Source organism: Oncorhynchus mykiss, chromosome 5, assembly GCF_013265735.2.
Source record: "Oncorhynchus mykiss isolate Arlee chromosome 5, USDA_OmykA_1.1, whole genome shotgun sequence".
Classification (NCBI taxonomy): Eukaryota; Metazoa; Chordata; class Actinopteri; order Salmoniformes; family Salmonidae; genus Oncorhynchus; species Oncorhynchus mykiss.
The window spans coordinates 81,892,454-81,964,542 of record NC_048569.1 but is presented as its reverse complement, the minus strand read 5'-3'; the positions used below and the strand labels follow the sequence as shown (position 1 = coordinate 81,964,542).

The 72,089-nt window shown below is 45.0% G+C and overlaps 1 protein-coding gene and 1 pseudogene across 1 annotated transcript in view; both read right to left on the bottom strand.

The window, feature by feature from the left end:
* LOC110523017 (adenylate cyclase type 1-like) overlaps positions 1 to 31,559 on the bottom strand; it is a gene marked incomplete at its 3' end in the record, with an annotated part of 197,528 nt that extends 165,969 nt beyond the window's left edge. The window contains exons 1-3 of the mRNA XM_036979070.1: positions 30,957 to 31,559; positions 29,274 to 29,423; positions 16,935 to 17,053 (exon numbers count right to left, since the gene is read on the bottom strand). Coding sequence (XP_036834965.1) covers positions 16,935 to 17,053; positions 29,274 to 29,423; positions 30,957 to 31,559 — 872 coding nt within the window. The remainder of the gene's footprint in view (positions 1 to 16,934; positions 17,054 to 29,273; positions 29,424 to 30,956) is intronic.
* Positions 31,560 to 44,036: 12,477 nt separating this feature from the next.
* Positions 44,037 to 71,717, bottom strand: LOC110523016 (annotated as a pseudogene).
* Positions 71,718 to 72,089: the final 372 nt, after the last annotated feature.

The following is a 72,089-nucleotide window of genomic DNA, read 5'->3' as shown; positions in this document are numbered from 1 at the left end:
GTGTAACTTCAGTAAGCCATAATGTGAGAGAGTGTAACTTCGGGATGCCATAATATGAGAGAGTGTAACTTCAGGAAGCCATAATGTGAGAGTGTAACTTCAGTAAGCCATAATGTAAGAGAGTGTAACTTCAGGAAGCCATAATGTGAGAGTGTAACTTCAGTAAGCCATAATGTGAGAGAGTGTAACTTCGGGATGCCATAATATGAGAGAGTGTAACTTCAGGAAGCCATAATGTGAGAGTGTAACTTCAGGAAGCCATAATGTGAGAGAGTGTAACTTCTGCAGGAAGCCATAATGTGAGAGAGTGTAACTTCAGGAAGCCATAATGTGAGAGTGTAACTTCAGGAAGCCATAATGTGAGAGTGTAACTTCAGTAAGCCATAATGTGAGAGAGTGTAACTTCAGGAAGCCATAATGTGAGAGTGTAACTTCAGTAAGCCATAATGTGAGAGAGTGTAACTTCGGGATGCCATAATATGAGAGATTGTAACTTCAGGAAGCCATAATGTGAGAGTGTAACTTCAGGAAGCCATAATGTGAGAGAGTGTAACTTCTGCAGGAAGCCATAATGTGAGAGAGTGTAACTTCAGGAAGCCATAATGTGAGAGTGTAACTTCAGGAAGCCATAATGTGAGAGTGTAACTTCTGTAAGCCATAATGTGAGAGAGTGTAACTTCGGGATGCCATAATGTGAGAGAGTGTAACTTCAGGAAGCCATAATGTGAGAGTGTGTTACTTCAGTAAGCCATAATGTGAGAGAGTGTAACTTTGGGATGCCATAATGCGAGAGTGAAACTTCAGGAAGCCATAATGTGAGAGTGTAACTTCAGGAAGCCATAATGTGAGAGTGTAACTTCAGTAAGCCAAAATGTGAGAGAGTGTAAATTTAGGAAGCCATAGTGTGAGAGTGTAACTTCAGGAAGCCATAATGTGAGAGAGTGCAACTTCAGGAAGCCATAATGTCAGAGAGTGTAACTTCAGTAAGCAATAATGTGAGAGTGTAACTTCAGGAAGCCATAATGTTAGAGAGTGTAACTTCAGTAAGCCATAATGTGAGAGTGTAACTTCAGTAAGCCAAAATGTGAGAGAGTGTAAATTTAGGAAGCCATAGTGTGAGAGTGTAACTTCAGGAAGCCATAATGTGAGAGAGTGCAACGTCAGGAAGCCATAATGTCAGAGAGTGTAACTTCAGTAAGCAATAATGTGAGAGTGTAACTTCAGGAAGCCATAATGTTAGAGAGTGTAACTTCAGTAAGCCATAATGTGAGAGAGTGTAACTTCGGGATGCCATAATATGAGAGAGTGTAACTTCAGGAAGCCATAATGTGAGAGTGTAACTTCAGTAAGCCATAATGTAAGAGAGTGTAACTTCAGGAAGCCATTATGTGAGAGTGTAACTTCAGTAAGCCATAATGTGAGAGAGTGTAACTTCGGGATGCCATAATATGAGAGAGTGTAACTTCAGGAAGCCATAATGTGAGAGTGTAACTTCAGGAAGCCATAATGTGAGAGAGTGTAACTTCTGCAGGAAGCCATAATGTGAGAGAGTGTAACTTCAGGAAGCCATAATGTGAGAGTGTAACTTCAGGAAGCCATAATGTGAGAGTGTAACTTCAGTAAGCCATAATGTGAGAGAGTGTAACTTCGGGATGCCATAATGTGAGAGAGTGTAACTTCAGGAAGCCATAATGTGAGAGTGTGTTACTTCAGTAAGCCATAATGTGAGAGAGTGTAACTTTGGGATGCCATAATGCGAGAGTGAAACTTCAGGAAGCCATAATGTGAGAGTGTAACTTCAGGAAGCCATATTGTGAGAGTGTAACTTCAGTAAGCCAAAATGTGAGAGAGTGTAAATTTAGGAAGCCATAGTGTGAGAGTGTAACTTCAGGAAGCCATAATGTGAGAGAGTGCAACGTCAGGAAGCCATAATGTCAGAGAGTGTAACTTCAGTAAGCAATAATGTGAGAGTGTAACTTCAGGAAGCCATAATGTTAGAGAGTGTAACTTCAGTAAGCCATAATGTGAGAGTGTAACTTCAGTAAGCCATAATGTGAGAGTGTAACTTCAGTAAGCCATAATCTGTGAGAGTGTAACTTCAGGAAGCCATAATGTGAGAGAGTGTAACTTCAGTAAGCCAAAATGTGAGAGAGTGTAAATTTAGGAAGCCATAGTGTGAGAGTGTAACTTCGGGAAGCCATAATGTGAAAGAGTGCAACTTCAGGAAGCCATAATGTCAGAGAGTGTAACTTCAGTAAGCAATAATGTGAGAGATTGCAACTTCAGGAAGCCATAATGTGAGTGTAACTTCAGGAAGCCACAATGTGAGAGAGTGCAACTTCAGGAAGCCACAATGTGAGAGAGTGCAACTTCAGGAAGCCATAATGTGAGAGAGTGTAACTTCAATAAGCCAAAATGTGAGAGAGTGTAAATTTAGGAAGCCATAGTGTGAGAGTGTAACTTCGGGAAGCCATAATGTGAAAGAGTGCAACTTCAGGAAGCCATAATGTCAGAGAGTGTAACTTCAGTAAGCAATAATGTGAGAGATTGCAACTTCAGGAAGCCATAATGTGAGTGTAACTTCAGGAAGCCACAATGTGAGAGAGTGCAACTTCAGGAAGCCACAATGTGAGAGAGTGCAACTTCAGGAAGCCATAATGTGAGAGAGTGTAACTTCAATAAGCCAAAATGTGAGAGAGTGTAAGTTTAGGAAGGCATAATGTGAGAGTGTAACTTCAGGAAGCCATAATGTGAGAGAATGTAACTTCAGTAAGCCATAATGTGAGAGTATAACTTCAGTAAGCCATAATGTGAGAGAGTGCAACTTCAGGAAGCCATAATGTGAGAGAGTGTAACTTCAGGAAGCCATAATGTGAGAGAGTGTAACTTCAGGAAGCCATAATGTTAGAGAGTGTAACTTCAGTAAGCCATAATGTGAGAGTGTAACTTCAGGAAGCCATAATGTGAGAGTGTAACTTCAGTAAGCCAAAATGTGAGAGAGTGTAAATTTAGGAAGCCATAGTGTGAGAGTGTAACTTCGGGAAGCCATAATGTGAAAGAGTGCAACTTCAGGAAGCCATAATGTCAGAGAGTGTAACTTCAGTAAGCAATAATGTCAGAGAGTGTAACTTCAGGAAGCCACAATGTGAGAGAGTGCAACTTCAGGAAGCCACAATGTGAGAGAGTGCAACTTCAGGAAGCCATAATGTGAGAGAGTGTAACTTCAATAAGCCAAAATGTGAGAGAGTGTAAATTTAGGAAGGCATAATGTGAGAGTGTAACTTCAGGAAGCCATAATGTGAGAGAATGTAACTTCAGTAAGCCATAATGTGAGAGTATAACTTCAGTAAGCCATAATGTGAGAGAGTGCAACTTCAGGAAGCCATAATGTGAGAGAGTGTAACTTCAGGAAGCCATAATGTGAGAGAGTGTAACTTCAGGAAGCCATAATGTTAGAGAGTGTAACTTCAGTAAGCCATAATGTGAGAGTGTAACTTCAGGAAGCCATAATGTGAGAGTGTAACTTCAGTAAGCCAAAATGTGAGAGAGTGTAAATTTAGGAAGCCATAGTGTGAGAGTGTAACTTCAGGAAGCCATAATGTGAGAGAGTGCAACTTCAGGAAGCCATAATGTGAGAGAGTGCAACTTCAGGAAGCCATAATGTCAGAGAGTGTAACTTCAGTAAGAAATAATGTGAGAGAGTTTAACTTCAGTAAGCCATAATGTGAGAGTGTAACTTCAGTAAGCCATAATGTAAGAGGAGAGTGTAACTTCAGGAAGCCATAATGTGAGAGTTTAACTTCAGGAAGCCATAATGTGAGAATTTAACTTCAGTAAGCCATAATGTGAGAGTGTAACTTCAGTAAGCCATAATGTAAGAGGAGAGTGTAACTTCAGGAAGCCATAATGTGAGAGTTTAACTTCAGGAAGCCATAATGTGAGAGTTTAACTTCAGTAAGCCATAATGTGAGAGTGTAACTTCAGTAAGCCATAATGTAAGAGAGTGTAACTTCAGGAAGCCATAATGTGAGAGTTTAACTTCAGTAAGCCATAATGTGAGAGTGTAACTTCAGTAAGCCATAATGTAAGAGAGTGTAACTTCAGGAAGCCATAATGTGAGAGTGTCACTTCAGTAAGCCATAATGTGAGAGAGTGTAACTTCGGGATGCCATAATATGAGAGAGTGTAACTTCAGTAAGCCATAATGTGAGAGTGTAACTTCAGGAAGCCATAATGTGAGAGAGTGTAACTTCTGCAGGAAGCCATAATGTGAGAGAGTGTAACTTCAGGAAGCCATAATGTGAGAGTGTAACTTCAGGAAGCCATAATGTGAGAGTGTAACTTCAGTAAGCCATAATGTGAGAGAGTGTAACTTCGGGATGCCATAATGTGAGAGAGTGTAACTTCAGGAAGCCATAATGTGAGAGTTTAACTTCAGTAAGCCATAATGTGAGAGTGTAACTTCAGTAAGCCATAATGTAAGAGAGTGTAACTTCAGGAAGCCATAATGTGAGAGTTTAACTTCAGTAAGCCATAATGTGAGAGTGTAACTTCAGTAAGCCATAATGTAAGAGAGTGTAACTTCAGGAAGCCATAATGTGAGAGTGTCACTTCAGTAAGCCATAATGTGAGAGAGTGTAACTTCGGGATGCCATAATATGAGAGAGTGTAACTTCAGTAAGCCATAATGTGAGAGTGTAACTTCAGGAAGCCATAATGTGAGAGAGTGTAACTTCTGCAGGAAGCCATAATGTGAGAGAGTGTAACTTCAGGAAGCCATAATGTGAGAGTGTAACTTCAGGAAGCCATAATGTGAGAGTGTAACTTCAGTAAGCCATAATGTGAGAGAGTGTAACTTCGGGATGCCATAATGTGAGAGAGTGTAACTTCAGGAAGCCATAATGTGAGAGTGTGTTACTTCAGTAAGCCATAATGTGAGAGAGTGTAACTTTGGGATGCCATAATGCGAGAGTGAAACTTCAGGAAGCCATAATGTGAGAGTGTAACTTCAGGAAGCCATAATGTGAGAGTGTAACTTCAGTAAGCCAAAATGTGAGAGAGTGTAAATTTAGGAAGCCATAGTGTGAGAGTGTAACTTCAGGAAGCCATAATGTGAGAGAGTGCAACTTCAGGAAGCCATAATGTCAGAGAGTGTAACTTCAGTAAGCAATAATGTGAGAGTGTAACTTCAGGAAGCCATAATGTTAGAGAGTGTAACTTCAGTAAGCCATAATGTGAGAGTGTAACTTCAGTAAGCCATAATGTGAGAGTGTAACTTCAGTAAGCCATAATCTGTGAGAGTGTAACTTCAGGAAGCCATAATGTGAGAGAGTGTAACTTCAGTAAGCCAAAATGTGAGAGAGTGTAAATTTAGGAAGCCATAGTGTGAGAGTGTAACTTCGGGAAGCCATAATGTGAAAGAGTGCAACTTCAGGAAGCCATAATGTCAGAGAGTGTAACTTCAGTAAGCAATAATGTGAGAGATTGCAACTTCAGGAAGCCATAATGTGAGTGTAACTTCAGGAAGCCACAATGTGAGAGAGTGCAACTTCAGGAAGCCACAATGTGAGAGAGTGCAACTTCAGGAAGCCATAATGTGAGAGAGTGTAACTTCAATAAGCCAAAATGTGAGAGAGTGTAAATTTAGGAAGGCATAATGTGAGAGTGTAACTTCAGGAAGCCATAATGTGAGAGAATGTAACTTCAGTAAGCCATAATGTGAGAGTATAACTTCAGTAAGCCATAATGTGAGAGAGTGCAACTTCAGGAAGCCATAATGTGAGAGAGTGTAACTTCAGGAAGCCATAATGTGAGAGAGTGTAACTTCAGGAAGCCATAATGTTAGAGAGTGTAACTTCAGTAAGCCATAATGTGAGAGTGTAACTTCAGGAAGCCATAATGTGAGAGTGTAACTTCAGTAAGCCAAAATGTGAGAGAGTGTAAATTTAGGAAGCCATAGTGTGAGAGTGTAACTTCAGGAAGCCATAATGTGAGAGAGTGCAACTTCAGGAAGCCATAATGTGAGAGAGTGCAACTTCAGGAAGCCATAATGTCAGAGAGTGTAACTTCAGTAAGAAATAATGTGAGAGAGTTTAACTTCAGGAAGCCGTAATGTGAGAGAGTGTAACTTCAGTAAGCCATAATGTGAGAGTGTAACTTCAGTAAGCCATAATGTGAGAGAGTGTAACTTCAGTAAGCCATAATGTTAGAGAGTGTAACTTCAGTAAGCCATAATGTGAGAGTGTAACTTCAGGAAGCCATAATGTGAGAGTGTAACTTCAGTAAGCCAAAATGTGAGAGAGTGTAAATTTAGGAAGCCATAGTGTGAGAGTGTAACTTCAGGAAGCCATAATGTGAGAGAGTGCAACTTCAGGAAGCCATAATGTGAGAGAGTGCAACTTCAGGAAGCCATAATGTCAGAGAGTGTAACTTCAGTAAGAAATAATGTGAGAGAGTTTAACTTCAGGAAGCCGTAATGTGAGAGAGTGTAACTTCAGTAAGCCATAATGTGAGAGAGTGTAACTTCGGGATGCCATAATGTGAGAGATTGTAACTTCAGGAAGCCATAATGTGAGAGTGTGTTACTTCAGTAAGCCATAATGTGAGAGAGTGTAACTTTGGGATGCCATAATGCGAGAGTGAAACTTCAGTAAGCCATAATGTCAGAGAGTGTAACTTCAGTAAGAAATAATGTGAGAGAGTTTAACTTCAGGAAGCCGTAATGTGAGAGAGTGTAACTTCAGTAAGCCATAATGTGAGAGTGTAACTTCAGTAAGCCATAATGTGAGAGAGTGTAACTTCAGTAAGCCATAATGTTAGAGAGTGTAACTTCAGTAAGCCATAATGTGAGAGAGTGTAACTTCGGGATGCCATAATGTGAGAGATTGTAACTTCAGGAAGCCATAATGTGAGAGTGTGTTACTTCAGTAAGCCATAATGTGAGAGAGTGTAACTTTGGGATGCCATAATGCGAGAGTGAAACTTCAGTAAGCCATAATGTCAGAGAGTGTAACTTCAGTAAGAAATAATGTGAGAGAGTTTAACTTCAGGAAGCCGTAATGTGAGAGAGTGTAACTTCAGTAAGCCATAATGTGAGAGTGTAAATTTAGGAAGGCATAATGTGAGAGTGTAACTTCAGGAAGCCATAATGTGAGAGAATGTAACTTCAGTAAGCCATAATGTGAGAGTATAACTTCAGTAAGCCATAATGTGAGAGAGTGCAACTTCAGGAAGCCATAATGTGAGAGAGTGTAACTTCAGGAAGCCATAATGTGAGAGAGTGTAACTTCAGGAAGCCATAATGTTAGAGAGTGTAACTTCAGTAAGCCATAATGTGAGAGTGTAACTTCAGGAAGCCATAATGTGAGAGTGTAACTTCAGTAAGCCAAAATGTGAGAGAGTGTAAATTTAGGAAGCCATAGTGTGAGAGTGTAACTTCAGGAAGCCATAATGTGAGAGAGTGCAACTTCAGGAAGCCATAATGTGAGAGAGTGCAACTTCAGGAAGCCATAATGTCAGAGAGTGTAACTTCAGTAAGAAATAATGTGAGAGAGTTTAACTTCAGTAAGCCATAATGTGAGAGTGTAACTTCAGTAAGCCATAATGTAAGAGGAGAGTGTAACTTCAGGAAGCCATAATGTGAGAGTTTAACTTCAGGAAGCCATAATGTGAGAATTTAACTTCAGTAAGCCATAATGTGAGAGTGTAACTTCAGTAAGCCATAATGTAAGAGGAGAGTGTAACTTCAGGAAGCCATAATGTGAGAGTTTAACTTCAGGAAGCCATAATGTGAGAGTTTAACTTCAGTAAGCCATAATGTGAGAGTGTAACTTCAGTAAGCCATAATGTAAGAGAGTGTAACTTCAGGAAGCCATAATGTGAGAGTTTAACTTCAGTAAGCCATAATGTGAGAGTGTAACTTCAGTAAGCCATAATGTAAGAGAGTGTAACTTCAGGAAGCCATAATGTGAGAGTGTCACTTCAGTAAGCCATAATGTGAGAGAGTGTAACTTCGGGATGCCATAATATGAGAGAGTGTAACTTCAGTAAGCCATAATGTGAGAGTGTAACTTCAGGAAGCCATAATGTGAGAGAGTGTAACTTCTGCAGGAAGCCATAATGTGAGAGAGTGTAACTTCAGGAAGCCATAATGTGAGAGTGTAACTTCAGGAAGCCATAATGTGAGAGTGTAACTTCAGTAAGCCATAATGTGAGAGAGTGTAACTTCGGGATGCCATAATGTGAGAGAGTGTAACTTCAGGAAGCCATAATGTGAGAGTGTGTTACTTCAGTAAGCCATAATGTGAGAGAGTGTAACTTTGGGATGCCATAATGCGAGAGTGAAACTTCAGGAAGCCATAATGTGAGAGTGTAACTTCAGGAAGCCATAATGTGAGAGTGTAACTTCAGTAAGCCAAAATGTGAGAGAGTGTAAATTTAGGAAGCCATAGTGTGAGAGTGTAACTTCAGGAAGCCATAATGTGAGAGAGTGCAACTTCAGGAAGCCATAATGTCAGAGAGTGTAACTTCAGTAAGCAATAATGTGAGAGTGTAACTTCAGGAAGCCATAATGTTAGAGAGTGTAACTTCAGTAAGCCATAATGTGAGAGTGTAACTTCAGTAAGCCATAATGTGAGAGTGTAACTTCAGTAAGCCATAATCTGTGAGAGTGTAACTTCAGGAAGCCATAATGTGAGAGAGTGTAACTTCAGTAAGCCAAAATGTGAGAGAGTGTAAATTTAGGAAGCCATAGTGTGAGAGTGTAACTTCGGGAAGCCATAATGTGAAAGAGTGCAACTTCAGGAAGCCATAATGTCAGAGAGTGTAACTTCAGTAAGCAATAATGTGAGAGATTGCAACTTCAGGAAGCCATAATGTGAGAGAGTGTAACTTCAGTAAGCCATAATGTGAGAGTGTAAATTTAGGAAGGCATAATGTGAGAGTGTAACTTCAGGAAGCCATAATGTGAGAGAATGTAACTTCAGTAAGCCATAATGTGAGAGTATAACTTCAGTAAGCCATAATGTGAGAGAGTGCAACTTCAGGAAGCCATAATGTGAGAGAGTGTAACTTCAGGAAGCCATAATGTGAGAGAGTGTAACTTCAGGAAGCCATAATGTTAGAGAGTGTAACTTCAGTAAGCCATAATGTGAGAGTGTAACTTCAGGAAGCCATAATGTGAGAGTGTAACTTCAGTAAGCCAAAATGTGAGAGAGTGTAAATTTAGGAAGCCATAGTGTGAGAGTGTAACTTCAGGAAGCCATAATGTGAGAGAGTGCAACTTCAGGAAGCCATAATGTGAGAGAGTGCAACTTCAGGAAGCCATAATGTCAGAGAGTGTAACTTCAGTAAGAAATAATGTGAGAGAGTTTAACTTCAGTAAGCCATAATGTGAGAGTGTAACTTCAGTAAGCCATAATGTAAGAGGAGAGTGTAACTTCAGGAAGCCATAATGTGAGAGTTTAACTTCAGGAAGCCATAATGTGAGAATTTAACTTCAGTAAGCCATAATGTGAGAGTGTAACTTCAGTAAGCCATAATGTAAGAGGAGAGTGTAACTTCAGGAAGCCATAATGTGAGAGTTTAACTTCAGGAAGCCATAATGTGAGAGTTTAACTTCAGTAAGCCATAATGTGAGAGTGTAACTTCAGTAAGCCATAATGTAAGAGAGTGTAACTTCAGGAAGCCATAATGTGAGAGTTTAACTTCAGTAAGCCATAATGTGAGAGTGTAACTTCAGTAAGCCATAATGTAAGAGAGTGTAACTTCAGGAAGCCATAATGTGAGAGTGTCACTTCAGTAAGCCATAATGTGAGAGAGTGTAACTTCGGGATGCCATAATATGAGAGAGTGTAACTTCAGTAAGCCATAATGTGAGAGTGTAACTTCAGGAAGCCATAATGTGAGAGAGTGTAACTTCTGCAGGAAGCCATAATGTGAGAGAGTGTAACTTCAGGAAGCCATAATGTGAGAGTGTAACTTCAGGAAGCCATAATGTGAGAGTGTAACTTCAGTAAGCCATAATGTGAGAGAGTGTAACTTCGGGATGCCATAATGTGAGAGAGTGTAACTTCAGGAAGCCATAATGTGAGAGTGTGTTACTTCAGTAAGCCATAATGTGAGAGAGTGTAACTTTGGGATGCCATAATGCGAGAGTGAAACTTCAGGAAGCCATAATGTGAGAGTGTAACTTCAGGAAGCCATAATGTGAGAGTGTAACTTCAGTAAGCCAAAATGTGAGAGAGTGTAAATTTAGGAAGCCATAGTGTGAGAGTGTAACTTCAGGAAGCCATAATGTGAGAGAGTGCAACTTCAGGAAGCCATAATGTCAGAGAGTGTAACTTCAGTAAGCAATAATGTGAGAGTGTAACTTCAGGAAGCCATAATGTTAGAGAGTGTAACTTCAGTAAGCCATAATGTGAGAGTGTAACTTCAGTAAGCCATAATGTGAGAGTGTAACTTCAGTAAGCCATAATCTGTGAGAGTGTAACTTCAGGAAGCCATAATGTGAGAGAGTGTAACTTCAGTAAGCCAAAATGTGAGAGAGTGTAAATTTAGGAAGCCATAGTGTGAGAGTGTAACTTCGGGAAGCCATAATGTGAAAGAGTGCAACTTCAGGAAGCCATAATGTCAGAGAGTGTAACTTCAGTAAGCAATAATGTGAGAGATTGCAACTTCAGGAAGCCATAATGTGAGTGTAACTTCAGGAAGCCACAATGTGAGAGAGTGCAACTTCAGGAAGCCACAATGTGAGAGAGTGCAACTTCAGGAAGCCATAATGTGAGAGAGTGTAACTTCAATAAGCCAAAATGTGAGAGAGTGTAAATTTAGGAAGGCATAATGTGAGAGTGTAACTTCAGGAAGCCATAATGTGAGAGAATGTAACTTCAGTAAGCCATAATGTGAGAGTATAACTTCAGTAAGCCATAATGTGAGAGAGTGCAACTTCAGGAAGCCATAATGTGAGAGAGTGTAACTTCAGGAAGCCATAATGTGAGAGAGTGTAACTTCAGGAAGCCATAATGTTAGAGAGTGTAACTTCAGTAAGCCATAATGTGAGAGTGTAACTTCAGGAAGCCATAATGTGAGAGTGTAACTTCAGTAAGCCAAAATGTGAGAGAGTGTAAATTTAGGAAGCCATAGTGTGAGAGTGTAACTTCAGGAAGCCATAATGTGAGAGAGTGCAACTTCAGGAAGCCATAATGTGAGAGAGTGCAACTTCAGGAAGCCATAATGTCAGAGAGTGTAACTTCAGTAAGAAATAATGTGAGAGAGTTTAACTTCAGGAAGCCGTAATGTGAGAGAGTGTAACTTCAGTAAGCCATAATGTGAGAGTGTAACTTCAGTAAGCCATAATGTGAGAGAGTGTAACTTCAGTAAGCCATAATGTTAGAGAGTGTAACTTCAGTAAGCCATAATGTGAGAGTGTAACTTCAGGAAGCCATAATGTGAGAGTGTAACTTCAGTAAGCCAAAATGTGAGAGAGTGTAAATTTAGGAAGCCATAGTGTGAGAGTGTAACTTCAGGAAGCCATAATGTGAGAGAGTGCAACTTCAGGAAGCCATAATGTGAGAGAGTGCAACTTCAGGAAGCCATAATGTCAGAGAGTGTAACTTCAGTAAGAAATAATGTGAGAGAGTTTAACTTCAGGAAGCCGTAATGTGAGAGAGTGTAACTTCAGTAAGCCATAATGTGAGAGAGTGTAACTTCGGGATGCCATAATGTGAGAGATTGTAACTTCAGGAAGCCATAATGTGAGAGTGTGTTACTTCAGTAAGCCATAATGTGAGAGAGTGTAACTTTGGGATGCCATAATGCGAGAGTGAAACTTCAGTAAGCCATAATGTCAGAGAGTGTAACTTCAGTAAGAAATAATGTGAGAGAGTTTAACTTCAGGAAGCCGTAATGTGAGAGAGTGTAACTTCAGTAAGCCATAATGTGAGAGTGTAACTTCAGTAAGCCATAATGTGAGAGAGTGTAACTTCAGTAAGCCATAATGTTAGAGAGTGTAACTTCAGTAAGCCATAATGTGAGAGAGTGTAACTTCGGGATGCCATAATGTGAGAGATTGTAACTTCAGGAAGCCATAATGTGAGAGTGTGTTACTTCAGTAAGCCATAATGTGAGAGAGTGTAACTTTGGGATGCCATAATGCGAGAGTGAAACTTCAGTAAGCCATAATGTCAGAGAGTGTAACTTCAGTAAGAAATAATGTGAGAGAGTTTAACTTCAGGAAGCCGTAATGTGAGAGAGTGTAACTTCAGTAAGCCATAATGTGAGAGTGTAACTTCAGTAAGCCATAATGTGAGAGAGTGTAACTTCAGTAAGCCATAATGTTAGAGAGTGTAACTTCAGTAAGCCATAATGTGAGAGTGTAACTTCAGGAAGCCATAATGTGAGAGTGTAACTTCAGGAAGCCAAAATGTGAGAGAGTGTAAATTTAGGAAGCCATAGTGTGAGAGTGTAACTTCAGGAAGCCATAATGTGAGAGAGTGCAACTTCAGGAAGCCATAATGTGAGAGAGTGCAACTTCAGGAAGCCATAATGTCAGAGAGTGTAACTTCAGTAAGAAATAATGTGAGAGAGTTTAACTTCAGGAAGCCGTAATGTGAGAGAGTGTAACTTCAGTAAGCCATAATGTGAGAGTGTAACTTCAGTAAGCCATAATGTGAGAGAGTGTAACTTCAGTAAGCCATAATGTGAGAGTGTAACTTCAGGAAGCCATAATGTGAGAGTTTAACTTCAGTAAGCCATAATATGAGAGTGTAACTTCAGTAAGCCATAATGTAAGAGAGTGTAACTTCAGGAAGCCATAATGTGAGAGTGTAACTTCAGTAAGCCATAATGTGAGAGAGTGTAACTTCGGGATGCCATAATATGAGAGAGTGTAACTTCAGGAAGCCATAATGTGAGAGTGTAACTTCAGGAAGCCATAATGTGAGAGAGTGTAACTTCTTCAGGAAGCCATAATGTGAGAGAGTGTAACTTCAGGAAGCCATAATGTGAGAGTGTAACTTCAGTAAGCCATAATGTGAGAGAGTGTAACTTCGGGATGCCATAATGTGAGAGAGTGTAACTTCAGGAAGCCATAATGTGAGAGTGTGTTACTTCAGTAAGCCATAATGTGAGAGAGTGTAACTTTGGGATGCCATAATGCGAGAGTGAAACTTCAGGAAGCCATAATGTGAGAGTGTAACTTCAGGAAGCCATAATGTGAGAGTGTAACTTCAGTAAGCAATAATGTGAGAGAGTGCTACTTCAGGAAGCCATAATGTCAGAGAGTGTAACTTCAGTAAGCAATAATGTGAGAGAGTTTAACTTCAGGAAGCCGTAATGTGAGAGAGTGTAACTTCAGTAAGCCATAATGTGAGAGTGTAACTTCAGTAAGCCATAATTTGAGAGAGTGTAACTTCAGTAAGCCATAATGTGAGAGTGTAACTTCAGGAAGCCATAATGTGAGAGTGTAACTTCAGTAAGCCATAATGTGAGAGTGTAACTTCAGTAAGCCATAATGTAAGAGAGTGTAACTTCAGGAAGCCATAATGTGAGAGTGTAACTTCAGTAAGCCATAATGTGAGAGAGTGTAACTTCGGGATGCCATAATGTGAGAGAGTGTAACTTCAGGAAGCCATAATGTGAGAGTGTGTTACTTCAGTAAGCCATAATGTGAGAGAGTGTAACTTAGGGATGCCATAATGCGAGAGTGAAACTTCAGGAAGCCATAATGTGAGAGAGTTTAACTTCTTCAGGAAGCCATCATGTGAGAGAGTGTAACTTCAGGAAGCTATAATGTGAGAGTGTAACTTCAGGAAGCCATAATGTGAGAGAGTGTAACTTCAGGAAGCCATAATGTGAGAGAGTGTAACTTCTTCAGGAAGCCATAATGCGAGAGTGAAACTTCAGGAAGCCATCATGTGAGAGAGTGTAACTTCAGGAAGCCATAATGTGAGAGTGTAACTTCAGGAAGCCATAATGTGAGAGTGTAACTTCAGGAAGCCATAATGTGAGAGAGTGTAACTTCAGGAAGCCATAATGTGAGAGTGTGTAACTTCGGTAAGCCATATTGTGAGAGCCTTTGTGACTTTTTGAGAGTCCCTCCCCTGCACTGTGACTGTCTGCCTATGGGCCCTGGTCAAATGTAGTGCACTATATAGGGAATAGGGTGTGATTTGAGACACAGCCTCAGTAGCATGAAACTCACTGTTTGCAGCTTGGCTTGACTTGGCATGGAGACAGAAGAGAGAACTTGATATATGCAAAGCTGGAATCAAGACTCTCTATTCACAACCTCACTTCTGTCATGAGGGTTGGAGGACGGGGCGAGGAGGGTTGGAGGAGGGGGGAGATGAGAGTTGGAGGAGGGGGGTTTGGAGGGATGGAGGGGGGGTGAGGAGGGTAAGACGACGGGGGGTGATGAGGGTGTCAATGTGTGTCCGTATGCGTGTGTCTGTTCGCATGGAGGAGGGAGATGAGGGTTGGAGGAGGTGAGTGAAAAGGGTTGGAGAATGGGGGCGAGGAGGGTTGGAAAAGGGGGGCGATGAGTGTTGGACAAGGGGGGGCGAGGAGGAAGGGAGGAGGGGGGCAAGGAGGGATGGAGGAGGGGGGCGAGGAGGGTTTGAGGAGGGGTGTGATGAGGGTTGGAGGAGGGGGGCGATGAGGGTTGGAGGACGGGGGCGATGAGGGTGTCAATGTCTGTCCGTATGCTGTGTCTGTGCGCATGTGTGGGTGCATGTGTGTGCGTGTGTGCTTATGAACACTGCCTCTCCACAGCAACATGCAGGCACACACACACACACACAGATACACACACAGACCTGGGAGCTGTAGCTGTACCCTAGCTGGTTGGAAGGCTGTGGTGATGAGAGGAGAGAAGAGAGAAGATAGAAGAGAGGAGAGGAGAGGAGAGGAGAGGAGAGGAGAGGAGAGGAAAAGAGAGGAAAATAGGAAAAGAGAGGAAAAGAGAGGAGAGAGGAAAGCCCTTGATTGGAGTGCTGCTGACTGCAGTCCACTCCTACTCCCATCATCACTGATACATAAAGCTGTCTCTTTGCTGCCTAGTTAATGTGTAATCATTAGTTCAACTGTCACCCTGGCTCAGTGGTGTCTGGTGGGAGGAGATGAATGAAACAGTATCAAACTAAATAATGGAAATCATGTTTGATCACTTTTCCATTTATTCCATTTCAGCCATTACAATTAGCCCATCCTGGGATATCTCCCCCCACCAGCCACCACTGCTCTGGCTCCACATCAGCCTCTGAAACACACATTGGAGTGATGATTTCTGGACATTCTTATTCATGTGACCAGGCGACTGTGAGCCCTGCCAGTCTCTAGTACCCCCTGATCTGACCAGGTGACTGTGAGCCCTGCCAGTCTCAAGTACCCCCTGATCTGACCAGGTGACTGTGAGCCCTGCCAGTCTCTAGTACCCCCTGATCTGACCAGGTGACTGTGAGCCCTGCCAGTCTCTAGTACCCCCTGATCTGACCAGGTGACTGTGAGCCCTGCCAGTCTCTAGTACCCCCTGATCTGACCAGGTGACTGTGAGCCCTGCCAGTCTCTAGTACCCCCTGATCTGACCAGGTGACTGTGAGCCCTGCCAGTCTCTAGTACCCCCTGATCTGACCAGGTGACTGTGAGCCCTGCCAGTCTTTAGTACCCCCTGATCTGACCAGGTGACTGTGAGCCCTGCCAGTCTCTAGTACCCCCTGATCTGACCAGGTGACTGTGAGCCCTGCCAGTCTCTAGTACCCCCTGATCTGACCAGGTGACTGTGAGCCCTGCCAGTCTCTAGTACCCCCTGATCTGACCAGGTGACTGTGAGCCCTGCCAGTCTCTAGTACCCCCTGATCTGACCAGGTGACTGTGAGCCCTGCCAGTCTCTAGTACCCCCTGATCTGACCAGGTGACTGTGAGCCCTGCCAGTCTCTAGTACCCCCTGATCTGACCAGGTGACTGTGAGCCCTGCCAGTCTCTAGTACCCCCTGATCTGACCAGGTGACTGTGAGCCCTGCCAGTCTCTAGTACCCCCTGATCTGACCAGGTGACTGTGAGCCCTGCCAGTCTCTAGTACCCCCTGATCTGACCAGGTGACTGTGAGCCCTGCAAGTCTCTAGTATCCCCTGATCTGACCAGGTGACTGTGAGCCCTGCCAGTCTCTAGTACCCCCTGATCGGACCAGGTGACTGTGAGCCCTGCCAGTCTCTAGTACCCCCTGATCTGACCAGGTGACTGTGAGCCCTGCCAGACTCTAGTACCCCCTGATCTGAAATTCATTACCTCTCACTTAGCCAAACCACTCTTTTTTTATCCTGATGTCATTTGAGGAAGACATGATGAAGACATGATGACACGGTGGATCAAGAACAACCTCCTGCCACCCGTTAGAAAACCTGTTGTTGGCCTCCCGGGTGGCGCAGTGGTTAAGGGCGCTGTACTGCAGCGCCAGCTGTGCCATCAGAGTCCCTGGGTTTGCGCCCAGGCTCTGTCGTAACCGGCCGCGACCGGGAGGTCCGTGGGGCGACACACAATTGGCCTAGCGTCGTCCCGGGTTAGGGAGGGATTGGTCGGTAGGGATCTCCTTGTCTCATCGCGCACCAGCGACTCCTGTGGCGGGCCGGGCGCTGTGCGCCCTAGCCAAGGTTGCCAGGTGCACGGTGTAGCCTCCGACACATTGGTGCGGCTGGCTTCCGGGTTGGATGCGTGCTGTGTTAAGAAGCAGTACGGCTGGTTGGGTTGTGTATCGGAGGGCGCATGACATTCAACCTTCGTCTCTCCCGAGCCCGTACGGGAGTTGTAGCAATGAGACAAGATAATAGCTACTACAACAATTGGATACCACGAAATTGGGGAGAAAAAGGGGTAAAATAAAAATAAAATAAAAAAATAATAATAATAACCTGTTGTTGCCATAGCGTCACTCACGTACGTACCTGACGTTGTCATGACGCTGGATGTAGATCTTATGAAAGATCCTCTCGGGCGGCTTCAGGAAGTCCTCCTTCATCTCCATGGCAACGTTCCTGGGCAACAGGCTCATCAGGAGGCGCTCCTAAAGCAGGAGTGGGAGAAGCCGAAAGACAGAGTGGGCGGAGGTAAATTATGAGGTCATATTATGTAAAAGTAAAAAAACGAACTCGCTCATTATTAATAAGATGCCTCCCAAATTACAGCGTATTTCATAATATAGTGCACTTCATCCGCCCATGTCGGACACAGCCCCATCCTCCAGAGGTTACAGCAGCAGAGGTCAAATGGATGCATTTTGATCAACAGCATTATAGTAGCCTACAATAGACATACTGTACATACAGGTAACTGCCAAAATAAAGGAAACACCAACATAAAATGTCTGAATAGGGTGTTGGGCACCACGAGCCAGAACAGTTTCAATGCACCTTGACATAGATTCTACAAGTGTCTGGAACTCTATTGGAGGGATGCGATACCATTCTAGTACCCCCTGATCTGACCAGGTGACTGTGAGCCCTGCCAGTCTCTAGTACCCCCTGATCTGACCAGGTGACTGTGAGCCCTGCCAGACTCTAGTACCCCCTGATCTGAAATTCATTACCTCTCACTTAGCCAAACCACTCTTTTTTTATCCTGATGTCATTTGAGGAAGACATGATGACACGGTGGATCAAGAACAAGACGACCATCAAACCTCCTGCCACCCGTTAGAAAACCTGTTGTTGCCATAGCGTCACTCACGTACGTACCTGACGTTGTCATGACGGGATGCGATACCATTCTTCCATGAGAAATTCCATCATTAGGTGTTTTGTTGATGGTGGTGGAAAACGCTGTCTCAGGCGCCGCTCCAGAATCTCCTTACGTGTTCAATTGGGTTGAGATCTGAGACGGCCATGGCATATGCTTTGCATCATTCTCATGCCAATCAAACCATTCAGTGACCACTTGTGACCTGTAGATGGGGGCATTGTCATCCTTTGGGGGCATACCATGGTAACCAAAATAACAGCCAGAAAATGGCCTGACCAGCATTTTAATACACCCACCCTAAGCATGATGGGATGTTAATTGCTTAATTAACTCAGGAACCAAAACTGTGTGGAAGGACCTGCTTTCAATATGCTTGTATCCCTCATTTAATGTTTCCATTATTTTGGTAGTTACTTGTGTACAAACAGTGCATTCAGAAAGTATTCAGACCCCTTGACATTTCCACATATTGTCACGTTACAGACTTATTCTAAAATTGATTAAATTAATTTTCTTCCTCATCCATTTACACACAATAACACATAATGGCAAAGCAAAAACAGGATTTTAGAGAAAGAAAAAAAACTGATTTACATAAGTATTCAGACCCTTTGCTTTGAGACTCGAAATTGAGCTTAGCTGCATCACGATTCCATTGATCATACTTGATGTTTCTACTACTTGATTGGAGTCCACTTGTGGTAAATTCAATTGATTGGACATGATTTGGAAAGGCACACACCTGTCTATATAAGATCCCACAGTTTACAGTGCATGTCAGAGCAAAGACCAAGCCATGAGTTTGAAGGAATTGTCTGTAGCGTGCCAAGACAGGATTGTGTCGAGGCACAGATCAGGGGAAGGGTACCAAAAAATGTCTGCAGCATTGAAAGACCCCAAGAACACAGTGGCTTCCATCATTCTTAAATGGAAGAAGTTTGGAACAACCAAGACTCTTCCTAGAGCTGGTCGCTCGGCCAAACTGGGCAATCGGGGGAAAAGGGCCTTGTTCTGGGAGGTGACCAAGAACCCAATGGTCACTCTGACAGAGCTCCAGAAGGACAACCATCTCTGCAGTACTCCACCAATCAGGCATTTGGGGTAGAGTGGCAGCCACTCCTCAGCAAAAGGCACATGACAGCCTGCTTGGAGTTTGCTAAAAGTCACCTAAATGTTCTCTGGTCTGATAAAACCAAGATTGAAAGCTTTGGCCTGAATGCCAAGCGTCATGTCTGGAGGAACCCTAGCTCCATCCCTACCATAAAGCATGGTGGTGGCAGCATCATACTGTGGGGATGTTTTTCAGCGGCAGGGACTGGAAGACTAGTCAGGATCGAGGGAAAGATTAATGGAGAAAAGTACAGAGAGGTCCTTGAGCTCCAGAGTGCTCAAAACCTCAGACTGGGGAGAATTATGAAATATCACATTATGTAAATGTGATATTTCAGTGTTGTATTTGTAACACATTTGCAAAAAAATGTAAAAACCTGTGGGACATTGTGTGTAGATTGATGAGGGGTTTTTCTTTTATTAATCAATTTTAGAATAAGACTGTAACACAACAAAATGCAGAAAATATTAAAGGGTCTGAATACTTTCCGAATTCACTGTATAATATGTATGTATAAGGCATAACATACATATACTCTGCAAATATATAAGAACTATTGAGAACAACACGCCCATTCTTGATTCTCCCTCATTCAGTAGTGTAGCGTCCATCCCTGTAGCTTCTCAGAGTGTGGTGTTAGAGATGCCCTGCCCTAGCCTGGTATGACATTAATATCAGCATGCTCCAGTTCCTCCCTGGTCTTGATGCCAGTCCTGACCTTAACAACCACCATGAGCTCAACACTACCACCACCGCTGGTCTTATTAAGGGTAAGGAGCAACCGAGTCGGAGACCTACATCTCTCTCTCTCAGTCGCAAAACATTCCTCTTTATACTTTGATTTCAGTCCTCTCAATAGCCTGCATGGGCCCATATTCACCAAGCTTCTCAGAATAGGAGTGTTTGTTGTTGTATTTGCCTTTTAGATTATAATGAATGGACAAGGGGACCTGATCCTAGATCAGCAGTCTGTCTGCGAGATGCTTTATGAATACAGTGTAACGGCTCTCGTTGGTGGTAGGAATAGTAGACTAAAGCGCAGCGTGGTAAGTGTTCATGACTCCTTTTATTCAAAAAAACACTTAAAACAAAATAACAAAAGCGAAAACGAAAGCGAACAGTTCTGCCAGGCACAGACACTAAACAGAAAACAAGATCCCGCAAAACCCAAAAGGAAAATGACAACTTATATATGATCCCCAATCAGAGACAACGATAGACAGCTGCCTCTGATTGGGAATCACACTCGGCCAAAAACAAAGAAATAGAAAACAGACTTTCCCACCCGAGTCACATCCTGACCTAACCAAACATAGAGAATAATAGGGATCTCTAAGGTCAGGGTGTGACATACAGGCCCTGGTCCCATTCTATATGTACTGTAGCCAATTCTACTATCGGAACCAACAAAGAGAGGAATTAGCTAAAACACAAACAAATCGGACCGATCAGGCTATTGCCATGAGAGCACAGGCCTTGACCCTACATGACTGCACCTACTACCAAGAATACAAAACATTGTTTTGGCAGCAGCTGTAGCAACACAGATAAGCTGCACATGAATTAACAAATTATCAGGATTGCTATAAAAATGAGAATGAAAATATGAAAGTGCGATCTACCAGGAACCAGTCTGAGATGTACAACATATAACATATGCACATTAGAGTGGGGTTTTATTCTCCCTCTGGAATAAGACTCTGGCAGCTCAGGACAGACGGGAGACTCTGGCAGCGCTGGGCAGGAGGAAGACTCTGGCAGTGCTGGACAGGCGGGAGCACCTGTAGGGAGGAGATGGAGAGACAGCCTGGTGCGGGGGGCTGCTACCGGATGGCTGGTGCGTGGAGGTGGCACCGGATAGACCGGACCGTGGAGGCGCACTGGAGGTCTCGAGCACCGAGCCTGCCCAACCTTACCTGGTTGAATGCTCCCCGTAGCCAGGCCAGTGCGGCGAGGTGGAATAGCCCGCACTGGGCTATGCAGGCGAACCGAGGACACCATGCGTAGGGCTGGTGCCATGTACACCGGCCCAAGGAGACGCACTGGAGACCAGATGCGCTGAGCCTGCTTCATGGCACCTGGCTCGATGCCCAATCTAGCCCGGCCGATACAAGGCGCTGCAATGTACCGCACCGGGCTATGCACACGCACCGCCTCACGGCATAACACGGTGCCTGCCCGGTCCCTCTCTCTCCACGGTAAGCACAGGGAGTTGGTGCAGGTCTCCTACCTGACTTCGCCACACTCCCCGTGTGCCTCCCCAATAAATTTTTGTGGCTGCCTCTCGGGCCTCCTTGATCGCCGTGCCAACTCCATTCGCCGATATCCCTCCTCACATTGTTCCAGAGAATCCCAGGCGGGCTCCGGGACTCTCCCTGGGTCAACCGACCACCTCTCTATTTCGTCCCATGTTGTAACATAGTCCAGATCTCGCTGCTGCTGCTGCTGCCCGGTACCACGCTGCTTGGTCCTTTGGTGGTGGGTAGTTCTGTAACGGCTGTCGTGGGAAGAAGGTGAGGACCAATGCGCAGCGTGGTACGTGTTCATCTTTTTAATCAAGTAAACTGAACACTGAATAACAAAACAACAAAGAAACAACCGGAACAGTTCTGTCTGGTGTAGACACACAAAGACTGAAAACAACCACACACAAAACACAATCGAAAACAGGCTACCTAAATATGGTTCTCAATCAGGGACAACAATTGACAGCTGCCTCTGATTGAGAACCATACCAGGCCAAACACAGAAATAGAAAATCATTGAAAAACTAACATAGACAACCCACCCAACTCACGCCCTGACCGTACTAAAACAAAAGACAAATCAAAGGAACTAAGGTCAGAACGTGACACACGCTGAAATAAAATGTAAAAAAAACAGGTTTTGGTTATTACTGTCAGAATAGCAGACTGGATTTGTTATGGGAAGAATATAATAGACTGGTTTGGTTATTATGATCCAAATGGCAGACTGGTTCAGTGGGGGTTTCATGACAAAGTGCTGTTCCCAGATCCCAATCAGGGTGCTGTGTGCGTTTTTGGTACCCAGATAAACTAGTGACCTTTAGCGGGCGGCGTGGGGCGGCCATGAAAGCAATCTGCCTGTGTAATAATGACGTGTCAGATATCAGAGCTGTTACTGCAGGACAGGGAAACAACACAACATTTAATCAGCTAATCTACAAACAACAGGTGTGTGTGTGTGTGTGTGTGTGTGTGTGTGTGTGTGTGTGTGTGTGTGTGTGTGTGTGTGTGTGTGTGTGTGTGTGTGTGTGTGTGCTAAGATATTTGATTCTTATAAGCGACTTCTATAGGTAGGTATATTGGGCTGAGGAGGAGAGGAAGGGTGCGTGTCTAATGTTGTTCATGTGTGTGTGCAGGTGTGTGAGGAGGGGGTGGAGTGTGTGTGTGGTGTGGTGTAATGCGTACACTACGCTAATTGTTCTTTCCTCATATAGCTGCTGTCATAGTTACTGTGTGCCTGTGGGCTTATTGTTGCAGAAGCTACGTTGGCACCTGCAACCTTTAGAAAGTCACTCTGAAACGTATCAAGCTCAAACAGACATTATTTACACAAGATGCACTCTAAAGAATGATGGGTTAAAAACCAACCCAGCGCTGGGTAAATAGTGGACAGAACACGTGTGGGTTATTTTTGACCCCGCAGTTTGGTCACTGAACTATGACCAGATGGGCAGTATTTCCGTTACATGTATTTAAAATAAGTATTTTGTATTACAATGGGCTACTACTCTCCAATGTATTTTCTAACAAGATACTTTTGAAAGCTGTAATGTGTATTTTCAAAATACAAAATACCTTTCTATACCATTTCTGTATAGCGGTTCACAATTTTGTGGTCCCTTTCACCCTAAGTTGGTATCAGAAGTCTGATGGCACCATGGTGTGATAAGAGCTTCTGCTAAATGAACAAAATGTAAATGTAGATGTAGAAATGGAGGCCAATGACAATACCTAGTGTGCCTTGCAGCTGTTTATTCCACATATACAGTTGAAATCGGAAGTTTACATACATTTAGGTTGGAGTCATTAAAACTTGTTTTTCAACCACTCCACAAATTTCTTGTTAACAAACTATAGTTTTGGCAAGTCGGTTAGGATATTTACATTGTGCATGACACAAGTAATTTTTCCAACAATTGTTTACAGATAGATTATTGCACTTATAATTCACTGTATCACAATTCCAGGGGGTCAGAAGTTTACATACACTAAGTTGACTGTGCCTTTAAACAGCTTGGACAATTCCAGAAAATGATGTCATGGCTTTAGAAGCTTCTGATAGGCTAACAGACATAATTTGAGTAAATTGGAGGTGTACCTGTGGATGTATTTCAAAGCCTATTTTCACACTCAGTGCCTCATTGCTTGACATCATGGGAAAAACAAAAGAAATCAGCCAAGACCTCAGAAAAAAATTGTAGACGTCCACAAGTCTGGTTCATCCTTAGGAGCAATTCCCAAATGCCTGAAGGTGCCACGTTCAGCTGTTCAAACAATAGTACGCAAGTATAAACACCATGGGACCATGCAGCCGTCATACCGCTCAGGAAGGAGACGCATTCTGTCTCCTAGAGATTAATGTACTTTTGTGCAAAAAGTGCAAATCAATCCCAGAACAACAGCAAAGGACCTTGTGAAGATGCTGGAGGAAACAGGTACAAAAGTATACACAGTAAAATGAGTCCTATATAGACATAACCTGAAAGGCCGCTCAGCAGGGACAAAGCCACTGCTCCAAAACCGCCATAGAAAAAGCCAGACTATCGTTTGCAACTGCACATGGGTACAAATATCGTACTTTTTGGAGAAATTTCCTCTGGTCTGATGAAACAAAAATAGAACTGTTTGGCCATAATGACCATCGTTATGTTTGGAGGAAGAATGGGGAGGCTTGCAAGCTGAAAAACACCATCCCAACCATGAAGCACGGGGGTGGCAGCATCATGTTGTGGGGGTGTTTGCTGCAGGATGGACTGGTGCACTTCACAAAATAGATGGCATCATGAGGAAAAAATTACGTGGATATATTGAAGCAACATCTCAAAACATCAGTCGGGAATTTAAAGCTTGATCGCAAATTAGTCTTCCTTATGGACAATGACCCCAAGCATACTTCCAAAATTGTGGCAAAATAGCTTAAGGACAGCAATGTCAAGGTATTGGAGTGGCCATCACAAAGCCCTGATGACATCAATCCTATAGAAAATTTGTGGGCAGAATTGAAAAATGTGTGTGCGAGTAAGGAGGCCTACAAACCTGACTCAGTTACTCCAGCTCTGTCAGGAGGAATGGGCCAAAATTCACCCAACTTATTGTGTGAAGCTTGTGGAAGGCTATCCGAAACGTTTGACCCAAGTTAAACAATTTAAAGGCAATGCTACCAAATACTAAGTGAGTGTATGTAAACTTCTGACCCACTGAGAATGTGATGAAAGAATTAAAAGCTGAAATCAATCACTCTCTACTCTTATTCTGACATTTCACATTCTTAAAATAAAGTGGTGATACTAACCTAAGACAGGGAATTTTTTCTCTGATTAAATGTCAGGAATTGTGAAAAACTGAGTTTAAATGTATTTGGCTAAGGTGCGTGTAAACTTCCAACTGTACATTTAGGTAATTTAGCAAACTCTCTTATCTAGAGTGACAGTGCATTCAACTAAGGTAGATAAACAAGAACATATCACAGTCATGGTAAGTAACCGTTACTGAGAATGTTGTTGCAGTTCGGCCGGGCTACTTGCAAATGTCTAATGACAAATATATCAAAATGAAACATTATTTATTTCTGAAAAGTGTTTTATTTTGTCATTTGTATTTTTAAATACATTTGCAAGTAGCCGGCCGAACTGCAAAAACATTCTCAGTAATGATCACAGAACCGTTTTACTTGCTATGACGGTGATATGTTGTTGTTTATCTACCTCAGTTGAATGCACTGTCACTCTAAATAAAAGCATCTGCTAAATTATCAAAATGTAAATGCATTAAAACATGTATTTCAAATACATGTAACAGAAATACTGCCCATCTCTGATCGTAGCTCAATAACCCAGCATCAAAAACCCAACCCAAAAGGTGTTCGGTCCAATATTTTCCCAAATGTAGTTGTTTTTACCTCAGCATTTTTAAAGTGGGTGTAACGGTTTTCTTTCGGTGAAGGAGAGTCGGACCAAAATGCAGCGTGGTATTCTTGATACATATTTAATGATGATGAAAAAACGAACAATACAAAAACAACAAACGTAACGTGAAAACCTATACAGCCTATCTGGTGCAAACTAACACAGAGACAGGAACAATCACCCACGAAACACACAAAGAATATGGCTGCCTAAATATGGTTCCCAATCAGAGACAACGATAAACACCTGCCTCTGATTGAGAACCACTCCAGATAGCCATAGACTATGCTAGATACCCCTACTATGATACAAACCCAATACCTAACAAAAACCCCAAGACAAAACACACTACATACAAAACCCATGTCACACCCTGGCCTGACCAAATTAATAAAGAAAACACAAAATACTAAGACCAGGGCGTGACAGAACCCCCCCCCCCCCCCCCCCCCCAAGGTGCGGACTCCCGACCGCACAACTAAACCCATAGGTCCGGGTGGGCGTCTGTCCATGGTGGCGGCTCCGGCGCGGGACGTGGACCCCACTCCAACAAAGTCTTAGTCCCTTTGCCTTGCGTCCTTAGATAGGCGATCCTCGCCGCCGACCTTGGCCTAGTAGTCCTCACCAAGGACCCCACTGGACTGAGGGGCAGCTCGGGACTGAGGTAGCTCGGGACTGAGGGGTAGCTCGGGACTGAGGGGTAGCTCGGGACTGAGGGGTAGTTCGGGACTGAGAGGAAGCTCGGGACTGAGAGGAATCTCAGCACTGAGAGGAAGCTCAGGCAGGTAGTTGGCTCTGGCAGATCCTGGCTGACTGGCAGTTCTGGCAAATCCTGGCTGACTGGCGCATCCTGGCTGAATGGCGGATCCTGGCTGACAGGTGGATCTGGAAGATCCTGGCTGAATGGCGGATCCCGGCTGAATAGCGGATCCTGGCTGACTGGCGGATCTGGAAGATCCTGGCTGACTGGCAGCTCTGGCTGCTCCATGCTGACTGGCGGCTCTGGCTGCTCCATGCTGACTGGCGGCTCTGGCTGCTCCATGCTGACTGCCGGCTCTGGCTGCTCCATGCTGACTGGCGGCTCTGGCTGCTCCATGCTGACTGGCGGCTCTGGCTGCTCCATGCTGACTGGCAGCTCTGGCTGCTCCATGCAGACTGGCAGCTCTGGTTGCTCCATGCAGACTGGCAGCTCTGGCGGCTCCTTGCAGACTGGCAACTCTGGCGGCTCCTTGCAGACTGGCAGCTCTGGCGGCTCCTTGCAGACTGGCAGCTCTGGCGGCTCCTTGCAGACTGGCAGCTCTGGCGGCATCCTGCAGACTGGCAGCTCTGGCAGCTCCTTGCAGACTGGCAGCTCCTTGCAGACTGGCAGCTCTGGCTGCTCCTTGCAGACTGGCAGCTCTGGCGGCTCCTTGCAGACTGGCAGCTCTGGCGGCTCCTTGCAGACTGGCAGCTCTGGCGGCTCCTTGCAGACTGGCAGCTCTGGCGGCATCCTGCAGACTGGCAGCTCTGGCAGCTCCTTGCAGACTGGCAGCTCCTTGCAGACTGGCAGCTCTGGCTGCTCCTTGCAGACTGGCAGCGCTGAACAGGCGGGAGACTCCGGCAGCGCTGTAGAGGCGGAAGGCTCTGGCAGCGCTAAACACGCGGGAGACTCCGGCAGCGCTGTAGAGGAGGAAGGCTCTGGCAGCGCTAAACAGGCGGGAGACTCCGGCAGCGCTGTAGAGGAGGAAGGCTCTGGCAGCGCTAGATAGGCGGGAGACTCCGGCAGCGCTGGAGAGGAGGAAGGCTCTGGCAGCGCTGGACAGGCGAGGCGCACTGTAGGCCTGATGCGTGGTGCTGGCACTGGTGGTACTGGGCTGAGAACACGCACAGGAAGCCTGGTGCGGGGAGCTGCCACCGGAGGGCTGATGCGTGGAGGTGGTCCTGGATAGAACGGACCGTGCAGGCGCACTGGAGCTCTTGAGCACCGAGCCTGCCCAACCTTACCTGGTTGAATGCCCCGGTCGCCCTGCCAGTGCGGCGAGGTGGGACACCGAGCGCAAGGCTGGTGCCATGTAAGCCGGACCAAGGAGACGCACTGGAGACCAGATGCGTAGAGCCGGCTTCATGACACTTGGCTCGATGCTTACTCTAGCCCGGCCGATACGCGGAGCTGGTATGTACCGCACCGGGCTATGCACCCGCACTGGAGACACCGTGCGCACCACAGCATAACATGGTGCCTGCCCGGTCTCTCTAGTCCCCCGGTAAGCACAGGAAGTTTTTGCAGGTCTCCTACCTGGCGTAGCCATACTCCCTGTGAGCCACCCCCCCCCCACCCCCCCCAATACATTTTTGGGGCTGACTCCCGGGCTTCCTTCCACACCGCCGTGTTCGTTTCTCCAACTCCATTCTCCTATAACCTTCCTCGCACTGCTCCAGCGAATCCCAGGCGGGCTCCGGCACTCTCCCTGGGTCGACCGCCCACCTGTCTATTTCCTCCCAAGTAGTATAGTCCATATTCTTGCCGTCCAAAACGTCCTCCCATGTCCATTCCTCTTTTCGCTGCTCCAGCCTTTCACCACGCCGCTTGGTCCTGTTATGGTGGGTGATTCTGTAACAGTTTTCTTTCGGTGAAGGAGAGTCGGACCAAAATGCAGCGTGGTATTCTTGATACATATTTAATGATGATGAAAAAACAAACAATAGAAAAACAACAAACGTAACGTATGCACTATTGTATACATCATAGAATAATAGTGAAGACATCAAGACTATGAAATAACACATATGGAATCATGTAGTAACCAAAAAAGTGTTAAACAAATCAAAATATATTTTATATTTGAGATTCTTCAAAGTAGCCACCCTTTGCCTTGATGACAGCTTTGCATACTCTTGGCATTCTCTCAACCAGCTTCATGAGGTAGTCACCTGGAATGCATTTTAATTAAGGTGTGCCTTGTTAAAAGTCAATTTGTGGGTTTTCTTTCCTTCTAAATGCGTTTGAGCCAATCAGTTGTGTTGTGACAAGATAGGGGTGGTATACAGAAGACAGCCCTATTTGGAAAAAGACCAAGTTCATATTATGGCAAGACCAGCTCAAATAAGCAAAGAGAAACAACAGTCCATCATTATTTTAAGAAATGAAGGTCAGTCAATGCGGAACATTTCAAGAACCTTTGAAGTTTCTTCAAGTGGAGTCACAAAACCCATCAAGCGCTATGATGAAACCGGCTCTCATGAGGACCGCCACAGGAAAGGAAGACCCAGAGTTACCTCTGCTGCAGAGGATACGTTCATTAGAGTTACCAGCCTCAGAAATAGCAGCCCAAATAAATGCTTCACAAATTTCAAGTAACAGATACATCAACTGCGAGAATTTGGCCTTCATGGTTGAATTGCTGCAAAGAAACCACTACTAAAGGACATCAATAAGAAGAAGAACACTTGCTTGGGCCAAGAAACATGAGCAATGGACATTAGACCAGTGGAAACCTGTCCTTTGGTCTGATGTGTCCAGATTTGAGATTTTTGGTTCTAACCGCCGTGTCTTTGTGAGATGCAGAGTAGATGAACGGATGATGTCTGCATGTGTGGTTCCCACTGTGAAGCATGGAGGTGGAGGTGTGATGGTGTTTGGGTGCTTTGCTAGTGACACTGTCTGTGATTTATTTAGAATTCAAGGCACACTTAAACAGCATGGCTACCACAGCATTCTGCATCAATACGCCATTGCATCTGGTTTGTGCTTAGTGGGACTATCATTTCTTTTTCAACAGGACAATGACACAAAACATACCTCCAGGCTGTGTAAGGGCAATTTTGACCTAGGAGAGTGATGGAGTGCTGCATCAGAGGACCTAGCCTCAACCCAATTGAAATGGTTTGGGATAAGTTGGACCGCAGAGTGAAGGAAAAGCAGCCATCAAGTGCTCAACATATGTGGGAACTCCTTCAAGACTGTTGGAAAAGCATTCCTCATGAAGCTGGTTGAGAGAATGCCAAGAGTGTGCAAAGCGGTCATCAAGGCAAAGGTTGGCTACTTTGAAGAATCCAAAATATATTTAGATTTTTTTAAACACTTTTATGGTTACTACATGATTCCATATGTGTTATTTCATAGTCCTGATGTCTTCACTATTATTCTACAATGTAGAAAGTTGTAAAAATAAAGAAAAATCCTTGAATGTAGGTGTGTCCAGACTTATGACTGGTAATGTGTGTATATGTATGTGCTTTTGTGTGTTTGCACGCACGTGTGTGTGTGTGTGTGTGTGTGTGTGTGTGTGTCTCTCTCTCTCTCACCTGCTTCTCATTCTCATCCTCTAGTCGTAGCCTTTCCTCTATGCAGCTCCTAGCCTGAAGAAAGACCTTCCTTTGAGCACGCTCAGTCAGCACCCTGACAAAGACTCCAGACAGGTTGACACTGGTGAATAGTACAGCATTGGCCACCAGCTGCAGATCACACGGGACAAGAACAATGTATACAGTCAGTGTGTGTGTGTGGGGGGGGGGGGGGGTTTCAAAATAAACCATTGAAGTTATCTATACAATAGACCATAAATGTAGACCACAAAGAGGGAGTAGCGGAGAGATAGGGAGAGAGAGCAGACGGAGAAGGCTATTTATCATTGATACTTGGTTATTGATTCTGTGTGTGTAGTTAATGTGATGACTGAACTCTGGTAACCTTAAACACACTAGGCCATTTTCAAAGGGTAAAGGTTGATTGTTATAGAACACCCACCCAATACCCAATATTAAATATACCCAATATTAAATATACCCCATTTTAAATATACCCGATACTAAAAATACCCAATATTAAATATACCCAATACTAAATACACCTAATATTAAATATACCCAATATTAAATTACCCAATAATAAATATACCCTATACTAAATATGCCCGATAATAAATGTTCCTGATACTAACTATATCCAATACTAAAGATACCCGATACTAACTATACCCAATAATAAATATACCCAATGCTAATGTCAATACCTTTCTTTCTTTACTTCAGTTCCTGCTTCCTTCCTTTCTTACTTTCATAGAACACAGTGACTGCTAATGTAAACCACTTTGATTCTAAAGTCAACATGCTTATTCAAACTACTTAACATAAACCACTTCATATTGATCGGAAAGCATATTGTGTATACCTAAGGTCCTTCTGTAACCTATATCGCCATGACAGGTATTGGACACTTGAATGACAGAATGGTTGGTGTTCAGTTGAATGGAGTTATGAATGGCATTCACATTGGGTTATATAGTAATTCGTTGTTGTGGCGGTGTTGGCGCAAGTTGTTGTTGTATTTCTGTTGTATAATAACGGTGGATTTGTGTTTTTAGTGGGTATACCAAAACATCATGGTTTATAATCTATAATTTCTATATGGATGGTTTATTTTGGAAAGTGGATTAAATTGTGTGTGTGTGTGTGTGTGTGTGTGTGTGTGTGTGTGTGTGTGTGTGTGTGTGTGTGTGTGTGTGTGTGCCTGTGCGTGTGCGTGTGTGTGTGTGTGTATTATGTTTTGTTAGATGATTTGTACGTGAAAAGCTTCGCGTGCACTACGCTCTTCGTTTCAGCACCACCGCGAGTGGACAGCATCTGCTGCGTGTGGTTCAATGGTCGGAGGTTTGTATAGCTGGAAAGCCAAAGTGTACCAGGGGAAAGTTTGATACAAAACCTCTCTCACCACCAGGATCCACAACCACCACCACACCACTTATAACAACAGCAGTGCAGCACTAGCCTATCGATAGACACTGATATTCAATAGAAAATGGAGGGAAATGCACAACTAGTCACACTGAAACAAAGCATAGGCTATAACAGTGAAAACAGGGGACTTAAAGAGAAGGCTGGTTAGTTAAGGCTTAGGTCGGTAGAGCTCGTTCTAAATGACAGATTAGCTGACTAACCGGGGATTCTAAATGAGAGTCTGAGCGGGAGTACCGAGGGTGCAGAACTTACCGGTCTCCAGAGCTTGTGTTTTCTGGCCGTGACTGATGTCGCCGTGACGATGAAGTGGGAAACGGCCACCATCATACCAAACAGCACTGCGAGCAGCGTCCGCACCGGGAGCAGCACGTATGCCACGAGAGTGACCAGCATGAGCTGCCACACGCCTTGCTCCGGTGCGGGGGGAGCCCCCACGCCGGCGGCGCCAAGCGCAAGGGGGAACGGGCAGCAGAGGAGCGCGAAGGTGAAGCTGAAGAGCAGCGCGAGCTTGGCGATCTGCTGCAGCTGCGTCACTTGCAGGTACTTGACGTTGGTGACTATAAAGAGAGAGACGAACACTACGCTGTGCACCGGGTGAGAGCCCTTGGACACCGTGAGCCGGGGACCGGACAGAAGCTCCATCAGCGCGAGGGACGAGGCGGCCACGATGAGCACCGCGAGGGCTTTGAGCGTTGCCGTCTGCTCTAGCTTCAGGTTGTAGTTTTGGAAGAGCGTCTCGAGCTCTTTGCTGTCGAACTCGTCCTCGCAAGCAACGGCAGCGATGGTTGTACCGGTGGCGGCCGGACAGTGACCCTCCTTCCGGGTCTGGACTCTTTCAAACGGAATTTCCTCCATGTTCGGGCCATTCATAAAGCGGGCTCGGCGCGCGCCCCCAGACTTGGCGTCGGTTCCTCTCCTTTCATGAATTAAACGGGAGCTGCTGGCAGCCCGTGCATCCTAAATTTCGGCGGCTTGAGCTGGAGAGGAAGGGGGGTGGGGTGTCCGCAGCAGTGACAGTAGAGCTCGCGAGTTTAATATCCTCACCCCACCCGCTGCTATCCACAGGTTGACTGTTTCGTCGTCAGAAAGGTAGCCTGAACCAATGTGCCACACAGGAGCGCATCTCTTCCCTTCGCTCACTCTCTGTCTCTGTCTCTCTCTCTCTCTCTCTGGAGGCAGACCACCAGCAGCGCTGTCTCTGCTCAGCCCCAGACAAATGTAATGTTGAGGTACTGGAGAGGTGAGGAGGATCTCACAGAGCAAATGCAGTATATGTTTCTAAAACCATGCCACTCCATTTAATATGATATGTTAGATTAGGTTACATAACATTGGCCTACCAATGTTATAGTGTCATACAATATAATAGGAATTGGAGCACATAAAGTATGTTATGAATTACAATTTGTACAATATATTGCACATTTGTATTACATATGATATGTTACAAATTCAAATTTGTTGTCACTAACGTTAGCTAAGGTTAGGGTTAGGAGTTAGTTTAAAGGTTTAAGGTTAGTGGTAGGGGAAGGGTTAACTAGCATGCTAAGTGGCTAAAAAGTGGTAAGTAGTTAGCTAAAATGCTAACGTTGTCCATGATGAGATTCGAACACACAACATTTGAGTTCATTTTTGCATCAGGTAACCTACTGTCTTATCGAACGTAATACATCGTACTAAACAGGTTAAGTAAAGTAACTTAACGTAATGTAACATTTCATACCAATGGAGTGGCACGGATTTTAGTAACATATAATACATTTTGCTCTGAGACCAGGCTGGGTTGGATCATGCTTGCAGTGCACCATTCCAAACAATACAGGTCTCCCTAAAATAAGAACGATCATTCTGTCAGGTCAAAACCAAAGGCTGCTTTCATTTGACAAACACATCTCGAGCTGCTCTATTTTTCCCTCAAAAAAGAGAGCTGTCTTTCCTCTACATCCCCCTACACAAACACAGACAAATGCACGCTACACGCTACACGCACGCACAGACACACACAGACACACACAGAGAGAGAGACAGAGAGAGAGACCAAAACAAGCCAGTGATTCCCCGGATCTACTGACTGCTGTATTTCCAGATTATTAATAGCATGCGCTACCGGTGAGCATCACAGGTGATCTTTTAATAAAGCGCAACAACAACATCTGGTTTCTACCGTTTCCTTATGTTTCAACCCCCTTGAGTTCCTCATGACACAAACCGTCGCCGTTATCTAACAGTCTCTCAGCAGGTGTTAGGAATTATCCGGTTTATTCATCTCTTCTCGCGCATCTGAAGAATGAATTGAATATTGCCGTGAGCTAAGTGGATTTTGACGCGTGTACGTATGCGGTGAAGTCGTACCTAGATCTCTAGTCATAAGATGGCTTTGATATTAATCAGCTGGCCTTCACATTTTTTTGGACAGGGTGGAGAATAATACTTATCTCCCTCTCCCTCTCTCTCTTTCTCCCTCCCCTCTCTGTGTGTGTGTCTCTCTCCATCTGTGGTGTTTGTGTGTGCAAGCCTGTGTGTGTCAAAAAGTCTACAATAAATCAATTAGAAGCACAGAAGGAGGAAGAGGCACTGCAATCCATAGAAATTCATGGCAATTAGAGGAAGGCACACAATTCTGTTAAATAACAGATCACTGCAAACTCAAAATAAGTCATTAATACACAGAAAAGGGTCTGGTCTCCAATTGGGAGGGAAACAAGAGAGGATAACATGGGACATGTGTGTGTGTGTGTATGAGTTTGCGTGAATTGTGTGTGTTATTCATCTTGATTAAAACTAGTGAATATGCAAAGTAGCCTATATCACTCAAAGAAGCAGTATATACTGGAAATTAATTAAACACCACGCAGGCACATGGGCAGCAGGTAGCCGAGTGGTTAGAGTGTTGGGACAGTAACCAAATCCAGAGCCGGCAAGGTGAAAAATCTGCCCATGTGCTCTTGAGCAAATCACTTAACCCTAATTGCTGATGGTTGCTGCTCATAATGGCTGACCCTGGCCTTGACCACACTCTCAGAGGGTCTCTCAGGGGAGTTGGGATATGCAAAATAACACATAAACACCCACCAATGGCACCCTATTCCCATAGGGCTCTGGTCAAAAGTAGTGCGCTTTGTAGGGAGTAGGGTGCCATTTGGGATGTAGTCTAGGTCTAAGGAAGGCAGAAGAGATGCACTTAACCATCCACTATAAGGTCTGGAGTTACACACCTAAGAAGTTAGTTCTGATGTCTTGAAGGGGACAAAAGCTATTTTAACAATTTACATGGCTTTGCTTTTCTATGGCTTCAAAAAGCCCATTAAAACACAGCCCAATCCTAGAATGGAGGAGGGGATGGATGGAGCTGGTGTAGAGACAGAAGGGAGGGATGGAATAGAGGAGGGGATGGATGGAGCTGGTATAGAGACAGAAGGGAGGGCTGGAATAGAGGAGGGGATGGATGGAGCTGGTATAGAGACAGAAGGGAGGGCTAGAATAGAGGAGGGGATGGTTGGAGCTGGTATAGAGACAGAAGGGAGGGCTGGAATAGAGGAGGGGATGGGTGGAGCTGGTATAGAAACAGAAGGGAGGCGCTGGAATAGAGGAGGGGATGGATGGAGCTGGTATAGAGACAGAAGGGAGGGCTAGAATAGAGGAGGGGATGGATGGAGCTGGTGTAGAGACAGAAGGGAGGGCTGGAATAGAGGAGGGGATGGGTGGAGCTGGTATAGAAACAGAAGGGAGGCGCTGGAATAGAGGAGGGGATGGATGGAGCTGGTATAGAGACAGAAGGGAGGCGCTGGAATAGAGGAGGGGATGGATGTAGCTGGTATAGAGACAGAAGGGAGGGCTAGAATAGAGGAGGGGATGGATGGAGCTGGTATAGAAACAGAAGGGATGGCTAGAATAGAGGAGGGGATGGATGGAGCTGGTATAGAGACAGACTGGAGGGCTAGAATAGAGGAGGGGATGGATGGAGCTGGTATAGAGACAGAAGGGAGGGCTGGAATAGAGGAGGGGATTGATAGAGCTGGAGATGAGAAAGAAGGGAGGGATGGAAGAGGTAGAGGAGAGGGATAATCAGCTAATCTTGGTGGGGTAGGGGGTGGAGGGGGTATTGAGAAGACCCAGGAGAAAGGTTTACACCCCAGTCACACACAGTCAAGGCCAGACAACATATACCACCACAGCTACAGCAGCATCTCCTCTAGACACCCTCTCTCTCCGTCCTCTCATTGTTCTATTCCTTGCTTTACGTTCTGTCTATTTCTTGCCTTACGTTAGACGCTCACACACACACGCGCATACTGAATGACATCTCAGGTGTTTGGACTGTCCTTTCCTCAGAGACAGAATGCTTGACAATCACCCATTTCCATGGCAACAGAGGTGGTGAGGGCCAAAGTTACGATGTGATGAGGTGCTCCCCAATCACCATGCGTATGTCCCAAATGGTACCCTATTTCCCACATAGTGTACTACTAATGACCAGGGCTTATACGGCTCTGGTCAAAATGTGTGCACTTATTAGGGAATAGAGTTCCATTATGGATGAAGGCCATCCCTCACTGTCTGCCACTTACTGGCACTGTGTGTGTCCCAAATGGACTCTGGCCAAAAGTAGTGCACTGTGCCATTTAAAACACAAATGAGATGAATAGGGTAAAGTTGTATCTGAGCTGTCTGTAGCTTGGTGGCTCTGACACACCAACCGCCTTGCTGCCTTAACCTGGGATCTCCTTGTGCTTTTGTGCTCAGTGACATTTGACTAAATTGATGGTCTGACATGGAGGAAAGTGTGGCACAGTTGAAAGATTAACCTTACGCACATACACACACACGCACGCGCGCGCGCACGCACGCACGCACACACACACACACACACACACAAACACACACACACACACACACACACACACACACACACACACACACACACACACACACACACACACACACACACACACACATACACACACACACACATACACACTTTTGTTTTACTATACTTGTGGGGACACATCAGGTGATTTCCATTCAAAATCCTATTTTCCCTAACCTCTAACCTTACAAATTAATCTAACCCTAACCTTAACCTCAAACCCATAACCTTAAACCTAACCCCTAACTCCTAACCCTTGACCCTAACCCTAATTCTAACCCTAATTGTAATCCTAAACCTAATCCCTAAGCCTAAAATAGCCTTTTTCTTGGATGGGACTGGCAAAATGTCCCCCACTTGTCCTAATTTTCCTTGTTTTACTATCCTTGTGAGGACTTCTGGTCTCAGTTGCAGAAAACATCTAAAGTGTTTCCCTTAAGGATTTACCTTAAGGAATAATTTCCCCTCACCTGAGGGAATTGTTTAAGGATGTTGCATTGAGCCCCTCAAGCGTTTTCCTTAGGTAAGGGCATACTTAAGGTGTTTTACTGTAGTTTGAAGGCATGCATGGCAGAAAGAGTATCTGGTTACCATGGAGACGACCTGATTCACTGACTGAATATCTCATGAAAGATATCTTGATTATTTTGGGAGATCACAAAATAGAACTACATTCAAGATAGGATAAACAAATTGATTCAGAAGATAATGAAACATGTTTCCTTTAGTTCCTTTTTCTCAACTTGTTTCTATTACTTTCTAGCATGTCAAGCTAACTTACAGAGTCAGTAGCTAGCCAGCCAGCTAGCTTTGTAGCCATGGATTGTGCACCTTCCATTGTTTAGCTAAGTAGCAGGCTAGTTATACACCTATGTAACTGGTTGATGATTTCCTTTTGCAGAAGTAAGCAACATTCACCTCCACAAATTCTGTTTACAGTGATATCCATACTGAATGAAGCACTTAAGGGACCTCATGGACACCCTTAACTGTTTTACTTAATTTATGTGGGAAATTTGCCTTAAAATGTTTTGAGCAACTGTCTTAAAGTTAAGGAAACTTTAAAGGAAAAGATAAGGGGAAAAGGGAATTAAGATATTTTATGCAAAAGACCCTGATAGTAAAACCCAGAACACACACACACACACACACACACACACACACACACACACACACACACACACACACACACACACACACACACACACACACACCAAAGTGTGGCCCAGAACACAACCTACAGGAGGGATCAGAGAGAGGAAGGGGGTCTGAGACGGTGGGTGGGTGGGCGGGCGACTAGGGGTGGCGGCTGGGAACAACAAAGTTACCTCTCTATGAAAGGATTAGGTGACCCAGGAAGTCTGCTTTGATTTGTGTCTGCTTCATTTCCTGTCATCAAAGGTGGGTCATTTCCTGTTTATAGACACAGGCAGAGGGGTGAGGACTCAGACACGACACAGTGGGAAGATCTCAATGGCATACCCCTTGCGTCCTCTCTCCTCATCTCCTTCTCAAAACCCATTGGATGAGAAAGACAGAGGTACCGCCCCTCTGACATTCTCCTCCAATGGGTTTTGAGAAGGAGATGAGGAAAGAGGATGCAAAGGGTATGCCATTGAGATCTTCCCTGTAAATCAGAGAGGGGGAAAGAGAGAGGGGAGGGGAGACAGAGAGATGGAGACAGACAGACAGACAGACGGACAGACAGAGACAAAGAGATACTGGTCTCATTCAGGGATATAAAGCTGATGATGAGGCTGACACAAGAGCTTATCATGTTCCTTGCATTCAGAAATTAAGCAGTATACTCTCTCTCTCTCTCTCTCTCTCTTTCACTCGCTTTTTCATGCGTGCTTGCGTGTTTGTGTGCGTTCCCCTGTGGGTTACTGTGTGTGGGAGTGTTATTGAGAGATATTTTTAAATCTGTGTGTCAGCTCTTCTCATCCATCGCTGCAAGTGAGATGTTGGAGGAGGTAGAAAAAAAATCTCAACTGTAACTACCATTTAAACAAACCCTCACAAACATACAAATGCACACACACACACACACACACACACACACACACACACGCACACATGCACACACACACTCTGAGAAAATGCACCCAGTTGTGTCTTTGAAAATAAGGCTGCCAGTTTTCAATTTCCATCTGAGCATTTGTAGCTAAGAGAATTATACATGAACACCATTAAAAATATGACTACGATTATAAATGAATACATTTTAGATTAACACAAGCCCAGGAAATCCCATAGCGCTATGGTTTAAAAGTAGTGCACTATATAGGGAAGGGGGTGCCATTTGGTATGCAGGCCTAGTGAAACTCCTAGGGTCTCCCATAGAAATAAGGGGGAGTAATGGATAACTAAGCCAACTGGTTAACAGCTCTTTTAGTCCTATGTTCGATTCACATGTTTAACAAAATAACAATTTACTGTAACAGCTGTGAAGAGCTTGGATTGGGAAACCAAAAAGGTCTTGCCTTAACCTGCCAGCGCACACACACACATAGGCACACACACACACACACATAGGCACACACACACACACACATAGGCACACACACACACACACATAGGCACACACACACACACACATAGGCACACACACACACACATAGGCACACACACACACACACACACACATAGGCACACACACACACACACACACACACACACATAGGCACACACACACACATAGGCACACACACACACACACACACATAGGCACACACACACATAGGCACACACACACACACACACACACACACACACACACACACACACACACACACACACACACACACACACACACACACACACACACACACACACACACACACACACACACACACACACACCACTCTAGTGTCACTTTATCAGCCTGTAGAAGATGATGAGAATGGTAATCCCCCAGACAAAGGCCTCACAGGAATCACTTTCTTCTTCTCTACCATTCTGCTGGTTTTAGTGGCGTGTAAAAACCTGTCGTTGTGTCGAGTAAACGCACACACACACACACACACACACACACACACACACACACACACACACACACACACACGTGCGTGCAAACACACAAAAGCACATACATATACACACAGTGTTCTTTTTCCTCCAAAAACAGCGAGTGGAGTTTAGACCAAAAAGCTCTACTTTTGTCTCATCAGACCACATGACTTTCTCCCATTCCTCCTCTGGATCATCCAGATGGTCATTGGCAAACTTCAGATTTGCCTGGACATGCGCTGGCTTGAGCAGGGGGACCTTGCGTGCGCTACAGGATTTTTCTCCCACGAGGTGAGATCTTGCATGGAGCCCCAGACCGAGGGTGATTGACCGTCATCTTGAACTTCTTCCATTTTCTAATAATTGCACCAACCGTTGTTGCCTTCTCAGGCAAGCCTATTGTGCTTCTACACCTGCATTGCTTGCTGTTTGGGGTTTTAGGCTGGGTTTCTGTACAGCACTTTGAGATATCAGCTGATGTACGAAGGGCTATATAAATACATTTGATTTGATTTGATATTGTCCTGTAGCCCATCCCCGCCTTGTGCAGGTCTACAATTTAACCCTGATGTCCTTACACAGCTCTCTGGTCTTGGCCATTGTGGAGAGGTTGGAGTCTGTTTGATTGAGTGTGTGGACAGGTGTCTTTTATACAGGTAACAAGTTCAAACAGGTGCAGTTAATACAGGTAATGAGTGGAGAACAGGAGGACTTCTTAAAGAAAAACTAACAGGTCTGTGAGTGCCAGAATTCTTACTGGTTGGTAGGTGATCAAATACTTATGTCATGCAATAAAATGCTAATTAATTACTTAAAAATCATACAATGTGATTTTCTGGATTTTTGTTTTAGATTCCATCTCTCACAGTTGAAGTGTACCTATGATAAAACAAATTACAGACCTCTACATGCTTTGTAAGTAGGAAGCCCTGCAAAATCAGCAGTGTTTCAAATACTTGTTCTCCCCACTGTAGGTCTTGGTGGAATACAGCCCAGGAAGCATCTTTCCTCAGGAAAATAAGAAATGGCTTTTCAAATACTCCTCGGCTCAGTTTCTGGCTTAAGTAACAACTCTTTCTAAGAAAAACATTTATCCCTGACACTCTGAAGCATCCATTACTAAACATAAGACAGAGTGTGTGTGTGTGTGTGTGTGTGTGTGTGTGTGTGTGTGTGTGTGTGTGTGTGTGTGTGTGTGTGTGTGTGTGTGTGTGTGTGTGTGTGTGTGTGTGTGTGTGTGTGTGAGTGTGTAAAACTTACACTTTTCCCAGACAGCTCCTCTACACATCAAATATTAAAGTGGTGGGATAAATTATTGATTTCAATCAATGTTACAAGATCACAGCTCTCAGCTGGATCAGCTGTCTGTGTGGGAGAACATGATGAGGGCTAAATGCTACCCCATGCTCTTCTGTGAAGTCTTATTGGACTCGTACTGCACTACAGGACACATATCTGGTCAGCTGTCTGTGTGGGAGAACATGATGAGGGCTAAATGCTACCCCATGCTCTTCTGTGGAGTCTTATTGGACTCGTGCACTACAGGACACATATCTGGTCAGCTGGTTATTATTGTTCTGCTATTCTTTGATCAAGCAGTCACATGCACCATGGGGAGCATTTAGCCTACAGAGTATTGTGCTGTTGTGTGTGTGTGTGCGTGCGTGTGCGTGCGTGCGTGTGTGTGTGTGCGTGCGTGTGTGTGTGTGTGTGTGTGTTGCGTGCTACAGAGGGGAGCTGCTGGTGTATTTATTCTCCCTTCTCCACTGTTATCCAAACACTGTTAGTGTAGCATATTAGCTATTTTAGCATGCATCTAGAGCGTCTGTGGTATCAAAACACTGTTAGCAGAGTTAGTGTAGCATGTTAGCTATTTTACCATGCATCTAGAGCGTCTGTGGTATCAAAACACTGTTAGCAGAGTTAGTGTAGCATGTTAGCTATTTTACCATGCATCTAGAGCGTCTGTGGTATCAAAACACTGTTATAAGAGTTAGCATAGCATGTTAGCTATTTTAGCATGCATCTAGAGTGTCTGTGGTATAAAAACTGTTAGCAGAGTTAGCGTAGCATGTTAGCTATTTTAGCATACATCTGGAGCATCTATGGTATCAAAACACTGTTAGCTATCTCTGTTAGTAAGTATACCTCCAGAGCCCCGTGGGGCTGCTCCGGACTGATGGTTAGCATTACCATAATTGGCTAAATGTTAGTTGCTGCCCTAAATTAACACTTCTCAGCTCTCCATCCCTCCTTGTCCTCTACTCTCCGCTCTCTTTCCACTCAGAGCACAAACGTAGCCTCCCCCTCCTCTTCTCCCCTTCTCTCCATCCCTTCTTGTCCTCTACTCTCCACTCTCTCTCCACTCAGAGCACAAACGTAGCCTCCCCCTCCTCTCTATCTCCTCATCTCTATCCATCTCGTCTAAACAGAACAGACATAGAGGTTGACCTGTCACTTCAAATGTCTCTCTCCCTTTCTATCTCTCCCTGCCCCATTTCTGTATCTCTGTCTTTTTCTCCCTATTTCTCTCTCTCTTTATAGTTCTTTCTCTCGCTCCCTTTCTATACCTCTATACCTCTTTCATGCCCGTCCATATATATCTCTATCTGTCTGTCTTTATCCCTCCTTTATCTGACCAGGCCAGTCAATAGAAATGTCCTGCTCTTAATTATTTTGTTGGTGTGATAGTTGGAAAACGGTAGGAGGAGGGGAGGAGAGAGAGAGGGTGGGAGGAGGGAGGAAGGATAGGAGGAGGGAGGATGGGAGGAAGGAGGGAAAATGGGAGTTGGGAGGATGGGAGGAGGGAAGACGGGAAGGAGGATGGGGGACTCTATGTAAACACGCAGAGACCTATAAATAGAGTAATAGACAGAGAGGAAGAGGGAGAGGGAGAGGGAGAGGGAGAGGGACATTTCTATTGACTGGCCTGGTCAGATAAAGGAGGGATAAAGACAGACAGATAGAGATATACATGGACGGGCATGAAAGAGGTATAGAGGTATAGAAAGGGAGCGAGAGAAAGAACTATAAAGAGAGAGAGAAATAGGGAGAAAAAGACAGAGATACAGAAATGGGGCAGGGAGAGATAGAAAGGGAGAGAGACATTTGAAGTGACAGGTCAACCTCTATGTCTGTTCTGTTTAGACGAGAGGGAGAGGGAGAGGGAGAGGGAGAGGGAGAGGGAGAGGGAGAGGAAGCGGGAGAGGAAGAGGGAGAGGGAGAAGAAGAGGGAGAGGGAGAATGAGAGAGAGAGAAAGGCAGATACAGGGAGAGCAAGCGAGAGCAAGAATGAGATAAAGACAGAGAGAGAGGGCAAGCTTTGCTTAGAGAATAAAATTGCTTCCAAAAGTCAGGGATTAGTGCTTCCCTAGAGGATTTTTACTCCAAAAGCCCAATCCGGGGCAGCGCACCAACCCGAGTTATCTTAATTCAGTTAAGCCCTGACACACACACACACACACACACACACAGACACACACACACACACACACACACACACAAACCCACACACACACAAACACACACACACACACACACACACGTGCACTCACACACACACGTGCACTCACACACACAGACAAACCCGCACACACACACGTGCACTCACACACACAGACACAAACCGCACACACACACAAACACACAATCACTTGCACACAAACAAACACAGAACCCTCGGGCAAGTAAATATACAGAAATAAACACTGTTCTACGTCATATCACTCGTAAAAGGATGAGGAAGATGAAGAGGAAGTGGAAGATGAAGAAGGAAAGTGGTGGGACACTGGAGAGGCCACTAGTTGATCATTGGGTAAACTACTATTAAGTGCATATTCCACATGTGGCCTGAGGGTGAGGTAAGGAAAGGGGATGCGCGTGCACACACACAGACACACACAGTTAGAGAGAGAGGGAGGAAGAGAGAGACAAAGCACTTAGAGGCTCATTAGCAGCAGATTACTCAGCACCTGAGCCTTCTAAACTGGTAAACACACACACACACACTACACAAACACACACACACACACACTCACTAAAGACAGCGATGCTGGGAATAATTGATGTTATATTATACAGTATTGTACAGTAGAACTATAATCATTTCAGGCACGCTTACCGTAAAGTAAGTGTGTATACTCCCATGTTGGATATAATTTGGATATTTAGATTCACACACACACACTCCCTCTGAGAAGCACACACACGCCCTCTGAGAAGCACACACACGCCCTCTGAGAAGCACACACCCTCCCTCTGAGAAGCACACACACTTCCTCTGAGAAGCACACACACTCCCTCTGAGAAGCACACACACGCCCTCTGAGAAGCACACACCCTCCCTCTGAGATGCACACACACTTCCTCTGAGAAGCACACACACTTCCTCTGAGAAGTACACACACTCCCTCTGAGAAGCACACACACTCCCTCTGAGAAGCACACACCCTCCCTCTGAGATGCACACACACTTCCTCTGAGAAGTACACACACTCCCTCTGAGAAGCACACACACTCCCTCTGAGACGCACACACACTCCCTCTGAGACGCACACACCCTCCCTCTGAGAAGCACACACACGCCCTCTGAGACACACACACACTCCCTCTGAGAAGCACACACACTTCCTCTGAGAAGTACACACACTCCCTCTGAGAAACACACACACTCCCTCTGAGAAGCACACACACTCCCTCTGAGACACACACACACTCCCTCTGAGAAGCACACACACTCCCTCTGAGATGCACACACCCTCCCTCTGAGAAGCACACACTTCCTCTGAGAAGCACACACACTCCCTCTAAGAAGCACACACACTCCCTCTGAGATGCACACACACTCCCTCTGAAAAGCACACACCCTCCCTCTGAGAAGCACAAACCCTCCCTCTGAGAAGCACACACACTCCCTCTGAGAAGCACACACACTCCCTCTGAGAAGCACACACACTCCCTCTGAGACACACACACACTCCCTCTGAGACACACACACACTCCCTCTGAGAAGCACACACACTCCCTCTGAAAAGCACACACACTCCCTCTGAGACACACACACACTCCCTCTGAGACACACACACACTCCCTCTGAGAAGCACACACAGTGTGTGGGCAGGTGTGTGAGAGATTGTGAAGACTCACTAGTGTATCTCAATAGTGTATGTTGCTTTAAATGGCATATAACATAATAACAATATAATAATACCACATGTTGGTAAAGTGCACCATATTGTTGCCATGCAAGTTGATGGGTGAGGTGGATGGTCTGGGTTGTAATTGAGTACTGTTAACTTTAAAACTACAAATGAGTTGTTTTACTCAAAGGAGTCAAGTCAATTGGTTTCCTCAAACCATTTGAGTTAACAGAACTTTTTATGTTTTAAAGCAGGGTGAGGTGGGTTGGTCTAAGGTGAGTCGTCCTAGGGGTGTGAGGTGGGTGGAACTAGGGTTGGTCATCCTAGGGGTGTGAAGTACGTGGGTTGAGGGTGGGTCGTGCTAGGGGTGTGAGTTACGTGGGTCGAGGGTGGGTCGTGCTAGGGGTGTGAGGTACGTGGGTCATGCTAAGGGTGTGAGGTACATGGGTCGATGGTGGGTCATGCTAGGGGTTGTTAGTTGAGGGGGTGTTCACTAGATATATCTGTTTCTTTCCATTGTGGCTTCGCTAATATCATGGTTCCCATGGCAACACATTAGCATGGAACTCTGTTCTCCTTCAGTGGGTACAGTAAACAGAATGTGTGCATGGATGCGTGTGCATGGATGCATGTGAATGGATGTGTGTGTATGGATGTGTGTGTATGGATATGTGTGTATGGATGTTTATTTATTTCACCTTTATTTAACCAGGTAGGCAAGTTGAGAACAAGTTCTCATTTACAATTGCGACTTGGCCAAGATAAAGCAAAGCACTTCGACACATACAACAACACAGAGTTACACATGGAGTAAAACAACCATACAGTTAATAATACAGTAGAAACAAGTCTATATACGATGTGAGCAAATGAGGTGAGATAAGGGAGGTAAAGGCAAAAAAAAGGCCATGGTGGCAAAGTAAATACAAATAGCAAGTAAAACACTGGAATGGTAGATTTGCAGTGGAAGAATGTGCAAAGCAGAAATAAAAATATTCGGGTGCAAAGGAGCAAAATAAATAAATAAATAAAATAAAATAAATACAGTAGGGGAAGTGGTAATTGTTTGGGCTAAATTATAGATGGACTATGTACAGGTGTAGTAATCTGTGAGCTGCTCTGACAGCTAGCTTAAAGCTAGTGAGGGAGATAAGTGTTTCCAGTTTCAGAGACTTTTGTAGTTCGTTCCAATCATTGGCAGCAGGGAACTGGAAGGAGTGGCGGCCAAAGAAAGAATTGGTTTTTGGGGTGACCAGAGAGATATACCTGCTGGAGCGCGTGCTACAGGTGGGGGATGCTTTGGTGACCAGCGAGCTGAGATAAGGGGGGACTTTACCTAGCAGGGTCTTGTAGATTACCTGGAGCCAGTGGGTTTGGCGACGAGTATGAAGCGATGGCCAGCCAACGAGAGCGTACAGGTCGCAATGGTGGGTAGTATATGGGGCTTTGATGACAAAAAGGATGGCACTGCGATAGACTGCATCCAATTTGTTGAGTAGGGTATTGGAGGCTATTTTGTAAATGACATCACCGAAGTCGAGGATTGGTAGGATGGTCAGTTTTACAAGGGTATGTTTGGCAGCATGAGTGAAGGATGCTTTGTTGCGAAATAGGAAGCCAATTCTATATTTAACTTTGGATTGGAGATGTTTGATGTGGGTCTGGAAGGAGAGTTTACAGTCTAACCAGGCACCTAGGTATTTGTAGTTGTCCACGTATTCTAAGTCAGAGCCGTCCAGAGTAGTGATGTTGGAAAGGCAGGCAGGTGCAGGCAGCGATCGGTTGAAGAGCATGCATTTAGTTTTACTTGTATTTAAGAGCAATTGGAGGCCACGGAAGGAGAGTTGTATGGCATTGAAGCTTGCCTGGAGGGTTGTTAACACAGTGTCCAAAGAAGGGCAAGAAGTATACAGAATGGTGTCGTCTGCGTAGAGGTGGATCAGAGACTCACCAGCAGCAAGAGCGACATCATTGATGTATACAGAGAAGAGAGTCAGTCCAAGAATTGAACCCTGTGGCACCCCCATAGAGACTGCCAGAGGTGCGGACAACAGACCCTCCGACCCTCCAAGTAGTTGGTGAACCGGGCGAGGCAATCATTTGAGAAACCAAGGCTGTCGAGTCTGCCGATGAGGATGTGGTGATTGACAGAGTCAAAAACTTTGGCCAGATCAATGAATACGGTTGCACAGTAATGTTTCTTATCGATGGCGGTTAAGATATCGTTTAGGACCTTGAGCGTGGCTGAGGTGCACCCATGAGCAGCTCTGAAACCAGATTGCATAGCAGAGAGGGTATGGTGAGATTCGAAATGGTTGGTAATCTGTTTGTTGACTTGGCTTTCGAAGACCTTAGAAAGGCAGGGTAGGATAGATCTGGGTCTGTAACAGTTTGGGTCAAGAGTGTCCCCCCCTTTGAAGAGGGGGATGACCGCAGCTGCTTTCCAATCTTTGGGAATCTCAGAAAGAGAGGTTGAATAGGCAGGTAATAGTGGTGGCAACAATTTCGGCAAATAATTTTAGAAAGAAAGGGTCCAGATTGTCTAGCCAGGCTGATTTTTAGGGGTCCAGATTTTGCAGCTCTTTCAGAACATCAGCTGACTGGATTTGGGAGAAGGAGAATTGGGGAAGGCTTGGGCGAGTTGCTGTGGGGGGTGCAGTGCTGTTGACCGGGGTAAGGGTAGCCAGGTGGAAAGCATGGCCGGCCGTAAAAAAATGCTTATTGATATTCTCAATTATAGTGGATTTATCAGTGGTGACAGTGTTTCCTATCTTCAGTGCAGTGGGCAGCTGGGAGGAGGTGTTCTTATTCTCCATGGACTTTACAGTGTCCCAGAACTTTTTTGAGTTAGTGTTGCAGGAAGCAAATTTCTGCTTGAAAAAGCTAGTCTTGGCTTTTCTATCTGCCTGTGTATATTGGTTTCTAGCTTCCCTGAAAAGCTGCATATCATGGGGGCTGTTCGATGCTAATGCAGAATGCCATAGGATGTTTTTGTGTTGGTTAAGGTCAGTCAGGTCTGGGGAGAACCAAGGGCTATATCTGTTCCTGGTTCTAAATTTCTTGAATGGGGCATGCTTATTTAAGATGGTTAGGAAGGCATTTAAAAAAAAATAACCAGGCATCCTCTCCTGACAGGATGAGATCAATATCCTTCCAGGATACCCCGGCCAGGTCGATTAGAAAGGCCTGCTCACTGAAGTGTTTCAGGGAGCGTTTGACAGTGATGAGTGGAGGTCGTTTGACCGCTGACCCATTATGGATGCAGGCAATGAGGTAGTGATCGCTGAGGTCTTGGTTGAAGACAGCAGAGGTCTATTTAGAGGGCAAGTTGGTTAGGATGATATCTATGAGGGTGCCCATGTTTACGGGCTTTGGGGAGGTACCTGGTAGGTTCATTGATAATTTGTGTGAGATTGAGGGCATCAAGTTTAGATTGTAGGATGGCTGGGGTGTTAAGCATGTTCCAGTTTAGGTCGCCCAGCAGCACAAGCTCTGAAGATAGATGGGGGGCAATCAGTTCACTTATGGTGTCCAGAGCACAGCTGGGGGCAGAGGGTGGTCTATAGCAGGCGGCAACGGTGAGAGACTTGTTTTTAGAAAGGTGGATTTTTAAAAGTTCAAATTGTTTGGGTACAGACCTGGATAGTAGGACAGAACTCCGCAGGCTATCTTTGTAGTAGATTGCAACACCGCCCCCTTTGGCAGTTCTATCTTGTCTGAACATTTTGTAGTTAGGGATGAAAATTTCAGAATATTTGGTGGTCTTCCTAAGCCAGGATTCAGACACAGCTAGAACATCCGAGTTGGCAGAGTGTGCTAAAGCAGTGAATAAAACAAACTTAGGGAGGCTTCTAATGTTAACATGCATGAAACCAAGGCTATTACGGTTACAGAAGTCATCAAAAGAGAGTGCCTGGGGAATAGGGGAGGAGCTAGGCACTGCAGGGCCTGGATTCACCTCTACATCACCAGAGGAACAGAGGAGGAGTAGGATAAGGGTACGGCTAAAAGCAATGAGAATTGGTCGTCTAGAACGTCTGGAACAGAGAGTAAAAGGAGGTTTCTGGGGGCGATAAAATAGCATCAAGGTATAATGTACAGACAAAGGTAAGGTAGGATGTGAATACAGAGGAGGTAAACCTAGGTATTGAGTGATGATGAGAGAGATATTGTCTCTAGAAACATCATTGAAACCAGGAGATGTCATCGCATGTGTGGGTGGTGGAACTAATATGTTGCATAAGGTACAGTGAGCAGGACTAGAGGCTCTACAGTGAAATAAGCCAATAAACACTAACCAGAACAGCAATGGACAAGGCATATTGACATTAAGGAGAGGCATGCTTAGTCGAGTGATCAAAAGGGTCCAGTGAGTAGTGAGGTTGGTTGGGGTCATGGCGATTTAGACAGCTAGCCGGGCCAAGCTAGCATAGGATGGAGGTGTGTGTGTATGGATGTGTGTATATGAATGCGTGTGCATGAATGTGTGTCTGTGTATGGACGCGTGTGAATGGACGTGTGGATGTGTGTGCATGGATGCGTGTGTATGGATGCGTGTGTGTATTGATGTGTGTGTATGGATGTGTGTGTGCATGGGTGTGTGTGTGTGTGCATGGATGTGTGTGTGTGCATGGATGTGTGTGTGTATGGATGTGTGTGTGCATTGATGTGTGTGTGCATGGGATGTGTGTGTGCATGGGATGTGTGTGTGCATGGATGTGTGTGTGCATGGATGTGTGTGTGCATGGATGTGTGTGTGCATGGATGTGTGTGTGTGTATAACCATAAGCTAGATCACGGTAGATCAAATTAGCCCACAAACACACATTCTCAATCTAACTAAATTTCCTCTCTTGCAATGAATAATGTATTGAGCTTTCAGGACTCGTCTAAGGACATCTCTGAACTAGTGATCGATACAGTTAACAATTACAGGTAGTGTACGTCCCCAATAGCAATTCCCTACATAATGTACTACTTTTGACCAGAGTCCTATGTGACCTATAGTGCACTATATAGGGAACAGGGTGCCATTTGTTAGTGGGAAGAAGGAGGGGTGTCAATGGGAAGAAGGAGGGGTGTTAGTGGGAAGATGGAGGGGTGTCAATGGGAAGAAGGAGGGGTGTTAGTGGGAAGATGGAGGGGTGTCAATGGGAAGAAGGAGGGGTGTTAGTGGGAAGATAGAGGGGTGTCAATGGGAAGAAGGAGGGGTGTTAGTGGGAAGAAGGAGGGGTGTCAATGGGAAGAAGGAGGGGTGTTAGTGGGAAGAAGGAGGGGTGTCAATGGGAAGAAGGAGGGGTGTTAGTGGGAAGAAGGAGGGGTGTTAGTGGGAAGAAGGAGGGGTGTCAATGGGAAGAAGGAGGGGTGTTAGTGGGAAGAAGGAGGGGTGTTAGTGGGAAGAAGGAGGGGTGTCAATGGGAAGAAGGAGGGTGTTAGTGGGAAGATGGAGGGGTGTCAATGGGAAGATGGGGGGGTGTCAATGTGAAGAAGGAGGGGTGTCAATGGGAAGAAGGAGGGGTGTTAGTGGGAAGATGGAGGGGTGTTCGTGGGAAGAAGGAGGGGTGTTAGTGGGAAGATGGAGAGCTGTCAATGGGAAGAAGGAGGGGTGTCAATGGGAAGAAGGAGGGGTGTTAGTGGGAAGATGGAGGGCTGTCAATGGGAAGAAGGAGGGTGTTAGTGGAAAGAAGGAGGGGTGTCAATGGGAAGAAGGAGGGGTGTTAGTGGGAAGAAGGAGGGGTGTTAGTGGAAAGAAGGAGGGGTGTCAATGGGAAGAAGGAGGGGTGTTAGTGTGAAGAAGGAGGGGTGTTAGTGGGAAGAAGGAGGGGTGTCAATGGGAAGAAGGAGGGGTGTTAGTGGGAAGAAGGAGCGGTGTCAAAGGGAAGATGGAGGGGTGTTGGTGGGAAGAAGGAGGGGTGTTAGTGGGAAGATGGAGGGGTGTCAATAGGAAGAAGGAGGGGTGTTAGTGGGAAGATGGAGGGGTGTCAATGGGAAGAAGGAGGGGTGTTAGTGGGAAGAAGGAGGGGTGTCAATGGGAAGAAGGAGGGGTGTTAGTGGGAAGATGGAGGGGTGTCAATGGGAAGAAGGAGGGGTGTTAGTGGGAAGAAGGAGGGGTGTTAGTGGGAAGAAGGAGGGGTGTCAATGGGAAGAAGGAGGGGTGTTAGTGGGAAGATGGAGAGGTGTCAATGGGAAGAAGGAGGGGTGTCAGTGGGAAGAAGGAGGGGTGTTAGTGGGAAGAAGGAGGGGTGTCAATGGGAAGAAGGAGGGGTGTCAATGGTAAGAAGGAGGGTGTTAGTGGGAAGAAGGAGGGGTGTGAATGGGAAGAAGGAGGGGTGTTAGTGGGAAGATGGAGGGGTGTCAATGGGAAGATGGAGGGGTGTTAGTGGGAAGAAGGAGGGGTGTTAGTGGGAAGAAGGAGGGGTGTCAATGGGAAGAAGGAGGGGTGTTAGTGGGAAGATGGAGGGGTGTCAATGGGAAGAAGGAGGGGTGTTAGTGGGAAGATGGAGGGGTGTCAATGGGAAGAAGGAGGGGTGTTAGTGGGAAGATAGAGGGGTGTCAATGGGAAGAAGGAGGGGTGTTAGTGGGAAGAAGGAGGGGTGTCAATGGGAAGAAGGAGGGGTGTTAGTGGGAAGAAGGAGGGGTGTCAATGGGAAGAAGGAGGGGTGTTAGTGGGAAGAAGGAGGGGTGTTAGTGGGAAGAAGGAGGGGTGTCAATGGGAAGAAGGAGGGGTGTTAGTGGGAAGAAGGAGGGGTGTTAGTGGGAAGAAGGAGGGGTGTCAATGGGAAGAAGGAGGGTGTTAGTGGGAAGATGGAGGGGTGTCAATGGGAAGATGGGGGGGTGTCAATGTGAAGAAGGAGGGGTGTCAATGGGAAGAAGGAGGGGTGTTAGTGGGAAGATGGAGGGGTGTTCGTGGGAAGAAGGAGGGGTGTTAGTGGGAAGATGGAGAGCTGTCAATGGGAAGAAGGAGGGGTGTCAATGGGAAGAAGGAGGGGTGTTAGTGGGAAGATGGAGGGCTGTCAATGGGAAGAAGGAGGGTGTTAGTGGAAAGAAGGAGGGGTGTCAATGGGAAGAAGGAGGGGTGTTAGTGGGAAGAAGGAGGGGTGTTAGTGGAAAGAAGGAGGGGTGTCAATGGGAAGAAGGAGGGGTGTTAGTGTGAAGAAGGAGGGGTGTTAGTGGGAAGAAGGAGGGGTGTCAATGGGAAGAAGGAGGGGTGTTAGTGGGAAGAAGGAGCGGTGTCAAAGGGAAGATGGAGGGGTGTTGGTGGGAAGAAGGAGGGGTGTTAGTGGGAAGATGGAGGGGTGTCAATAGGAAGAAGGAGGGGTGTTAGTGGGAAGATGGAGGGGTGTCAATGGGAAGAAGGAGGGGTGTTAGTGGGAAGAAGGAGGGGTGTCAATGGGAAGAAGGAGGGGTGTTAGTGGGAAGAAGGATGGGGGTTAGTGGGAAGAAGGAGGGGTGTCAATGGGAAGAAGGAGGGGTGTTAGTGGGAAGATGGAGGGGTGTCAATGGGAAGAAGGAGGGGTGTTAGTGGGAAGAAGGAGGGGTGTTAGTGGGAAGAAGGAGGGGTGTCAATGGGAAGAAGGAGGGGTGTTAGTGGGAAGATGGAGAGGTGTCAATGGGAAGAAGGAGGGGTGTCAGTGGGAAGAAGGAGGGGTGTTAGTGGGAAGAAGGAGGGGTGTCAATGGGAAGAAGGAGGGGTGTCAATGGTAAGAAGGAGGGTGTTAGTGGGAAGAAGGAGGGGTGTGAATGGGAAGAAGGAGGGGTGTTAGTGGGAAGATGGAGGGGTGTCAATGGGAAGATGGAGGGGTGTTAGTGGGAAGAAGGAGGGGTGTTAGTGGGAAGAAGGAGGGGTGTCAATGGGAAGAAGGAGGGGTGTTAGTGGGAAGAAGGAGGGGTGTCAGTGGGAAGATGGAGGGGTGTCAGTGGGAAGTGGGAAGAAGGAGGGGTGTTAGTGGGAAGAAGGAGGGGTGTTAGTGGGAAGAAGGAGGGGTGTCAATGGGAAGAAGGAGGGGTGTTATTGGGAAGAAGGAGGGGTGTCAATGGGAAGAAGGAGGGGTGTTAGTGGGAAGATGGAGGGGTGTCAATGGGAAGAAGGAGGGGTGTTAGTGGGAAGATGGAGGGGTGTCAATGGGAAGAAGGAGGGGTGTTAGTGGGAAGAAGGAGGGGTGTTAGTGGGAAGAAGGAGGGGTGTTAGTGGGAAGAAGGAGGGGTGTCAATGGGAAGATGGGGGGGTGTCAATGTGAAGAAGGAGGGGTGTCAATGGGAAGAAGGAGGGGTGTTAGTGGGAAGATGGAGGGGTGTTCGTGGGAAGAAGGAGGGGTGTTAGTGGGAAGATGGAGAGCTGTCAATGGGAAGAAGGAGGGGTGTCAATGGGAAGAAGGAGGGGTGTTAGTGGGAAGATGGAGGGCTGTCAATGGGAAGAAGGAGGGTGTTAGTGGAAAGAAGGAGGGGTGTCAATGGGAAGAAGGAGGGGTGTTAGTGGGAAGAAGGAGGGGTGTTAGTGGGAAGAAGGAGGGGTGTTAGTGGGAAGAAGGAGGGGTGTCAATGGGAAGAAGGAGGGGTGTTAGTGTGAAGAAGGAGGGGTGTTAGTGGGAAGATGGAGGGGTGTCAATGGGAAGAAGGAGGGGTGTTAGTGGGAAGAAGGAGGGGTGTTAGTGGGAAGAAGGAGGGGTGTCAATGGGAAGAAGGAGGGGTGTTAGTGGGAAGATGGAGGGGTGTCAATGGGAAGAAGGAGGGGTGTCAGTGGGAAGAAGGAGGGGTGTCAGTGGGAAGAAGGAGGGTTGTTAGTGGGAAGAAGGAGGGGTGTCAATGGGAAGAAGGAGGGGTGTCAATGGGAAGAAGGAGGGGTGTTAGTGGGAAGATGGAGGGGTGTCAATGGGAAGATGGAGGGGTGTTAGTGGGAAGAAGGAGGGGTGTTAGTGGGAAGAAGGAGGGGTGTCAATGGGAAGAAGGAGGGGTGTTAGTTGGAAGAAGGAGGGGTGTCAGTGGGAAGATGGAGGGGTGTCAGTGGGAAGTGGGAAGAAGGAGGGGTGTTAGTGGGAAGAAGGAGGGGTGTTAGTGGGAAGAAGGAGGGGTGTCAATGGGAAGAAGGAGGGGTGTTAGTGGGAAGAAGGAGGGGTGTCAATGGGAAGAAGGAGGGGTGTTAGTGGGAAGATGGAGGGGTGTCAATTGGAAGAAGGATGGGTGTTAGTGGGAAGATGGAGGGGTGTCAATGGGAAGAAGGAGGGGTTTTAGTGGGAAGATGGAGGGGTGTCAATGGGAAGAAGGAGGGGTGTTAGTGGGAAGAAGGAGGGGTGTTAGTGGGAAGAAGGAGGGGTGTCAATGGGAAGAAGGAGGGGTGTCAGTGGGAAGATGGAGTGGTGTCAGTGGGAAGATGGAGGGGTGTCAGTGGGAAGTGGGAAGAAGGAGGGGTGTTAGTGGGAAGAAGGAGGGGTGTCAATGGGAAGAAGGAGGGGTGTCAATGGTAAGAAGGAGGGTGTTAGTGGGAAGAAGGAGGGGTGTGAATGGGAAGAAGGAGGGGTGTTAGTGGGAAGATGGAGGGGTGTCAATGGGAAGATGGAGGGGTGTTAGTGGGAAGAAGGAGGGGTGTTAGTGGGAAGAAGGAGGGGTGTCAATGGGAAGAAGGAGGGGTGTTAGTGGGAAGAAGGAGGGGTGTCAGTGGGAAGATGGAGGGGTGTCAGTGGGAAGTGGGAAGAAGGAGGGGTGTTAGTGGGAAGAAGGAGGGGTGTTAGTGGGAAGAAGGAGGGGTGTCAATGGGAAGAAGGAGGGGTGTTATTGGGAAGAAGGAGGGGTGTCAATGGGAAGAAGGAGGGGTGTTAGTGGGAAGATGGAGGGGTGTCAATGGGAAGAAGGAGGGGTGTTAGTGGGAAGATGGAGGGGTGTCAATGGGAAGAAGGAGGGGTGTTAGTGGGAAGAAGGAGGGGTGTTAGTGGGAAGAAGGAGGGGTGTTAGTGGGAAGAAGGAGGGGTGTCAATGGGAAGATGGGGGGGTGTCAATGTGAAGAAGGAGGGGTGTCAATGGGAAGAAGGAGGGGTGTTAGTGGGAAGATGGAGGGGTGTTCGTGGGAAGAAGGAGGGGTGTTAGTGGGAAGATGGAGAGCTGTCAATGGGAAGAAGGAGGGGTGTCAATGGGAAGAAGGAGGGGTGTTAGTGGGAAGATGGAGGGCTGTCAATGGGAAGAAGGAGGGTGTTAGTGGAAAGAAGGAGGGGTGTCAATGGGAAGAAGGAGGGGTGTTAGTGGGAAGAAGGAGGGGTGTTAGTGGGAAGAAGGAGGGGTGTTAGTGGGAAGAAGGAGGGGTGTCAATGGGAAGAAGGAGGGGTGTTAGTGGGAAGAAGGAGGGGTGTTAGTGGGAAGAAGGAGGGGTGTCAATGGGAAGAAGGAGGGGTGTTAGTGGGAAGATGGAGGGGTGTCAATGGGAAGAAGGAGGGGTGTCAGTGGGAAGAAGGAGGGGTGTCAGTGGGAAGAAGGAGGGTTGTTAGTGGGAAGAAGGAGGGGTGTCAATGGGAAGAAGGAGGGGTGTCAATGGGAAGAAGGAGGGGTGTTAGTGGGAAGATGGAGGGGTGTCAATGGGAAGATGGAGGGGTGTTAGTGGGAAGAAGGAGGGGTGTTAGTGGGAAGAAGGAGGGGTGTCAATGGGAAGAAGGAGGGGTGTTAGTTGGAAGAAGGAGGGGTGTCAGTGGGAAGATGGAGGGGTGTCAGTGGGAAGTGGGAAGAAGGAGGGGTGTTAGTGGGAAGAAGGAGGGGTGTTAGTGGGAAGAAGGAGGGGTGTCAATGGGAAGAAGGAGGGGTGTTAGTGGGAAGAAGGAGGGGTGTCAATGGGAAGAAGGAGGGGTGTTAGTGGGAAGATGGAGGGGTGTCAATTGGAAGAAGGATGGGTGTTAGTGGGAAGATGGAGGGGTGTCAATGGGAAGAAGGAGGGGTTTTAGTGGGAAGATGGAGGGGTGTCAATGGGAAGAAGGAGGGGTGTTAGTGGGAAGAAGGAGGGGTGTTAGTGGGAAGAAGGAGGGGTGTCAATGGGAAGAAGGAGGGGTGTCAGTGGGAAGATGGAGTGGTGTCAGTGGGAAGATGTAGGGGTGTCAGTGGGAAGTGGGAAGAAGGAGGGGTGTTAGTGGGAAGAAGGAGGGGTGTCAATGGGAAGAAGTAGAGTTGTTAGTGGGAAGATGGAGGGGTGTCAATGGGAAGAAGGAGTGGTGTTACTGGGAAGATGGAGGGGTGTCAATGGGAAGAAGGAGGGGTGTTAGTGGGAAGAAGGAGGGGAGTCAATGGGAAGATGGAGGGGTGTTAGTGGGAAGAAGGAGGGGTGTAATGGGGAAGAAGGAGGGGTGTCAATGGGAAGAAGGAGGGGTGTTAGTGGGAAGATGGAGGGGTGTCAATGGGAAGAAGGAGGGGTGTTAGTGGGAAGATGGAGGGGTGTCAATAGTGTCGTGGAAATTTCCTCTATTTACCAAATCATGGGAGCAAACCACACACACAAGTCAGAGTCAGTTATAAAAGTCCATCTTTAATTATATAAGCTCTATAGCATTTTGACTTTCAACAGTTCAGTATCTCTAATGAAAAGTTGAGAGTCCCCACACAATGGCAAAATGGGATCCTTTATAGCAAAGATCACACATAGTCAGACAGCATAGACATAATTCATCGTTCAGCTTTGTCTCCTTTCCCAAACCCCAGAACCATAAACCAATCCTCCATATCAACAGGCATATATCAAATTGTCATTTAGATACAACCAACTCTAAATACAACCAATCCTGGACAAGCTCACGGAGAGGAGAATGATTCCAGACACTGCCATCTCCGATGGGAAAACTAGGGAGTAAAAGATATGTTTACACATGATGACACTTTGACCTCTCCCCTCTCTGTGGCCCATGCAACTTAGTTTTGACATAGAACAGATAACTGCAACCTCTCCACAGCATTTTACAAAAATACCATTCTGATGAGAAGTAACTTACACCCATTTGATGAATATAAAAACATCTTACATATGTTACCAACAAATTCTGAATCTTCCCTAACATTCCCCTCTCAAGGGACTCAGTCCCTTCTGAAGAATCAGAATATTAATTACATACTCAATATTTTAAAATTCAAATCCCCTCAATGTCAAATACCTTAGCTTATATGTAAGCTTTCTCCCTTCTGAAACTAAGTTTACAACCTTTATTCTACAAGACAAACTTACACATGTTTAATAACACAGAATAATCCATTTGAGGAAAATAAAAACATAACATATAAATGCTATTTAAGTTACATGAGAACCAGTGTCTAAACACAGGCCTCCTCACAACATATAGGACAGACATCCCTCTAAGTCCTCATGCTCAGAAATATACTTAGGAATAGAGAATAGGTCATTGAAATCATTCATATTCCAAATCATAAGTAACAACCCAACTATTTATCAAACCAATATTTAGAATAGCACTCCTCAGTGATTCAAATTTGTCTTATCACTCAAAGTAAAAACCTCAATTTAACACACATCAATATTAGCAGATTTACATACAGTATAATTATCCCATAATTCTACTATTAACTTTTTTAATCATGATTTAAATACAGATCAGTATCTCAATGCATTCTTAATCTAAATTACTACAATTTACATGGTGTAGACCTCTTCAATCAATCTGATACCACAAAAGTATAAACAATTTTAATGGCACAGTTTGATTAAACCCCCCTTACACAGGCACGGCATCTTCTGGCATCTTCGTTTTTCTTCAGATAGCTTTACAGTTCAAAGTGGACGGCCCATGATAATGTCCCAATTTCAATGTCTCATCTTTACCACTCATGTCTTGTCCATTCGTCAACCAATATACCAGCATCATAAGAAAATGTTAGAACAGATCTCTCTCCATGATCACTCCAAGTGGACTCCTCACAGTATGACAGAACCATGAAAGAAAAGCAGTTGATAGCTTAGATCTGATACTGTACACCAATTTCTGGCTTGGTTCTTTTCTCTCGGTAGAAGTGGTTTGGAAAGCCTCCTTCAATGCCTTTGTCTCTCTTCTTCAGCCAGGTAGAGGGGGTTTTGAGGTACACACACCATTCGGTCCAATTATCTCTTCCATGCATTAAGATACCGTCTGATGTCACTTTTCATGATAACCTCGAAAGAACAGATCAGAACAACAGTTTAGTTCAGTTCATTAACTACATGATAAATGATTACTTTTACCAATTATTCTTAACACACATATCTAAACATATTTCACAGAGAATATCAAAACATTCTATTGAAACTATTCTTTCAAATTGGTTTATACTCCCCATCTCACTGTCAACTCCATCGTAGAGCCAAGGATCAAAAAGTTTGACCTATACCCCTCGGGAATAGAACAAAACAAACACAACAATACAATACACTCAACAATACAATACACTCATTCACATATCACTTAAGTTGTATAACTTCAATTCAAACACTCAAAAAACTGAATCCTCCCCCATGTTTTACACACATCTCTCCGTATGAGAGTAATGTAAAACAAAATTTCAGCTAACCTAATCAAATTAAAATCACTAAACTGAAAAAAAAACTCCACAAAGAAAAATTATTTAACCCCTATGGTCATAGGAAAATAGACTTAAAGCAGCATATCCTTAGTTAAAAGCAATGCCCTCCACAGCGGGCCAAATTACAAATATGGCTAAGAAACATATTTACCAATTACACAAATTATTTTGAAAGCAGTATTACAAATGACCATACATTTATTTTCCAAATGGCTTTCCAATGCGGGTGATCAAGCCACAACGGAAAGTCATCAGAAGGTCATAGGTCATACAAAACCCTTCAAAGCAGTGTTTTTCACTATATAAAACAATTTGCAAACAATAATCAACTAGTTCCAAACATTTTTGTATTTCCATGTTCCCAGAACATTCATTATCAAAAGAATTTGCGGGTGTAATGAAAAGTCAGAAAATAAAATAAAAGTGCCCCTTTAATACCTTTGCACTACAACAAAAAACTTCCCGGCCCCCTCCAATGTGGTAGTTTATGGCCTCAAATTCACTCTCTCCCCCAGAGTATAGTCCCTGGAAACATTCCAGAGAGAGAGACAGTGAAATATCAATTTTCCCAGAGAAAACACAAAAACACTTAGTATTCATTACACTACATTGATTCAGAAACTCAAACGTGAACTATAAACCAAACCTAATGATAATTCCACTGTACCTCAAATCATTAATCATAAGTTTTAATCCACATCAATGTATAAGCATGATACAATGTTTAATTAAGTTAAATCAACTCCTAAAAAACATTTTAATCAGCAACCTAATATTTCCAATCTGTTGATATAAATTTAGTAAAAACCAAACCTGATTTTTTTTAATGCAAATCTAAAATCCTTCAAAAGTCGGTGCTGTCTCATCATCGTAAAAATACAAATAAACATATTTTTCCCCCCACTGATATCCACAAAGGTCAATACTGTTCAGCACATCCATTAATGATCTTCCTTTAGTCTGTACAGGGTCTGAAGTTCCAATGTATGCAGATGATACAGTGATAAATTCATGCAAACAACAAACTACACAAGAACTCACTACTATAATGATTCAGATGACAAAATTGCTCAGAGACTCATGTGTACATCTCAATAAAATAAAACACAGTCTGCATGTTCCTCAAAAAACAACTACTGATGTAAAAAGCTCCTGGTGGTATCTGATTTTAAGTGCCAAGGCATCATACTTGATTCCAACCTTTCTTTTAAAAAGCAAATAATAAAGGAACTCAAATACAAAATTCAACCTAGCTAATTTCCCAAAACATATGAAATTGTTTTGACTACACTATATAACTACTATAACAACACTATAATTAAAATCTATGATACTCCCCCACTTAACATACTAGTTTACTAGTTTTTGGCCCAATCTTGCTTTTCAACATTCATACCCATTCAGTCTTCTGTCAACAGGTTGACGTACTATTCAATCCAGCAATCACCTTTAATGACCTGACATTGTTCCACATAATGGAAACATACTATAACCTTAGAGTACATGAACTTTCCTGCTCAAATTAACTGGTGTTACTTAAACAATCAAACCAAGAATCAATAACCATCAGAATCTATTCTTACGATGTTTTATGATTCAGACATCCAGTCTCCCAATTCTCATAGCCTAATACAGTAAATATAAACGCCACAAATCTATGATGCCCACCTAGCGAATCAGCTGCTAGAAATACAGACAAAAATGCACCTGAACAACGGTTAAAACAATTCGAGTAAGGTTATTGTATATTCAAACTAATAACGCAAATTTACGTTATTCTACAACAATCTACCTGCCTCCAGCAACTTTCCCTGACAATTAGTAGCCAACATAACAACTCACTCTCTTACATACTTTCAACTCAACTTTCCTATTTCTTTTTCCCCCAGTGGGCAAAAATATAACCCCTCTCATTTCAACGTTTTTCCTTACCCTATCGTAAGATTAAAACCCAACTTTATAACTTCCTCTTTGCTCTCCACACTTATGAAATGTATCCTATTTCTTTAAAAATAACACACGCAGCGCAAAAATTATAACATGCGTCAGTCAATCCATAAGAATGAAAATCATTTCGGTAACCACTTTCCATTGCCATTCTCTCCCCGCTATTATTCAGAATTTCTTTAACTTAGGTAACTGTCTTCTCTATTGATACAGTCATTTAAATACGACACAATTCTCAATACATTATTCCAGCAGATAATTCAGTGAACAGACATCGTCTTGCATCAGAATTTGCTTCGTTATTATTTTAAATTGAATTAGTCTATCAATTTAACCTAAACAATCTATTGAAAACGTTCAATTTATCTCTTATACAAACACTAGCGACCATAACTTTCCAGGCAAAACAAACAAATAGATTATTTACAATCAAAAACTCTGAATTCAGCCAGCGCCATGACTGGGAACGGAACTCAGGCCTCCCGCGTTGCAGGCGAGAAGTCTACCACTGAACCACTAATGCTATTTCGAATAGCAAAAATTCTCCGGATATAAACCCCATTTACAAAGTAAAATCAAAACACGTCACTATCGGTAATTCCCAGAAGAATAATAGCCCAATTTTAATAGTACAAACGTTACTCCAGCTATGATTCTCAAATTCCAAATGAATATATTAGCAATCAAAGAATAAAATCGACATTAATGACTAGGAAAAGATAAAGATATTACTTATGCAACGTATTTCAATTACTTTACTACATCACATTAATCACGCAATGATAATTAGTTTGATGGAAAACCTTAGGCTTTGTACAACATTATAAATTACATAGAGCATCCCTCGAATTCTCTATAACTTTATGGAAAACAGTTTATTCAATAAATCCCGCAACTTCTCTCATACTGGGAAGAAAAATTATAACATGTTCAGACCTTAAGGGCAGTTTAATTTGAAATGTTTCACCCAGACGGAGATAATCCAATATGCGTTTTATAGTTACATCGTTAGGGTAAGATAACCAAGAAGTGGACACACTCTAATCAGTTTCTAGAGCTCAATTTCCCAGATTTTGTAGATTATTTTAATAGTGCTTAAAAAACGTCATCTTTATCAAATTATCCATTTAAGATATCAACTCAAAACCTACGTATGTCTACGAATGGGTGGTTTAAGTTGTATCTAATCTCCGCATTACTTTATACACACATACCATTTATATGTTTCAAATAATTCACAGAATCCATATAAAACTTTAAAAAAGATTTGCCCACACAGAGCCAACCCTACCCTGCTCACACAGAACGGTCCGACAACTATTACCTAGTGATCCCATAACAAAATACTCACACAGAGTAACCCAGGGCATACCTGGCTAGCACATTTAAAATAATTGGAATTCACCACATCTGAGGGTCACTTAGACAAATCACACAGACGCACAGAATGAGGTCCTTCTTCCAATAGGGCTTCACCAAGTGCCGTGTTTCACCTAGAACACACAGACCCCCTGGCCCCTCACCCCAAACAGACCGCACCAATCCCCACTGTGATCAATTCAGTGTCAGGAGGGCTCTTGGTCACTGGCAACCGGACAGTGCAGAGTATCTTTTGAGTCCACAAAACCCCCAGATTATTCTCCTCTGACTCGGCCCTGCTTACGCCGCCAAGGTGCCTTCCTTACAAAGGAATTCACGCTCAGAGTATACGTAACAGGCATAATTAAAAAACTCGACTTCAAATCTGTGTGTGGTTCGCTCACCTCACCAAAACTCAGTTCGAGATGTGGTATCCACTCGGCTCGCTTCCTCTTAGATCAAAGGTTGGTCCATCTGCTTCGTTTCCCGAAGTGTGGTTCTCCATGAGATCCCAAGTTTTAGGGGATCCCTCGTGCACGATTTATTTACCTAGATTGTAGGAACGGTCACCGAGTGAAGATTCACATCCCATCCTCGTTGCCAAATGTCGTGGAAATTTCCTCTATTAACCAAATCATGGGAGCAAACCACACACACAAGTCAGAGTCAGTTATAAAAGTCAATCTTTAATTATATAAGCTCTATAGCATTTTGACTTTCAACAGTTCAGTATCTCTAATGAAAAGTTGAGAGTCCCTACACAATGGCAAAATGGGATCCTTTATAGCAAAGATCACACATAGTCAGACAGCATAGACATAATCCATCGTTCAGCTTTGTCTCCTTTCCCAAACCCCAGAACCATAAACCAATCCTCCATATCAACAGGCATATATCAAATTGTCATTTAGATACAACCAACTCTAAATACAACCAATCCTGGACAAGCTCACGGAGAGGAGAATGATTCCAGACACTGCCATCTCCGATGGGAAAACTAGGGAGTAAAAGATATGTTTACACATGATGACACTTTGACCTCTCCCCTCTCTGTGGCCCATGCAACTTAGTTTTGACATAGAACAGATAACTGCAACCTCGCCACAGCATTATACAAAAATACCATTCTGATGAGAAGTAACTTACACCCATTTGATGAATATAAAGACATCTTACATATGTTACCAACAACTTCTGAATCTTCCCTAACAATAGGAAGAAGGAGGGGTGTTAGTGGGAAGAAGGAGGGTGTCAATGGGAAGAAGGAGGGGTGTTAGTGGGAAGAAGGAGGGGTGTCAATGGGAAGAAGGAGGAGTGTTAGTGGGAAGATGGAGGGGTGTCAATTGGAAGAAGGATGGGTGTTAGTGGGAAGATGGAGGGGTGTCAATGGGAAGAAGGAGGGGTGTCAGTGGGAAGTGGGAAGAAGGAGGGGTGTCAATGGGAAGAAGTAGGGGTGTTAGTGGGAAGATGGAGGGGTGCCAATGGGAAGAAGGAGGGGTGTTAGTGGGAAGATGGAGGGGTGTCAATGGGAAGTAGGAGGGGTGTTAGTGGGAAGAAGGAGGGGAGTCAATGGGAAGATGGAGGGGTGTTAGTGGGAAGAAGGAGGGGTGTAAGGGGGAAGAAGGAGGGGTGTTAGTGGGAAGAAGGAGGGGTGTTAGTGGGAAGAAGGAGGGGTGTCAATGGGAAGAAGGAGGGGTGTTAGTGGGAAGAAGGAGGGGTGTCAATGGGAAGAAGGAGGGGTGTTAGTGGGAAGAAGGAGGGGTGTTAGTGGGAAGAAGGAGGGGCTTCAATGGGAAGATGGGGGGTGTCAGTGTGAAGAAGGAGGGGTGTCAATGGGAAGATGCAGGGGTGTTAGTGGGAAGAATGAGGGGTGTCAATGGGAAGAAGGAGGGGTGTTAGTGGGAAGAAGGAGGGGTGTCAATGGGAAGAAGGAGGAGTGTTAGTGGGAAGATGGAGGGGTGTTAGTGGGAAGATGGAGGGGTGTTAGTGGGAAGAAGGAGGGGTGTCAATGGGAAGAAGGAGGGGTGTTAGTGGTAAGATGGAGGGGTGTCAATGGGAAGAAGGAGGGGTGTTAGTGGGAAGAAGGAGGGGTGTTAGTGGGAAGAAGGAGGGGTGTCAATGGGAAGAAGGAGGGGTGTTAGTGGGAAGAAGGAGGGGTGTCAATGGGAAGAAGGAGGGGTGTTAGTGGGAAGAAGGAGGGGTGTTAGTGGGAAGAAGGAGGGGTGTCAATGGGAAGAAGGAGGGTGTTAGTGGGAAGATGGAGGGGTGTCAATGGGAAGATGGGGTGGTGTCAGTGTGAAGAAGGAGGGGTGTCAATGGGAAGATGGAGGGGTGTTAGTGGGAAGATGGAGGGGTGTCAATGGGAAGAAGGAGGGGTGTTAGTGGGAAGAAGGAGGGGTGTCAATGGGAAGAAGGAGGGGTGTTAGTGGGAAGAAGGAGGGGTGTTAGTGGGAAGAATGAGTGGTGTCAATGGGAAGAAGGAGGGGTGTTAGTGGGAAGATGGAGGGCTGTCAATGGGAAGAAGGAGTGGTGTTAGTGGGAAGATGGAGGGCTGTCAATGGGAAGATGGAGGGGTGTCAATGGGAAGATGGAGGGGTGTCAATGGGAAGATGGAGGGGTGTCAATGGGAAGAAGGAGGGGTGTTAGTGGGAAGGAGGAGGGGTGTTAGTGGGAAGAAGGAGGGGTGTCAATGGGAAGAAGGAGGGTGTTAGTGGGAAGATGGAGGGGTGTCAATGGGAAGATGGGGGGGTGTCAGTGTGAAGAAGGAGGGGTGTCAATGGGAAGATGGAGGGGTGTTAGTGGGAAGATGGAGGGGTGTTCGTGGGAAGAAGGAGGGGTGTTAGTGGAATGAAGGAGGGGTGTCAATGGGAAGAAGGAGGGTGTTAGTGGGAAGATGGAGGGGTGTCAATGGGAAGATGGGGGGGTGTCAGTGTGAAGAAGGAGGGGTGTCAATGGGAAGATGGAGGGGTGTTAGTGGGAAGATGGAGGGGTGTTCGTGGGAAGAAGGAGGGGTGTTAGTGGAATGAAGGAGGGGTGTCAATGGGAAGAAGGAGGGGTGTTAGTGGGAAGATGGAGGGGTGTCAATGGGAAGAAGGAGGGGTGTCAGTGGGAAGATGGAGGGGTGTCAGTGGGAAGATGGAGGGGTGTCAGTGGGAAGAAGGAGGGGTGTCAGTGGGAAGAAGGAGGGGTGTCAATTGGAAGAAGGAGGGGTGTTAGTGGGAAGATGGAGGGCTGTCAATGGGAAGAAGGAGGGGTGTTAGTGGGAAGATGGAGGGCTGTCAATGGGAAGATGGAGGGGTGTTAGTGGGAAGATGGAGGGGTGTCAATGGGAAGATGGAGGGGTGTCAATGGGAAGAAGGAGGGGTGTCAATGGGAAGAAGAAGGGGTGTCAGTGGAATCAGAGCTCCAAGGTAATTCTCTATCAAAGTTTGCCAGCTTGATGAATAAAATATGATGTTTAAGTTGGGTTTTTTTAAAGAAAAATATAATTTAATTTGGATTCCTGTGTGTCGGGTTCGTGGCAAAGAGAGGGGGGGTAGAGAAGGGAGAGAGAAGAGAGAGGAGGTGGCTATAGGCGTAGGCCTACTGCTCAGTACTGTACACATTCTGACAGATCCAGAGTCAGCTACTGGAGGTGGTCCAGTGGAAAGGTAACAAGGCTCATAACCAGAAGTTTGCTGAGCATGAAAACCCAGTAGCGTTACCTTGACACAAACCAGTGTACCTGGCACCTACTACTATACCCCATTCAAAGGAACTTAAATCTTTTGTCTTGCCCATTCACCCTCTGAATGACACACATACACAATCCATGTCTCATTTCACTCAAGGCTAAAAAATCCTTCTTCAGCTTGTCTCCTCCTCTTCATCTACACTGATTGAAGTGGATTTAACAGGTGAAATCAGTAAGGGATCATAGATTTCACCTGGATTCACCTGGTCGGTCTGTCATGGAAATAGCAGGTGTTCTTAATGTTTTGTATATCACTCTCTGTCTCTTTCGTCATCTCCTTCCACCACTCTCTCTCTCTCTCCTTCTCTCTCTCCTTTATCCCCTCCCTCTCGCTCCCTCGCTATCTCTCTCTCTCTCTCTCTCTCTCTAACAAGCCCAGGCAATGCGGCTCAGATTGGTGTGAAATCGCCTCTTAACAGGCGGGAAATGGGCTCTGTTATTTTTGGAGCAGCGAGACATGGGAGACCATCGGACCATCATTCTCACTCTAATGGCCAGGTGATAGAGGCAGAGGGGGAAGACACACACACACTAAGACACACTTAGGAATGAGAGGGTAATGAAGAGAGAAAGGGGGGAGAGAGAGAAAGAGAAAGAGAGGGGAAGAGAAGGAGAGAAAGGTAGAGAGAGGAAGAAGGTAGACAGGTGGAAGACGGGAGAGGACAGGAGGCTAAGCTAGGACTCAGATCCCAGTAGTATGATTCCCTCTGTTCCATAAGGAGTAAATCTCAATTAGCTCCGCTCCACGTTAATAATCGCATTTGACCACAGAGATCCACACCTGACAATGAGTAGCAATCAAACCTGAGCCACAGCCACACCAGGAAGCTGCAGGGGAAATGGGCCTGTGAAGAGTGTGTGTGTGTGTGTGTGTGTGTGTGTGTGTGTGTGTGTGTGTGTGTGTGTGTGTGTGAACCACTCTAGAGCAGGAAGTGTCAACAGGAATCCCATCGTCTCCTGGAGGTACATATCACCCTGACACACATCCACAGGCTGTCTGGATCCCCCCACCACACACACAACATACAAATCACCCAAATAGTATGCATTTTACACAGTTAATGACAAAATAATTCCAGACTGTGCTATTTGTGTGCTTATTTATGATATTATAGTCGCCTTCTCATGATAAATACTCTTATAGCGAAAAAAAACAAGGCCTAGTTAATTCATTTAGACTTCATTTAGAACATATTGATACAGGTTTGATTTGTAAAGTTCAAATAGGGTATCGTCTTGTACATCACGATTTCTCAACCATATATCGCCAATGTCAAATATCGTAAATACTCAATATTATCATATGCAGACCCAACCCTAACACACACACACATCACTCTCTCTGTCTCGCTGTCTCACACGCACGCACACAGAGACTGTGGATGATGTGGACTGAAGTATGGGTTTGTACCACAGGAGATTGGTGGCACCTTAATTTGGGAGAGCGGGCTCATGGTAATGGCTGGAGCGGAATAAGTGGAATGGAATGGTATCAAATACATCAAACACATGATTTCCATGTGTTTGATGCCATTCCATTTACTCTGTTTCAACCATTATTATGAGCCATCCTCGGCTTGGCAGCCTCCACTGGTTTGTACATTATTTCCTCTGACAGATCCAGAGCATACCATGAACACACACAAAGTGCCAACCGCTCGGCACACACAATATCATTTTCATCCATTTCCATTCATCATCAATGAATTTCCTTTCGTTCTAAAACAGTTGTAGCCCTTAAAATGGCAGATTTGTCCAATGATAAGCACCTAAATTAGAAGCAGTGGCTGTAAAGTGAAATGCTGTACATGACATCAGAGCTCAGGGTCGCGGCTTTACAGCACTGTATGGGATACAACTGACAGCGCTCCAAAAGGTGAGCACCAGTCAAATAAGATGTCCCTATCCCTCCCGCTAATTGGGCTACTTTTGCACACGTTTTGTTGTCAGAGAGAGGGGAATGCTGCAAATCAATCAAATCAAGCAGACATTGCGTTCTGGAACATGAGATGTTGAGGATTATAATAAACTCCACTTTGATGTCATACAAGCAAACCAAAACACCCGTGAGTCCAAATATGCACTTCACATTTCAATATCATAAAACAAATATGATATACAGTATCAGCGTTTACGATCGTTTGATGTACAGTTAGAAGATGACATGTCATACCCTGAGTTGTTCTTAAAAGAATGAGTCTATGTTTGATATTTTTTGAAAGAAACTAAGCCGTGGAACACCCTCCTGAATGCACTCATGACTCCATTCGATGTGCACCAAAATGACTCTCTGTTTCTCTGAAGTGCCTTGTGAAAGCCTAACGCTGTAAGATCCTATTTTATAACTTAGCTAGTCGTGTTGGCAATAGAATAAGCTTCCAAATGACGCCCACCTGACCCAGATTGTGATGTATAATGGACCATTCTTTGGATTGAGTAAACCACAAATGAAATCGAATCACATTTTATTTGTCACATGCTTGGTAAACAACAGGTGTAGACTAACAGTGAAATGCTTACTTATGGCTCTTCCCAACAAACAAAAAAACCCAAAGGAAATACTAGACAAATAGAAAAATAATAGCAGGAGGAATAAATACACAATGAGTAACGATAACTTATACACGGGGTACCAGTACCAAGTCGATGCGCAGGGGTACGAGGTAATTGAGGCAGATACAGTATGAATACTGAACAAAAATATAAACGCAACATGCAACATTTTCTAAGATTTTACTGGGTTACAGTTCATAGATGTAAATCAGTCAATTAAAATAAGTGCATTAGGCCCTAATCTATGGATTTCACGTGACTGGGAATACAGACACGTGTCTGTTGGTCACAGATAACTTTTTTTTAAAGTAGGGGCATGGATCAGAAAACCAGTCGTGACATATCTCCTTCGCATAGAGTTAATCAGGCTGTTGATTGTGGCCTGTGGAATGTTGATCCAGAGCACGTTGATCCAGAGCATCCCAAACATGCTCAAGGGGTGACATGTCTAGTGATTATGCAGGCAATGGAAGAACTGGGACATTTTCAGCTTCAAGGAATTGTCTACAGATCCTTGCGACATGGGGCCGTGCATTATCATGCTGAAACATGTTGTGATGGTGTTGGATGAATGGAACTACAATGGGCTTCAGGATCTTGTCACAGTACCTCTGTGCATTCAAATTGCCATCGCTACAATTGCAATTGTGTACGTTGTCCATAGCTTATGCCTGCCCATACTATAACCCCACCCCATGGGGCACTCTGTTCACAACGTTGACATCAGCAAACTTCCCGCTCACATGGTGCCACACACGTTGTGAGGCTGGTTGGGCGTACTGCCAAATTCTCTAAAATGACATTGGAGGAGGCTTATGGTAGAGAAATTAACATTAAATTCTATGGCAACTGCTCTTAAACACTCGCCCCCCAATACCCCCAAAACACATGTAAATATTGGACTATAAATTGTGCCTTCCTGTATTATACTTTTGCTAAAATGTTTATTATATTCTACCGAGCCATTTGCTTCATGTTCATATAATTTTCTTCTATTATTTCTTATTGTTGTTTCATTGTCGAGAAGGAACCTGCAAGTACGCATTTCGTTGGACAGTGTATACCATGTGTATCCCGTACATATGACTAATCAAACTTGAATCTTGAAACAGACACATGAATGAACACTCACATGAAGTCAGAAGTAGAGAGGGACCAGGCTTCAGAACCACTCAAACTTACCATAAGAGTTTTCAATGTAATACCAGGTAGGTTATAGAGAACACATCCTCTTTTACAAAAGATACATCAGGTTCTCCAACCCAAACAGGAATGAATAAGGCTTTTCTCTGGCTCTGTAGAGACCATAGAAATAGATAGAGGACTCTTGTGCCCAAAAGCTTGTTTTAGCATGGGCAGTGCCATTCAGGGCTTTAATGTAGTCAACTGGACGAGGATTCCTATAGCTTGGGAGCAATCAGCCAATGACAGAGCATTGTCTTCTTCAAATTGGGTGCTCTGGTTTGTAAATGGCTTTACTATCGCCATCTAGTGGTCAAAACAAATGAATGACAAGATTTGGTTCAGGACTCCAGCACAGCAGGTGGGGGTAAATCAACAATATTAGCTTTACCCCTCATTCCAAACTGGAAAAACTACCCAAAACAGCTCAACACTGGCCCCTAGTGTCCGCACCGACTTAATTTCAGAAGCACTCTATCTCGCTAACTATTGTGGTTCAATGTAAATCAGATTATGGTGATACAGACTTTGGTTATTGGTGGTTTTAACAATACAAACATGACCTATCTATGTGTCTATCTTATATCCAGATCTAATGCATTGGTATCGGATGAAAAGCCCTAAGCAAAGGGAAACATTGAGGTTGATATATTGGACTTCATGTCATAGACTTTTTGGGGGAGAGAAAAAGACATAGGTTAAATCATGCAAATACACCAATCCAGAATGGTAGCTTAAAGGCCCTAGCTGTGTTATTAAATCAAATCAAATCAAATGTATTTATATAGCCCTTCTTACTTCAGCTGATATCTCAAAGTAATGTACAGAAACCCAGCATAAAACCCCAAACAGCAAGCAATGCAGGTGTAGAAGCACGTTGGCTAGGAAAAACTCCCTAGAAAGGCCAAAACCTAGGAAGAAGCCTAGAGAGGAACCAGGCTATGAGGGGTGGCCAGTCCTCTTCTGGCTGTGCCGGGTGGAGATTATAACAGAACATGGCCAAGATGTTCAAATGTTCATAAATGACCAGCATGGTCGAATAGCAGGTCTGGGACAGGTAGCACGTCCGGTGAACAGGTCAGGATTCCATAGCCGCAGGCAGAACAGTTGAAACTGGAGCAGCAGCACGGCCAGGTGGACTGGGGACAGCAAGGAGTCATCATGCCAGGTAGTCCTGAGGCATGGTCCTAGGGCTCAGGTCCTCTGAGAGAGAGAAAGAAAGAGAGAAAGAGAGAATTAGAGAGAGCATACTTAAATTCACACAGGACACGGGATAAGGCAGGAGAAGTACTCCAGATATAACAAACTGACCATAGCCCCCCGACACATAAACTACTGCAGCATAAATACTGGAGGCTGAGACAGGAGGGGTCAGGAGACAGTGGCCCCATCCGATGATACCCCCAGACAGGGCCAAACACGCAGGATACAACCCCACCTACCTTTGCCAAAGCACAGCCCCCACAACACTATTACCTGTATAGAGGCACGTGTGTTTGCTGTACTATAGCATTCGTTACATTGCATTCATATACCCATCCAGCGTTATACAGCCTAGTCTGTGTAAAGAGCACTATAGCTGGGACAGGCCAGGGGAGACAGCCCCTCAGATTGGGCAATTTTAGGGTTGTTGGGGGGGGGGGGGGGGGGGGGGGACAGACAGACAGACAGACACACAGACAGACAGTGAGCGACAGACAGACAGACAGACAGTGAGCGACAGACAGACAGACAGACAGTGAGCGACAGACAGAGAGAGAGAGCGACAGACAGACAGACAGACAGACAGACAGACAGACAGACACCCTCACCACTAGGCAGAGGTCACAGCGGTCTAGTTCCTTTCAACCTGAGTCAGGATGTCAGAGTCCAGAGTCTCCCCAAACCAGACCACATCAGGCCTGAGCGGACCACTACAGCCACCCTGCTTACACCTGGTGAGGTACACACACACACAATCAAGTTAGAACACTCCATCCTGTCCCCTACATGGGGATCTACAACAATTCATATGATTGTGATCTACTGCCATCTAAAGGTCACGTTATTAACAAACTCAAATCAATCAATATTACATTTCTAAACTCTTATAAACCAAACGGAACCGAGTATGTACCACCTGGGTAGGTGATGAGGAGGGATCTGAGCATCACTGGTGTTTGACTCTGCTGCACTAGAGAGAAAGACAAAGCGAGAGAGAGACAGCCATAATAAATAAATACTGTTACCAACAAGTTGCTGACCTGACTGTGACTGTGACTTACCCTTTGCCCTCCAGGGCAGCACAGATGGGGCTCTTGTGGCTGACCGCAACATTACCACAGTTCATACAGCTGGTTTTAAACAGACTGCCTGTGGTCACACATGAGGAGGAGGAGAGGAGGAAGAGAGGAGAGATTAGAAAAGAGAAGAGAGTGACAGTAGACAATAATAATGTGCAAACTCAAACAGCATTTTTTTTTAACAGACTGACTGTGGTTACAGAGACCGACAGATGAGGAGAGAAGGAGAAGGATTAGTAGAGAGAAGAGAAAGAGGAGAAGAGAGAGAGACAGTAAACAAAGAACAAGGGAACCAGACACAAATAAAAGTAACCATACACCATCTACAGACTAGTCTAGTACCCAGATCAAGCTAACTACTGTGGTTAGTACCCAGATCTAGCTAACTACTGTAGTTAGTACCCAGATCAAGATAACTACTGTGATTAGTACCCAGATCAAGCTAACTACTGTGGTTAGTACCCAGATCAAGCTAACTACTGTGGTTAGTACCCAGATCTAGCTAACTACTGTGGTTAGTACCCAGATCAAGCTAACTACTGTGGTTAGTGCCCAGATCAAGATAACTACTGTGGTTAGTACCCAGATCAAGATAACTACTGTGATTAGTACCCAGATCAAGATAACTACTGTGGTTAGTACCCAGATCAAGATAACTACTGTGGTTAGTACCCAGATCAAGCTAACTACTGTGGTTAGTACCCAGATCTAGCTAACTACTGTGGTTAGTACCCAGATCTAGCTAACTACTGTGGTTAGTACCCAGATCTAGCTAACTACTGTGGTTAGTACCCAGATTGAGGGAAAGCGTGTTTTTAGATGAGGCGAATAATCAATTTCTACAGAAATATAATTGCTTTCACATCTCTAAATTGTCTTGATCAGGCTTCCCTAAGCTGAGAACACTGTGTAGAGATTGTTTTGAAGTCTGTGAAAGTTTATATGGTATATCTACGGCCTAGACTACTAGCCAGGATGAAGTGACTATTAAACAATGGAATGAAACTAGCCTTCAACAATATTCTCTGAAGACACACTTCAATAACATGAGCCCCCCAATAATCACTACTAGCTAATCAGACACAGGTTTACACCCCAAAATGGCACACTATTGCCTATCACCTGTAGGGCTCTGGTCAAAAGTAGTGCACTTCATAGGGAATAGGGTGCCATTTGGGACGCACCCCCAGTGACAGTGACATCGCAATATTATCGTGGCTCTACTAGCTAGCTATTCGGGACAGTGAAAGTCAGCCTGAGTGACATTTCCGTGGTTACAATACCGTGTATCTCCAGGACGTTGGTGGATCTGGCGCGGTAGTGCAGCTCGTCGATGTTCTGTGTGATGACGGTGACGCGGCGTCCCTGTCTCTGCAGCCGCGCCTCACACTCTGCTATGGTTGGGGCTCTTCCTCAGCATCACCTGACATGTAATGTATGAATTTTTGTATAAATGTCTTGTTGTACTTTCACTTATACCATTGTAAATTAAACATGTTCGGTAGTGGTAGAACTCCCACTCCTTGGATGGGTTCTGACTGAACGCACCAGGGGTGGCCAGGTCCTGATGTAGGGGAAGAGAGGAAGAAGACAATAAGATAAGAGGGAGGGAGAAAATGGGAAGAAGGAGAAGGAGGAGGGAGAAACAAGGGAAGAAAGAGAGAGAGGGGGCGGGAGCGGAGGTGGAGAAAGGGAGAGGGAGAAACAGGAGGAAACAGAGGGCCCTGGTCAAAAGTATTGCAATATAACGGGAATAGGGTTCCATTTGGGATGGGAGATACCTAG